At 42.3% G+C, this 60948-nt stretch overlaps 2 protein-coding genes across 3 annotated transcripts; one reads left to right on the forward strand and one right to left on the reverse strand.

Annotated features, from left to right (window-relative positions):
- Window positions 1–1817: 1817 nt before the first annotated feature.
- Window positions 1818–26095, forward strand: COA1 (cytochrome c oxidase assembly factor 1). 2 transcript variants are annotated; one of them, XM_080611175.1, is made up of 5 exons: window positions 1818–1936; window positions 18285–18387; window positions 21209–21360; window positions 23250–23326; window positions 25932–26095. In XM_080611175.1, the coding sequence occupies exons 2-5, from the start codon at window positions 18294–18296 to the stop codon at window positions 26026–26028; spliced, it is 420 nt and encodes a 139-aa protein (XP_080467301.1). In that variant the 5' UTR covers window positions 1818–1936; window positions 18285–18293; the 3' UTR covers window positions 26029–26095. The 2 variants fall into 2 exon arrangements, with proteins under 2 accessions (XP_080467301.1, XP_080467302.1); XM_080611176.1 differs by having other exon boundaries at window positions 21212–21360.
- A 6347-nt stretch (window positions 26096–32442) lies between these two features.
- STK17A (serine/threonine kinase 17a) lies at window positions 32443–60194 on the reverse strand. The gene is made up of 7 exons (XM_080611119.1): window positions 59911–60194; window positions 52021–52233; window positions 44128–44272; window positions 38244–38370; window positions 37280–37328; window positions 36994–37173; window positions 32443–36244 (listed from the first exon to the last, which is right to left on the reverse strand). Exons 1-7 carry the CDS (start codon window positions 60090–60092, stop codon window positions 35911–35913), a joined length of 1230 nt encoding a protein of 409 aa, XP_080467245.1. The 5' UTR covers window positions 60093–60194; the 3' UTR covers window positions 32443–35910.
- Between the last annotated feature and the right edge of the window lie 754 nt (window positions 60195–60948).

Here is a 60948-nt window from a genome sequence, read left to right on the forward strand (position 1 = left end):
TCTGGCTTTCTACTTGCACCAAAGCATAATTTGCCATCTTTGGTTTGTTTTGTCTTTTGCTCTTTTTCATCCTTATTTCTTCACTGTTAGAATTAAAATGGCCAAGGTAATTTATACCCCAGATTCCTTTTCTTGTCCTGAAACCAGCAATGAATGCTTTCTCTAAAGGTGCCACATGCTACAGTTTTCTCTCTGAGAGCATGGGATAGGGAGCAGAAAGCTTCATTAGTGACCCTTTTGCTATGTAACCTTTCCTTAAAATGCCAGCAACTGAGCTTCCACAGAGAGAACAGCAAATATTGAAAGAGGAATGTGAAGGGCATTATGAAAGAAGAAAGCAAGAAAAGGGATCTGCTCAGACAAGTTTCTCAGGAAAGGTGATGTAATATGTACTGTAGAAAATCCTAGCAGTTGACATAACTTACTCTCTTTCTAAGTAGCTGTGGCTGCCAGGAGGCTGGGAGAAACAAAACATACGGCTGGGAATACAGCTGAGCAGACTGTTTTGTCCAGAAGAAATATAGTAGGTGTAAACCTTGTTTTCAAAAGACGTCATTGAAGTGTAATTGAAAAGTGTCCTATTAATTAAAGCTGAGCAATCAATGGATGAAGTCTCATCTCTGTTGGGACAGTTCATGGGGATACTGTAACATTAACTCCTGCATGCTGGTAGCACTCAAGGGGCTGCTGTTGGGATGCTATGGTGCACGGTTCTGTCACAAGCATACAGACCTGTTCCCAGAGTTTTGCCAATGTTTAACAAGTATGTAAACAGCTGTCTTGAAAATTGTCTGTCTATTGACTGACTTGCGCCTAGTTCAGCCTGTTTTCCGATGGAAATTACTGTTCTTGGCATGCGTGTTGTGTGTGTGTCTGCATCTATGTCTAACAGTTTGGGATCCTCCTTCCCTGTAACAGCAGACCTGACAGAGAAGCACAGGCTCTTTGAGATATTGAAGATATTAGATGTTTGTGGAAGAAGGTGACTGGATCTTCTCTGCAGGGTAGAGGCTGCAGGGAACTGTGCTCTCAGTTGGCCTTGGAGACTCCAAGAGGTCCAAATCTGGAGGATTCCAGATTTTCTTACTCTGCTTCTCACAGAGCTTATTAGTTTAAAAATCTTGGCTGAAGCCTGAAATGTTTCATCTTTAGAAACACTAGCTTCTCTGCTTTGTTCCACCTGGTACATTACAGAGATCCTATGTGCAGAGACTGATAAACAGAAGTACCATTAAAGCATGAATGTATGCCTTTTCAGGTGGGCTAGTGCATAAAAATTAGATAAACTGGTAAACAGAAAGTCCTAACTCATGGACCGTTGTGGATTTATTAATCATTGCCAACAGAGGAAGAGCTGTATAGGAGGAATGTCTATTATGGAAATTGTATTTAGTTGTAGGACTGAAATACGTGGTCTGTTACTTCTTAATAACTACTGCTAGCACTGTTCAGACAGCCAACAGGCATGGTTTAATGAAAAGAATGTGTGGTTGTTTTCATAAGGTTTTTGTGAATAATGATGGGCAAAGCTGCAGGAGATCCCTGATGTTTCTGATGGGACTGCTGTCATGTGCTACGTTCTTGCTTTACTTATATTGATTGGTTACAAGGCAATCACAACCACTGACAGTACTAGATGTTTTCTTGCAGTGGGAGTAGAGGCACCCTGTTGAATCCTTAGGAATGTCTGAATATTCTTCCTCTGCCTCTGCTACATACCCACTCCTTTGCATTTTCCCTTTTATTCTAGGTGAAGTCTGGATAAGAGCTGTCAGGAGACCTTCTTAGCTGGTTTGAGGTGACTAAGTGATACTGATATTGAACCACAGTTTTGGAGAAGTGGCACCGAAAAGCCTGTTGTTATGCTGAGTGTTTACAGGACTTCCTCAGCTGCCCAAAAATCAAGCCATAGATATTGAGCTCCATTCTGAACACGGTAAGTCAGGCCTCAGAAGCCTGCATCCATTGCATAATTGAGTTCAGAATTGTAACAGTCACCAGCCTGTCATCAACTCTTTAAACCAAGACCCAGGAAAAATCACTAGAGCACAGTGCTGTGTAGCTGATATTCACATTGCCAGATCTCTCCCTGTTGTATGAAACCTACAATAGATGTGTTCTTGTTAGCATACCATAGCACTGTGCTGATGCTGGGTTCCATTTCAAGAACTCCCTCAGTTACAGCAGTGCTGAGACCAGAAACCTGTAGTGGATCCTTGGAACTGCTATGGTCACTCCCAAAACCCATCTTGTTTCTTGGCCATGACTAAAGCTCAAGATTTCTTTGTGCAACTTAAGTTCACTTCCTAAGCTGGAAAGTGCAGAAAACATTTCCTAAGTTGGCCAGTTACTTAAGCAAACGAACTGGCAGTCTACTTTTTTCACTAGGGCAGAAAAACAAGGATCGGAAAGTAGTGTTACCAAAGTGAAAACTCTCTCCCTATTATACACTACCACTAAAGGTTACTGTAGCCCTAAAGAGACAGTAGCCTTTCAAAAAGCTCTCTATCCAGGATATAGTACCTATTACATATCCTTTAAGGTTACGGTATCCCTAAGATAAACCAACATTTCAAAAAGCTACTCTTGGGTTTTCCTTACAGTTTGCTGAGCTTGGTTTAAGAGAAAGTTTCCCCCAATTAAAACCTCAGTGGCTAGAGAAATAGGCAAGAAAGGACAGTATAACTGACTGCTCCTTTAGCATAGAGATAAAAACCATCTGGTTGCTCCCGTTGGCCTTTGGGCCAGCATTTGATAGTGCAAGACTTTGTACTGCTGCTCCCACTAACTCCTTTCTGGTGTCACACTCACATATAGCCCTTTCCCATTCCAGCATAACCCCCATACATACTCTGCTTTATACTTCTTTATAAAAGTCCATTTGTGGCATGAAGAGCTTGTATCAGAAACAAAACTATTTAAATTTCTCATGTTTTCTTATGTTTCTTCTTTTTTGGGGGCATCTGAGCACAGCTGCTGAAAGTCTGGGAATGTTTGCTGATCCTGTTAGGATTTCTTCCCCTCCCCATCCCTAAACCAGGTGGCATTTTTAGCTTCAAATTTTATAGCAGGGAGCACATTAAACATCAGGTCTGAGAGAAATGGGAAACAACACGATGGGGCTGCAGTTTTAGGTGTTGCAAACAGCCCAACACTCCATATTAAATATCAACCACATTTTTTGCTTTAAAGTGTGAACAGTCCATGAAAAAGCTACATGAAATCCATTTTCTGGGTGATGGAATGTACGCTTGCCTGGTTTGCTTCCTATTAGGTTATTAACACTTACTGCATCTGTAACTGCTGGTTAGAGTGAAGGAAGGACTTAACTTTCTACCAGAACCCTGGGACTAATTAAAACATTGCCGTTAATGTTTAATGAGAAAGTTGTTACTTTCACCAATAAACTGGCTTAGACTCCTAGTCTCATAAAGCACAAATGGCACATACTGAATCATAGTTAACAGTGGATTTGGAGAAAAAAGTCAGAGGAGTGCAGCTTGTTGCATAAGTTAAAAATGATTGGTTGCTTTTTTACTTTCCCCACCAATACTGGGTAATATATATGCTAACTAGTATTGTCTCTCAGCAAGGCATCCAGACCTGGTAGGGCCAGTTCTTTCTTTCAGTAAGACCTTTGCATCATAAAACAAAACGGCCCAGACAAACATGCCCAGGGGGAAATGCCATGCTTATAGGAACTTCCAAAAGCCAGGGTATAGCACTATTTGCTAGTCGAGCTGGCTGTCTTGGGTGGAGGAGAATGGCCTGTTAGAAAGGAATGGACAGCACAAATGGAAAAGAATAAATAAGACACTTGAAGATGTGTCTAATGGATCTGAATATCAAGCGCAGGAAAGGAGGAAGCTTTGCTTCTCTTCTGTGCCAGCCTTGGGCAGAGAAGCGGATTGGTAACATTTAGCTCTGTATATCTATCAGCCAATTCTGCTATCTTACTGTTTGTATCTTCTCTGGTACCAAGTTATGCTGTGTCTAAAGTGATCTGATTTACACTGAAGAAGCCTCACATGAGGAGAGTAACATTTGGAGACAATGAGTCCTCATTGCTAATGTTATAAAGGTTAAGAAAAAAACAAAATACCACAAGCTGTTTCACAGTGAGTTGACAGAGAGAATGGTAAAAGCATTGAATACCGTGTTCCGTTCCATTCCAAATGCTTCATTTAACAAAGATTAAATACTCATCTGAACACTGTCACTTTGAGGTACCTTCCTAATCTGGCTTTGCTCTTGCAAAGAGCAAAGAGTGGTGTAAATCAAGAATTACTCTGTTGAGGTCAACAAGGCCATTACCTCATATTAAACTCAAAAGAGAGCAAGTCTTGCTTTTTACCTCTACAGCAAATCCATTCAATTCAGCACAAGTACAGCAGTAAGTTTAAGTGCAATGCAAGAAGAGAGCCAATTGGTAAATCTGTGCCCTAAATTCAGTACAGAGTTTCTGAGTATTCTTGAACACTGTAGAACTAAATCTCCTTTTCCTGCTGTATAATCTAGTTTATTTTTCCCAGAAAGAATTCTATTTTCCGTTGTGTAAACAAAAGGCCACGTAAAACATATGGATGTTTTCTGAGCAAAAACCTCAACAACCATAGCTTGTATATATTAAAAAAAACAACAACCCACAAACTTCTGGTTTGAAGATAAATGCAGGGTTTGAGTGTATCAGCATTTTTTATTCCATACCAGTTTTCTGCCTAGTGTAAAATACACACCCTTAGGAGTGAACAGCTGTGATAAGTCGTTAAAAACCAAATTATCTAGGAAAGTAATTTTTTCCATTATGAAAGTGGCTTGTCATATATTAGGGAAATGAATTAGTCACACAGCACACCTTTCACAAGCTCAAAAGTCTTAGACTATGGCCTATATGTTCCCACATATAACAGGAGCAGCTCTCTTTTTTGTACGTACACCACTATCACTCCACAGTTTCTGATTATGTTTTATTCATCTGTAATCATAAATCACTCACAAATCTGTCCAAAGCCTAAAGCTAACCAAACCAGTTCATATTTCTGGCATGAGCTATTCTATTTGCACATCTTTCCAGATTAAAACATTTCTTGTTGTGATATGGAAAGATTCCAGGTACGTGGTGTTCAATGGGAAAAGGTGGCAGCATGACATTTAGGAGATGTATGTGTGGAGATGGGAAAAAAAGCAACAGGGAAGAAAGACACATTTGCTTTTGACCCACTAAATAGAAGAAGATCAACTGAGCAATATCTGCCCACTTCATCCCTTGTTTTAGCAGTCTGCTTTCTGGGACTGTTCAGTGTAGAGAAGGCTCAAGGATCTCATCAATGTAGGTAAATACCTGAAGGGAGAGTGTGAAAAAGAAGGAGCCAGGCTCTTTTCAGCAGTGCCCACTGATGGAACCAGAGGCAATGAGCACACACTGAAACACAAGAGGTGCAGTCTGAACATCAGGAAGCGCTTTTTCACTGAGGGTGACTAAGTGCTGGCACAGGTTGCCTAAGGAGGCTGTGGAGTCTCCATCCTTGGAGATACTCAAAAGCCATCTGGATGTTTTTCTGGGCAACTGGCTGTAGGCAGCCCCATTTGAGCAGTAGAATTGAAGACGTCCAGAGGTCCCTTCTGACCTCAGCCCTTCTGTGATACTGGGATACTGCTTTGGCCTCTTGTCAGTGAGAAAGTGAGGCACCTCATTTTCTTGGTGGCTTCCTTCAGTCAGGAACAGCAAATTTTGGAAATGCTAAGGGTGCTGCAGGAGCTCTGTAAGGGACTCCAACAAGCAGTTAGAGTTTGCAGAGGGAAGGAATGAAATGCTTGTGAAGACAGGATGGCAACATTACATCTGGCAAATTAATTGAAACAAAGCAGGAGTGAAAGAATTGCATATTACTTCCACTTCAGTCACTCCGAGTAACATTCCTGTCATTTTTGTGTCAGGGAGGGAGAGCTGTGACATAACTAATAAGTATACCTTGAGTATACCTGAGGACAGTTTTGTGCCAGTGGCAGTGGGAGCACAGGAGGAATGCTGAGAACTACTGTGAAAGGACTTGTCATGTGCAAAAGCAAAGCAGAGCTATCTGGATGCCTCAATTTTTTGACATTAAATTTCAGTGCAGACCAGTGAGGCCTTGGTAGTATCTGGGGTTATAATAATGTTTTTCAGAATGGTTTATCGTGTCATTCTCCTGCACAGGATGAAGATAAGCACATCAAGGTGTGCTTAGGCCTAGGGGCTTTACAGTGCTGGTGCTGCAAGCTGCAACATTTAACTCTAGCCATAGACAAGAATTAAGGGCTGTACTGTGATTATACTGGGGGAAACACAGAAAAAGGGGTCACACGCCTTCATCTCCTGTGACTAGCTTGCCTTCTTGAATGCCAGCTCTCCTACATTCTAAGCAATAGCTGAGATGGACTCAATGCAGTGGTAGGCAGCAGAAAAAGTTGGAAGGCAAGCTCAGTGCCAGGCTCAATACTGCCTTTGTCAGAATGCTGCTTTCCTGGAATGGTTTCCCATCTGCATGGCAAGACAAGGTGGCAATTTCTTTTTCTTGCTTAAGTGCATTTGGCAAAAGGGCAGGATAGAGGAGACTGAACCTTTCACAAACACACGCTCTGTAACACTAAGCTGAGTTCAAGCAAAGTGCAGCACTTTCAAACTGTACCTGGCACTGTAGGGCAACCCTGACAAGCAAGATACAGAAGTTCAATTGCAGCTTTAATGCAGAAGTAGCAGCTTTCTGTCTGTCACTGGAAATACATCTTGCCAAGTTTCAAAGGTGGCATTTTATTCTTACTCTGTAGTACGCAACCCTGTTATCAGATAATAATCCCTTCATGTTTAGATGGTGCTGGTAGAAGTGGAGCTCTTTTCACATGTTCCTCTACTCTGCCCCTGCTCCTTATAACCACAAGTACCTGCAGCTGAAAAGTCTTATGTTAAGTGGCTGGCTTTCTCTAACAGAGACCTCAGAGAAGCACTGCTGGGCTTAACATATTGTTTTGCCCAGGCATATACAAGTGTATTGCAGAAGGCACTATGCAAATAGTGTTCACAGAGTTTATAATTTCCTGTTAGAACAGCAAAGAAAAGAAGGTCATTGATTTAAACCAGAGAATACAAACAATTTCCTGCCCACAAAGCTGCCAAATGCTTGGAGTTATTGATTCTTTTCCTCCCTGCTGCTAACCAAACACTTCTGGTGCTGTCATGGGCGTCGTCAGCTTATTGACTAAGCAAACATAATCCATTAAGCCAAACATTTTAAAAATAATAGAAAATTACAGTGGCTATAGTAAAAAAAATCTGTGTTCCAGAAAAAAAGAAACCAAATAGGAGAGGAAAACCAGTTCCTGAAGTTAATTAACTTTTATGTAGATTCAAGTTTCTGGAATTTAAGTTTGGATCCAAAAGAGAGAGAAAAGAATAAATTGAAAGAAGACTGGGGAAAAAAAAAGGAAGCCCTTTCCTAAAGAAGCCAAAAAAGAGAGGGTGTAGAGAAGTAAATACTTCCAACTTTAAGACCCCCCCCCAAAGAAGAAGAAAATATTGCAAAATTGAGATTGGAAGGCTAAAAAGGTGCAGCAGCAGCATGGTAAAGGCATGTTTTTATTTATTTATGTACTTCTTAGCAGCAGGAGGCCTGTGCTGTTGTCTGAATATTGTTTGTGAAGCCAGAGCTGAGCACAGCTGATGCCTGTCCTCGGAACATGTCAGTTTGAAGGTAGCACGCATCGTATTAATAATTGTAGAACAATACTTGCTGTCAAGTTGGTTACAAGGCAGTAGTTCACTGAAGGGGGGCTGACAATGTCAAAAAGCATTAGACCAGAGCCAGCAAATGCTTTATATGCTACAGCTGAACCCAAAAGATGAATTGATGCCCTGGATCTGACTTTAAGACATCTGTCTGCTCTGGAGAGCATGTGTTTGTCTGAAGAAGCAGGAAAGAAGTTGCGTTTCTCTCTTCCTCCAGCCATCTGCCTACACACAGAAGGCAAAGAGCAAGAAGCGAGGGAACAAATCATAGTACGTTGTAAATGGACAGGGATACTTTGCTGACAAAATAATCTTCAGGAGTATGAGCATACACTCAGGAGAGGTGTTTAGAGGCAGCAGGGAGACAACTACCAGGTTGGGACACCACAGAGAGGGCTGCCTTTCCCCTGGGACTGGCTGTTGCAGGTGCAGCTGCTGGCTTCTTTGGCCGAGAGCCTTGCAGTCCTTTGGTGTGAGAGCTAGCAGTGAGGGAAGAACCAGTCCGAAGGGACACCAGGAGAGAAGTAAACAACCAGATTACAAAGTGATGAAAAACAAGAGTATCAGCCTTCTACAGTGACTTAGAAGAAGGTGTGACGCTTTTTTCCACTCCCTCATGCCTGTTGATTGAAGAATACTATTAAGGCAAGTAGTCACAGATTATTAATGACCTGGTAACAGCTTCTTTAATTTTCTAATAGGTGCCAACTGCAGTTGCTGTAATTATTCTGCTGGTCCTACAACACACCCTGTGCCATGCTGCAAAATGCTTCTATTTTTTATCACTGGAACACATTGTTGTACCTCATAACATGCATGTACAGTACACAGGCAACTTTACTTAACTACATCTTAGGCTGTCAAAGCATTTGGCAGCCATTAAATGTCGCTATCTTCCAGCAAAATAGGAACCAGGAAGTGTTTAGTCACTTATTTTCGTATGTGTGAATTGAGACACCCAAAGTTTATGGGTTTAGCCATAGTGATGCAGTGAGTCAGTCCCAGAGCTGCTTGAGAAACCCAGGAGCACGGTCTTCTGCTGTGCCTGTACAAGAGCTGCAGATGAATTGGAAATTACACTGAGCAGGGGCTTTTTGTACCTAAGCAGAGGTCCCTGGGAGTAAACATTGTATAAAAGTGATGGTATCTCTTTATCCCTCTTCCTGATTCCCACAACAAGAGAGCTCAGTAGCATGCAATGAGGAAAGAAAACAAAAGTGAACAGAAAAATGTATGTGTTGTGGCACTCTGGAGCCTTCATTTTCAGAAGTCTGTGGGCATGGATCCCTGCCAGCATCATTAGCAGCAGTGATTCCCCACTAACTGGTCCTGTTCCCTTTCCTAATGGCTCACAGCACACCTATGTTTCTTGTGTGTGCCACTTTTGTCATATTTCATTGTATTTAGCCCTTAGCAATCTAGCATTTTCTCAACAAACACCACAACCAAGTATTGAAGATTACAGTAGCAATAAGTTTAAGAGGAAATAACATTGTGTTGTTAGCAGCCCTGTTTGAAAGTTTCTAGTGAAGGTGTTCTTCACAGTGCCAGAAAGCAGCCTACTTTTCAAAGATACCAGCACTTTTAGGAAACAATGATCCTGTAAAAGTATTGCCTGTTGAGCACGCAGAAACCACATGATGTTTTGAAAAATCTCGCTCATCAACAGTATGTAAAACATAGTTGGTGCTTTTGTCCAGCTCTTGAACTGTCACACACCCTCGTTGGGCAAAGCCCTGTGCTGTAGCTCCATACAAAAAGCTTCTCCTCATATCCCTAAAGGTAGGTTGCTGAAGGAAACAGCCCTGGAGTTGTGGTGAACCTCTCTAGGCTGGAATGTTTTAGCCTGAGAGAGGAGATGGTGTATGTGCAGGGACAGAGCCCAGGTCTCTGAAGACCAATTACCTGTCTTGACACAGGATTCCTGTAAAGTCATTTCATGCTTTTCTGCCACAGCTCTGCAAAATGAGAGGAAAAAACTATTCCTGCTATCCCTAACAGGAGCTGCGGAAAGACCCAATATTTAGTGAATAAAATAGAGGTATCACTTAAAGCATTAAACAGGGAGATACTTCTCCCGTCAGATCATTCCCCACACATGTTCTGAGGGGGAAATATGGATTGCAGTCAGTTGTTCCCTGAAATTCCTCTTGCCCTGACTCATTTTTGGAAGAGAAGCTGATTCATATTCAACTGCCTTGTGAGCATCCAGCATATCTTTTTCCAAGGGTGGACAGATAAATCGATAGCTATTCCTCAGGTCAAGTTAAAGGTCTGACTCCAGGTGCTGCACATGCAAACAGTGTGTCAGGTTCCACCATTTCTTTCACCCTTTTGCTCTCTCCATCTCCATCTCACACAGCTCTGCACAAGTGAACAAGCTGCATCTGTCTGAACGGAAACTTTCAGGTATTATAGAAGTTTCTTGTATTTTCTTTTTTAATAGTTCCCATCAGAACTTTTTTCTTTTTTGTCTTTGAGAATAGAATGTTTCTAGGTCAGAATCCCTGTTGGTCTTGTGCTGGTTTTGGTCTTCAGTGCTTATTAAAGTCACGAGTCTTTGAGGTTATTTTTTCTTCAGATCTTAATTTGTGTTAACAGATTTAGCTGATACTGAACCAGTTCTGCTCATATGGGCAAGGACCAACTTCTGGAAATGATCCAGGTGTCCAAGATATTAGGAAGTAATTAGTTTTTCTCAAAGCCTTTCACTTTTTACGTGTTGATCTGATGTATTTCAAAGGGACTTGACTTTCTGAAAAAGGGAGGGTCAGCTTTTTCTGAAGGAGAGGCCCTTCTGGGGAGGGTGTAAAGATGGGTGCTTGAAATAAATTTACTACGTCTGAGAATCTGGGGGAATTTAGGGTAGCATTTTATTTGATTTTGGTTTTCAGCAGGAAATATGGGGAAGAGCAAGGTGTTTGTGAAGTGCCAATGGTGTGTACTTCTCTAATACTGTGTAATAAAAGGCATTATATCAGCAAGATGTTTGGCCATAGGCTGCTAACGTTCCTGTTAGCACTGGTTCTTTTTAAGGCTTTGTAAATTGGGCTCCATGCTGATCACAGCAGAGTGGATGACATCTTTTACCTCCTCATTTCTGGAAGCAGATACATTACAAGGGAACAAGATCATATGATTTATACTGTGTTCCTGCCTTAAACATTTTTTCCCTGCGACTGCCTCCCCTGGCATTCAGTTCCTTTAGGCCACTGTCTGCTGCATGCTTATTTAGTGCATGCATGTGGATTGTATTATTGAAGTTAGTAAGGCCACAGGCAGGCATGAACCTTACCAGGACTGGAGATAGAGACTCTGAACTTCCAGGCAGGTAACTAGCCTTTAACATAGCCACGAACAGTTCTTAGCCCAATGATATCTGCAGTACTTCTACAAACTTTTGTGACCATTTTCTCTTTCCAAAGTAAAATGTGACCTGTTAGCCAAGCAGCTTACTACAGACTCCTTGTGTTTCTTCATGGTTTTTCCCCATCTCAGGATTTAGTAAGTTGACTTAAAGCTAGATAGGTTCTTGGGTTTGGCTTTGCGATCTTGTCAGTGTTTTCAGCATAATTAATGTATTTGACACAGATAAATGCCCACGGACTGGCAAGAAAGCTAAATAGTCATCACTGCACAGAAAGCATTGCAAGCTCTTTGATGTTTCCATGAGAAATGGCTTGGTAGTCTTCACTGATCACTTACCTTGCAGGTTCAGTGAACCTATTCTAGGAAACCATATACAGAAAATTCACATCCCACGATGAAAACCTACCTGGCTTCACAGCCCACTTCTGCTAACCTTATCCTAAGCACAGTGCTATTCCCTCTCATCCTGAGAGCATGAGACAGTCAAAGGACTATATTTGCTATTTCCTTATGGGATTCTTTTGTTCTACTGTGCCCATCTGGAAGCTGGGCTCTGACGCACGCTGTGGGGAGGCACAGGTACAGCGTGGAGCAGTTCTTTTGAACCTTGGATTGCAGCTCTTGTGACCTCACCCCCAGTGGCAGGGAAGCCAAGAAGCTGTCCCATAGCTTTCTCAGGTAAACCACTCACTGTTAAAACCATAAACACAACTGATTCTTTTCTTCCTGCATTTGGAAGAATGCAGGAAGGTGCAATGTGGATGCAACTTTTTCATTTACCCTACTTAGGAATTCTGGCTCTTAAATCCTTTGCAGTTCACCTCTAAAAGACAAAATGTGAACATTTGCACCTTCCTCCTGCCTCCATGATGTCCAGTTACAGAAACATACAATTAGGGATGCTAATGACAGATTATTAGGCATTAACCTATAATGCTGTGCTCCAGTAACAGCAAAAATGGGTCACTCTGTAGGTATAATTATCCTGCTTCTCCAATAATATACCCTAGTTGTGCCTCTTTTCTGTGATATCCCTAGTGTTTCAGTATGAATCATGGGCAGCTCTAGTTGTCTTTGGAGGACGATCTGGAGCAGGTTGCTGAACTGGCTGGCACATGAACCTGGCTTTCAGAAAGACTGAACAAACTAGGTTGAAGCACATCGTTGCAACTTAAGAGAAAAGCAGAAAAGGATTTAGGCACCTGCCTTCGTTACCTGCAGTTAGGAAGACAGACTCCATTTCAGAGAGGGATAAACCAAGGGGTGGCAGGAGAAGGCTCCTTGGACAACAGGAATGGTGTCCCCAGCCTGGCACTGGGGTGGTGCAGTAGTCTGCAGGGAAAGAGGGCACACAGAGGGGGGAAGGTGAGCAAGCAGGAGGAAAAGAAATGCAGTACGGGCAAGCCTGCCGGATGAGACTATAATTCAAGAGCACACAAGGGAAGTGGTCTGTGGCAGTGGAGTACAAAGCATGTATGAAGATACCTAAAGATACAGAAATGTGCAAATGAGAGCACCCAAGAAGGGAGAAAAAGGAAATGAACCCAAAATATCTGTAGGCACCATGTGAGGCTTTGTGCTAACTGAGCAAGCCACTTGTGCTGTAGTGTGTGCCCCAGGAGATGTGATACAATTACAAGAATGAGGTGGCTGCTTAGAGTCCTTAATCATTCTATTGACTACTTTCACTTTCCTTGTTAATTAGCTAACAGCAAATGCAGAAAATAAGCTTAATGCAGCGTCTTGGCTTGTCAGTAAACTTCCCCATACCTACAGCTGTCCCTTCAAAGCATTTAACTAGGGTAAGTTACACATTCGTAGGAATCAATCTACAAGGAGACCCTGGAAGGGACCATTTCAGTGCTGTCTGAAAAGGTGTTTTGCCTCCCTAAATGCCAAACTGTGCCTTGTCAGTGCAGATCCTGCAGATCTTTGCAGATCAGTGCAGATCTTTGGTATTTCTGAACGTGGTGGCAGGGGCACAATTTGTGCTGCTACTTCTCAGAAATGAGGTAAATAGGATGTTGAGACTATTTCCCTGAAAAAGGGGGAAATAATATGCTGAAATGATGGTCCTGTTGAAACACTTCTTCTGTACTGTGCTCTCTTTGGTGACAATACTGATGATGAAGGTATTTTGTAGACAGTGAGTATCAAGAAGCTGTCTCTAAAATGTTGTCCTGGCATGTTGTTAGTATAGAAATTGGCTCACACCCAGATGCCTTATGGATCTTTCAAGATCAATGGATGGGCAAGAGAGCAAGAATGTAAAATGCAGGTGTGTGCTTGTGCGTGGTTTGCCTGACATTACCCTCATCTCCTGTACTTCCATGACTACCTGGATGGCTTGCAGAAAAGCTGAACCTGGGGCTGACTCTAATCCCACCAGCCAAGGGAGAGTTTAATTGCAGAAGGGTTAGGCAGCAGTTCCAGCCTTGAAGTCAGATGCTCAAGTCCGTGTTCGGGCCTATTGATAAACTTTAATAGTTGTCTCTTGCCACACATATTTAGTATGTCATGCAAACATCTCAGGACCACAGTGGTTCAAAGTGGTTTGAAGGCTCCCAGCTACTTATATTGGTGGCCTGGCAATATATTATCTTGGCCAGGTAGGTAGGCAGTGGCCCAAATTGAGATAGCAAGCAGTGATCACACTGAGTTTGCATGGATCAATTTGCTTCTCTGATTTCAGAACTATATTATTGTTTACTATTTGGTCTGTGATAGCACCCAGAAGCTGGATGTGCTGGTGGAGCTTGGTAGTGCCAGGGTGAGGAGAAGGGAAAGGAGAAGGAGGAGGAAGAAACATCTTCTCCAAAGAACCTGCAGCCCCACTTAGGTCTGAGGGAAATAAAATGAATGTCTGTGGCTTGGTGGGAATGCCCCTTGCTTCATGCTACCTGCCTTTGGTGGATGTACCCAAGACAAACCTCTGCAACATGAATTTCAGAGACCAAACCAGAAAATCTGAATTTGCTGAAATAAGGGAGAATCTCATAAACCCATCCTATTTTTAGAAGATCCTCTGTGGAGAAAACAAGTCTAATTAAAACCAGACTTCATTGTTGCAGTAACCCACCATTTCACATGTGACCTTGGGAGTCTTCCGCTTCTCTGAGTTTGTTAAATCTTGTTATTAACTACCTGAGTCCTGCTTAATTTCAGAGTCAAGTGTGAATCATATACTACCTCCTCCACCATTTCTTACTATTTTCAAGGCACAAAATGAACATTGCACTTGTTAGGAAGCTCTGTTCCTTAATATTCATTTTTAGAGAGCACTAACTTACTATGATTTAATATCTCTTGGTAAGGGTAGGCTCAGTGATTTTGTGTGTGCTAATCTCCACTTAATTGTTTACCACTGCAAATAGCACAAGGGAAAAGATGTTTTTGAAGAACAGCCTAGCTTGGAAATTGTGCTTTTTTAATTACCAGCTGTGAAGAAATCCATTTTTCCACTAGTTGACTTGCATATTTTTTAGTGGTATAACAGGTTCTGAGGGGAGATCTCCGCCACAGATAGCAACATGAACTTCCCTCCTCAGGAGGCAATTGCATTTTGTATCTATAAGATTGTCCTAAATGCATTGTCTTACAGCTACTCCCTTTGTGGCAAGTGAAGTTGAGGGGGTTTGGTCCTTTCCTTTAACAGCCTCTAAACTTTGCAGGCTGTAAATCACTTTCAGAAAGGCTCAGGACAGGAGGTACACCTCTGAGCATGCCTCTGCTTCCCTTCTCTGCTCTACCACACTTCAGCAGAGCAGCAGATGGGAGCAGCTAACATGGTTGGCCAAAGGGCAGAAATCCTTGCTACGAGTCCTTGCCAGAAACAGCTTCTTACTATATTTCAGTCTTACACAAGCTGACACCATTAGTATCTCCAGTGTCATCATTCAGAAATCATCAGCAACTGCATGCTGAGATGCTCAAGGATTTGGATGCACCACCTGGACATCTGTGCAGCAAGGGACCATAATGGTAAGGGAGAGGAGCAGCAGCCCCTTGACAGAGAGGCACTGGATTCCAAAGACACCTCTGTCCTTGCTTTTGGAAGCTAACAGGGAACTGTGGGATGAAAGAGAAGGTTTGCAAGGTCTTGAGAGACTTGTTAAAACGCGTAGCTCTGAACCTCTTCCCGCAATGTGCTGTCATGGAACTGGCTTGGGAAGAGAGCTGAGAAACAAGTGGGAGGAGAGCATCAAGGGCTAGCCTGGGGATGGGATGGTCCAGCCTGCAGGTTTCCCACTGTAACTGAAAGCAAGCAACAGAGATGTTCTCCCTGTTGCATCAGTGAGGACCTTCACAGAGATAGTGTGGGCTGTGCAGCTTCTTTGCACCTCAGCCCCCCACCTCCCTGCCTCAGCAGGGCCAGCAGCAGTGACAACTGCAGGCAGGGGCAGCACATCAGGAGCAGCCAGGAGTGCTGCATGGGGCAGCAGTGCTTGCTGGGATCACCACTTCTCTGCTGCCAAGCTTTCTTGCCAGATGGCAGTGCCTTGGCACAGCACCATCAGGGCACTTGTGGCCCCTGACCTGCTGTGAGCAGAGCTGGTGATGAGCGTTTGAGCACATTACTGATCAGCACAAAGCTTCTCTTACTTTCCATCCCCCTTGTTTGGGTGTGAGCAGACTGCAAGACCTAACAAACCTCAAACCCCTAACAGTGAGTTGCAGAGCTTCTGATTTCCACCATTTGCTAAGGAGATCCCCTGAGCCTTAGTCAAAACTTCCTCACTGATGCAAGAGCTCCACATCTTCCCACTTTCATTCAACCTGCCAGGAGCATCTTCCACCCTCAGACATTTGAGTTAATTACCCTGAATTTCATCACAGAGCAAATTTTGCCTGGTGACACTTTGAAAGGGGCAAAACTAAACACCGCAGGTCACAGCCTGTGGTATCTGATCCACCCTCCAGATTGACCACCTTTTCCCCCTCCCTGTTATGCTCTGTTGGTGTCAGATCTTGCTCCTGGCTGGCTGGCTCTTACGGAAACTTGGTTATTAATCAGATTTTGCAGTTTGAGGGGGAGAAATAATGTTATAAATTGCAATCTAAGGAAGGTTGCAAACACAAGCAGGGGAGCAGAGAGCTCTTGCTGTGCTTGTAAAACCACTAATACCATTTCTCTGTAAAGACACACTTGTACTTCCTCTGCTGCAGCTTCTCACACTGCTCAAGTTCCCCAGGGGAAGTGAAAAAGAAAACTCAGAGATGCAGATCAGGAGTGAGAGATGACTGTACCAGTGGCACAATTTGGGGATTTTGGGGCATAAAGTACATATAATGCCCACATGCTTCTCTGAGTTACTACCATTACTAGCCATCCATAAATGTGAAATAAGTTAAAGAGTGAAGAGCATTAAGAGCTCCTACAGTCAAGTGAACTAGTTAATAAGGAAAGCCTTCAACTAAGGAGAAGCATACATTACAATTGAATGCTAGTGCTGATAGAGTAGTAGATGAAAGTTGGACCTGAGTTGCATTCGTGGTTTCCCTTGAGCTAGAGGATGCAAGAGAAGGGCATATCAGAAAGGCAATGAGAAGAGGAGGCTGCCCATGTCACCCTGACCTGTCATGATGGGAAAGAGCCTTGACATTTGCCTCTCCATCCTCTCTAAACTGTGGTTGTCAGCTGAGCAATACCTGACTAACACATACCTGAGGGATGCTAGAAGAGGTTTTCACAACAGGACTCAAACAGCCTTGCCCAGGTTACGTTTCTGTAACTGGTTTGGGCCTTGGTTTATTAACCAGCTCTCACTGAGTGCAACACTGAAGTCACACCATTGTGGCACTGAGGCATGAAGCCTTTGGGATTAGAAACCTACAGCTTCCCCAAGTGTTCAGCTATCTGCATGCCTACATCAAAAAGGGCAGCCTTTTGCTAGCTTTTCTTTCTTTCCTTTATTTATTCATTTTTAAACTGTTGTCAAAACCATTCCTCCCTGACATCCTAGCTACAAGACAAGCAACAGCATTAAGTCGATACTCTGATGCTTGGTCAAGCCCCATCCTGCCACAGCCTGAAGCAACATGCTACTCTCCACTAAAAACTCAGCTCAACTCCTACTAACCTGTTGTGAACAGGACCATTAGCTCAGGATTTTCAGGCCACACAGTCTCCTTCGTAGAATGTTTTGGGTTGGCTGGGACCTTAAAGCTCATCTAGCTCCAACCTCCTGCCATGGGGAGGGACACCTTCCACTAAACCAGGTTGCTCCGAGCCTTGTCCAGCCTGGCCTTGAACACTGCCAGGGATGGGGCAGCCACAGCTTCTCTAGTGTCTAGTGAAAAATTTCTTCCTTATATCTAATCTAAATCACCCCTGTCAGTTTAAAGCCATTCCCCCTTGTCATGTCACTACCTGCCCTTGTAAAAAGTCTTTCTTCAGTTTCATGTAAGCCCTTTCAGATACTGGAAGACTGTTACAAGGCCTTCCCTGAGCCTTCCCACCCAATCCACGGAAACACATAGTAGGTTGACTTTCTCAGAGGTGTTTCTTACTCTGCTGGGTCATGCATTCAAATGCCAAAATTGTGATTCATTAAAAGGGCAAGCTTGGGCTGGGGGGGTGCAGGAAGGAAGAAAAATAGCTTGCAAAATCCTTCCTGTTTACCCATGGCTTGGGAATAAAACCAGCACAACAGAATACACACACCCTGGCTCCATTATCTTCACTGGCACAGCACTGGCTTGGCTCTGTCCCTCACCACTCCAGGCCAAATCCAGCCCTGCCACAAGCGTGTTTACTTGAGGGGAGTTTACTCAAGAGAGAAATCCATTCCCCGAAGCCTGAATGCTCGCAGTGTGCAAGCGAGCGCACAGGCACCCGGAGCCCCCGTGACAATGTGGCTCTGGCCCCTGGCCACACCAGGGAGGTCATTTTCTTCTCGGCAATTAGCAAAGTGGTGGCATCACTAAAAGAAGTTGAATAAACACATTCAACCCGGCTGGGTCCCTGCTTTGCTCTGTTCTCACCACCCTTCCTTCTGGGCACACGGTGGGGCCCCAGTGAGGAAGAGCCCGATGTACTGTGCTTTCATTCAGGCCTGGTTGGAAAGGGCATTTAGGAAAGAGGAGGAAGGGGGAGGGATAACCCTTTAGCTTTCTTCTTTTACAACAAATGTCTTCCTTTTTTTCTTTTCAGGGAAGAAAAATGCCAGCATCTCTAAGAAAACTGCAGCAAATGGCTATTTTCATGGGACTGTTCAGCGGCGGGGGATGCATCGTGATGTATAATCTTATGCAAAGTAAGCCTTGCTGCTGTTAGCAACCTCATTTCTCCTCTTCCCCTTTCATTTGCTTTTGTGTAGCGGGGAAAATAGCAGCATGCAAGACGTGAAAAGCAGATGAAGTTAAAGGAAGTGTGGCTGAGACTCTGGATTCTGCTTCTGTGGGCTCCGCTTTGTTCAGCTTCAGAGCTGCTGCTCTCCCAAGTGCTGTTGCACACATTTCCAGAGGTATTGCATAGGGAGGAGGCTGTCATGGTCAGGAGAAAGTCTGGTTTCTGAGGGCGAGGGCAAAATAGATGCTTAGGCAGTAATGCAGGTTTCATTTCTCACTGAGATTTCACAAGTGGGCAGGAAGAGAGGACCATCTGTGAGAAGGTATTAATGTCTAGTGGTTTTATCTGTAAATCTGTGTGGTGCAGGCCCTAAACACAGCATGCCTGTGAAGTGCTAAGACACCATTAGTTCCTCCTGAATGAAGGGCAGATAAGAGTGCTCAGTATCAAGAAGACTAGGACACAGAAAGAAAAGCTAGACAGATGATGTTGCTGTATATAGACAGCTCTAGTTGCTATGTGTCTTAGACCATGAATCTGAGTTATTAGTCTAAATGACAGATGCTTATTTTATCTAAAATTGTTTCTAGATATTTAGCATCAGACCAGAAACGGGCTTTGTCTCTCTCAGGGGGTGCTACATGCCTCTCAGCCCTATGCCTCTCCCTTGCTGGAGCTATCAAATGATACTGCTTTTGACCTACCCCTATATCAGAGGATGCTGCCAGAAAAGTGTAGCCAAGCCTGTTCCTCAAGCCCTCAGATAAGCTCTGAAACCTTCCCTTCATTTTATATGTATTAATAGCAAATCAGACAAGGCTGGAAAGCAGGTTTAATTTTCGACAGCTCATGCCCTCAAGCTCTGGAGTACATGACAGATATATGATCCTCTTACGCTTAAAATACCAAATCTGGCTTTAACAAGGACATTAGCATTTTCTAATTTTCAGCTTCAGCATTGTTATCTGGCGAAAGGGAAGTCACCCCCTGTGCTATACAAAAGTCAAAGGGCTCATTCCCTACATCACTTAGCTGTGCAATCAAGTGGTGCAAAACAACAGCTAAGTCTTGCTCTGTTGTGGTGTCAGTGGCCACTGAGTAGCTGTCTGATACAAACCACCAGGCTGTTCAAAGGACACTTTCTAGTGCACAGTGTGCCTCTCTGTAGCCTCTAACAGACAAAGGGCCCTTCTATTGGCCCACACCCATGGCTATCCAATTCCTTCTACCCAATGCACAGAACTGGCCCATGATGGAACCTGTGAGGAGCAAGTGGCTTCCATTATGGTGGGAGCAGGGGAAGAGGGGAACTTCTCTCCCTTAAGGTTGAAGGAAAGCTTGTATATGCATGATCTCTGTAAAAGCAAGCACTCAGGTAATCCTATTTCTATTTGCTGTGTTCACCTCCACACCCTCCTTCTGGGAGCAGTCTCCCAGGCCAACGCCAGGATCATTTCAGTTCTCCTACTGAAACACACATGGACAGATTAGTCAGGCATTTTATGTCCAATACTAACAAGAAACAGCTGAGAAGGATCACCAGGAAACTCAAACCTGTTTCCCCTTCAGCCTGTAGGATGAGTGCAGCATACTTCTAACATTGCCTGGGTGGCTGCTTGCCATGATCCATAGGCACTAAATGACTCCTGTGCTGCAACCCCTTTACCTGGGGCTCCTTAGGGTGGCCCAGGGGACCAGGGAGGACCAGTGCAGGCTGCAGCCTAGTAAAGCTGTTCCCGTGCCAACTGAATGCTGCCTGCTCACAGGGAATGCCTCTAATTAGGGAGTGGAGGCAGCATCCTTCTGCCTCATGCTCCAAGAGTAATACAGGCAAGAGAGCAGGAAACAAACCTTACACTTTGTTTTAAACTCTGTGGAAGGCAAGAGCGAGGTTGCCCGAGTAGGATTTTGATACGTTTGGGTTAACTCTGCCCTTCTTGATGTCAAGAGAGTGAAGTTAGGCTGCCGCAAAGTGTATCTAGAAATCTCAGCAGGCAAGCCTTAAATCTGTTTATCAGTAAATCTCTTCCTCCATAAGGAGAGTCGGCAAGTTTCCAGCCTCACAGCTCAGCATTGTCCATTGGTGACCACTGCACAGCATTTCCCAGCTATACATAGCAACCAGACATTGATAAATAGCAATTTACCACAATTGTCCTCCATATGCCAACACTGCAGCATTCAGTCTACTTACCTATTGTTGCTGCTTGACCATTAACTCTAATGGTGCTTCTCTAATGGCTTCTCTTTTAATGCATCCATCAGTAGAGTTGCAGCTTCCTGGCTGCCACTTGAAAAGCTGTTATCAAGACCACAGCAAGAGTTTCACAGTATTAGCAGCTGTTCCAGTCTCACACTAATGTCTGCAAAATATTCTCCATTCTTAAAGTATTTTCTGAATCTCCTTTGAAAAGAAAATTTGAATTACCTTCAGAACATTTTCAGCTATTCATCCTTATGCCATTTTTTACCCCCCCTTTTTGTGTTCCTTTTAGATGACATACAAATGTGTGAAAAGCAGGGAGACACAGCCACAAGCTGAACTGTGTATCAGTACGGAACAGGCTATATTCAGAGTCCTCTTCACTGAAGTGAGCTGAGCAATGCTCCTCTGATGTAAGGATGTGTTTCCTCCCTTAGCCAAATTTCTCTTAATTAATAGTTTTGGGCTGTTCTTCAGGAAGGGTGGGATAGTCTGGAGGAAATGTCTTTTTTTAAAGTAATTTTTACTTGTTTTTGGATTTTAAGTGAACAGTTCTCCTAACTACCCTGTTTCTCCCACCCAGAAGGTTTTGCCAGGACCCAGTATTACCAGCAGGCTTTGGAGCAACTGAATAGCAATCCTGCTGCCCTGGAAGCCCTGGGTGCCCCCCCTCTCAAGGTTCACAACATCCAACTGACAGATGGGAGTAACCGTGTGGACACAGAAAGAGCACAGGTAACGCTGGGAGATGGTGTCACAGGGTGGCTTCCCAAGGCATGGGGTGATGAGATCAGCTGGGGGATTTGCAGCAGGTCACGAGTCATGTGGGGACACTGGAAGGCAGTAGGATGGGATGCGAGATGACTTAGAAGAGGAACAGGTTTCTAGAGCATAAATTATGGTCCAATATGGGGGACTAGATACAGCACGAGCAGCACCTTTAGGTTATGCTCTTTGGGCAGATCACAGAATGCCAAGTGACCTCCCAAGTCAGTTGATACCCCTCCTGCTACTGTAACCCAGAAAATCATTTTCAGAAACATATCAGATCTAGCTTTAAAATAGCAGCTGCCTCCCTCTCCCTCCTGGATACATCCCACACTATTTTTTGAAGCTTTGTTCAGAACAGTTTTATAGCTGCCTCTGAGCTATGCTGTGGTGCAGCACAAATGGGGTGGTTTTCAAAAGCACTGTAAGCCTGTGCCACGGAGCACAGCTGCCAGGGCTCAGCACTTGGATTACGTAGTGACTGGAGAATGCTGTGCTGGGTTCTGAAGTATTGCACAAGTCTGCCTTGCATCAGCCCGGGGCTGGGCCAAGGCAAACCTCACAAACACAGGTCCACTATCACTCTGGCTTGCTGCCTGAAAAGACCTTTTCCATCTTTTCCAAGTGCTTTTACCCCTTAATCCAGGACTTCCCTAGTTTTGCTGGTGATGCAGAACATCCCTAGTGACCTCTCCAAGTCCCTCATTGGGGGATCTTGTCACATTTGCCTCATTTTGTTCCTCCTGGTGAATAGTTTTGAGTCTTGGGGACCAAGCAAGGACATTAAGGAATGGGGCAAATGGTACAGCACAGAAGAGGGTCTAGAAAAATCAACCTTGAAACCAACTCACTTAAAATTCCACTTTCCATTGCACTCCAGCCAGGCTTCACCCACATGATACCCAAGCCAAAACATTTCCCAGTATCTCAGGTATTCAAGATTCTATCAGGAAACATTTCTAAACCCATAAATGTGCAAACCCCACAACCTCTTATGCTGAGTGAAAAGAAAAGAACCTGTCCTGCTGATGTTCTCCTATGTCATTGTTTAAGAATGCTGGTCGCTTGGGTGACTCAGGGTGAGGTCAGACCCTGCCTTCTGCCGACCTCACCCAAGACATGATCCACCAACTTTCTTCTCTCCTTTTTCATGCTCCTGAGCACTCATATTCTTGTGAAATAAACTGGTTAATCATCATTAATTATTATATCATAGGTCAATTTATTGACTCCACAACATCCCCAGCTCCAGGGCCTGCTGCTGGAGAATCCCTGGCATTTTCTCTTTGCGATTCCAATACCGCCAGCAAACATTACACCTGAAACCTTTCTCTTATTCAAACATTAGACCAAGTGCAATTAGCCGTGGTCAATGCTACAGCTTCTAACTTTGTTAAACAAGAGTAGTAGAATTTGTGACACTGAGAAAAATCATTAAACTTCTGATTGCCTAGATTCACATCAAGGGGCTGATCTATAGAGGATCTCAACCTACAGGTTTGTTGTGGTTATGGGAAGCTGTAACAGTGCAGGTCAGCTCTGGATCACCATGCACTTTGGTAAGGAAAGGTGTTTGCTCATAAATATTTCAGAGAGCAAGTGGTTTTCCCTGGGGGTTGCAGCTGTAACACAGTACATTCTTTCAGCAGAGAGAGATTAATGCATGGCAGAGCAGGCATACTTGTATAGCCATGCACATGTTAGCCATTAGAAAACACAGTGAAACTCTGAAATACAGTAAAAATACACTAGAGTTTAAGGTAAAAAGAAGGTGTTGCATCTTTGATTGTAAAAGGAGTAAATGTCCATTTCATAACATGCTCCACTGAATCTTTGACATACTTTTACATTTGCAGATAAAGTTACCAGTATCTGGAACAAAATCAGCGGGGTACCTCTACATTAACTCAGAGATGGACCATTCCCGCCAATGGTGCGTACTGGTGGGGGGTACCAGGAGAGAAACTGTAGAAGAAAAGAGTGGAGCAGGATATTTGCTTTAGTCATCCGTGTTGCTGAGCTCATGCACACAAAGGAAGCAGAAATTCATGTCTGAAGGTCTTGTGGAAGGTTATTACCGTCATTACAGCAAAAATGTAAATTAGTTGAGAATTACATTGAATTCATCCCCATGAATACAAATAGAAGGAACATTAGCCATTCATTTGTGTGAAATGTGTTCTGCAAACTATAGCTCAGTGTACATACAAATACTGTGAGCCAAGGTAACATTGTCCCCAAGGAGGTGCAAAGGCCACTGAACAGCAGTCCTACCTCCAGTCTAGTATTCTGTATTGCAGTAAGGAAATCACCCATTCTATCAGAGCATATCAAGGTGAGCTAAAAGTCACGCAGGATGGTTGTGGGGTTGGTTATTTTTTTTTCAAGCTATCTGATAAATACTGTCCTTATAGTAACAAAGCATGTGTTAGATACATTATAGTAGAAGGGTATTCCGATTCCACATCATATAGCGGCAACTTTACATTTTTGTAGTGCTGAAGCCTGAAAACCCCCTTTGTCAAGGGTAAACTGATTTCTAGAACTGAGCAAATAATTACTACATGAATTTCAAAGTCCATCTTCTATTGCAAAAGAGGAAAGTTTATTAGACACAAATCTGTTCACATGCACTTGTTATTGAAATTTGTTAGACATTTCTGTTAGCTCTATTTAGAAACCCAAAGCTACAACATTTTTACTCGGCTGCCACCAGCCATATGGTAATGTTTTCTTTTTGTAATTAGAAGAGCACTACTTAATAGATTTCTCTTCTGAATAAGTATGGGAAATTAGGTGTAAAATGATGGGAACAAGGTGCTAGGCTGAGACTTCAGAGTCTCAGGGCCAGGCCTTCTCTCTGGTGACCAGAGATACCCCCAGAGATGCCCAGCCCTGTCTCTTGCACACCTATGCTTCCCTGGGGCCTGGGCTCCGATGCCCTCACTCCTCCTTATCCCTTCCTCACAGATGGAGGGAAATAACAGTTCCCTCTTGCATTACTGAGTTACCGTGAAGACAACTGAAAATTACAAGATGTTAAACTACGGCAGTAATTGAAGTACATACACTTCTGAGTGTTGGTTTACAGTGAGCTCTCCATGCATTTCTGCAAGCTTAAAAGGAGCGGAATAAAAAAAAAAGAAAGCCAACCAAAAAAAACCCATGTCAGACTCAACCATCTCTGCTTACATGTGCAGAGCTCCACATAGCTAGGCAGGACTTGGTGTCCTTGCTGAGGAGCTAAGAGTGAAGTGTCTGGTTCCCATCTGGTCCATGGAGAATTGCTCCTGAAGTCCCAGTAGGAATAACAAACTCATCCTGGTGTGGCTCTGCAGGGCATGCATGTTGGCATTTCTAGTGGAGACCTGGGAGGCAGCCAGGCTGATACACACACAGTTAAATTACAGCAGGCAGTGAACACACTGCTCTGTGCAAGAGGGCTTGAGGCTCCTAAGCCACTGAATGCTGCTGTCTGAGTGCACAGTCTGTCCATAGCGGTTTATTTATTTAGGTGGTTATTTAAAGAAGAGGACAACTGGGGAAAAAGGGGAATTCAGAGTGTATGAGCTGGCTTGGATCTGGAAGAGAAGAGAAAGCATTCACTCTGCACAGGAATGGGGAAGGTGCCCCGAGGCAATAGTGACCAAGGCACCAGTCCTGCAAAATGACACTTGTCTGCCCTGAAACAAATGAAGGGAAGGGCTGGGACTCTATGCCAGGCTGAGGGGAATGAGCAGTTACTCCTTCAAGCCCTGTTATAAAAGAGGCAGTTGCTTGCCCCAAGTTGGATGGAGGTAGAAGGTTGGTGAGCAAAAAGCCCTGTTGCAGACCCATCGCACAGCCTCATTACCCAATTGTATGTACTCAGCACTGACTCCAGCAGAAGCAAAACTGGGTGAGCGCCAGGAGCTTTGGAAAAAAAAAAATCCTGTCTTAGTCCCCCCAAAATAATAGTCCTTCCCAGCTGGAAAAGCAGCATGAGCGGTCTCACAGAAGTGGGTTTGAAACAAGGCTTAGAGAAAGGAAAAGGCTCCCACTTGGTCTTCAGACAACACAGTTTTCCTTCTCCTTTGAGTAACCACTGTCATACTCTGTCAGGGTTTCAGCAGTCACACTGAGTGATCACACAGTGTTCAAACTCCTCCAAGCCAGGATAATTCCTTAGCAACGCAGTCTGGCTCCAAGGCTGGAGAGGAGTGGAGTAAGGAATGCACCCACAGGATGGATAGGAAGAAAGGCACAGGGTTGGGGGAGGAATGTCCTATCTAAAAATAGCTGGCAGGATTTTATCCAAGTTGCATCCAGTAAGAACACGCATCCTGGACCTCTAAATCTGGGCTGTGCTATGCTATTAGGGAAAACAGCTTTCAGAAGCCAGCACTCACAAGCCAAGTTTTAAAGCACTTGAGAGAATCTTTAAAAGCCATGAATGCATGGAATTACTTGTTTCTCCATGCCAGCTGTTTGTACTCTGACTTTACTACTATATTAACAGTGATTGAAACACATTAAAAATCTCTTTTGGTTTGTGTCAGCTGGTGCCTTCAGGATGTCACCTTGAAACTGCGGGATGGGCAGAATATTCCTGTTTACCACTCCCCAGTGGAGAGCATCAGTGCGCAAGAAGGCTAAAAATCAAAAGCAGTTGCTTGTCCACCTCCCACTGAGCTGAAGGAGTCATTAATCGATCGCATCCCACTGTGCCCATGAATGTATACAGTTGTCACAAGTGACAATTTCACTTAAGTGGGTGCTCTCAGCACAATTTATCTGAGATTGACCTCATAACTGTAATTTCTTTCTTTTGCTGGTTTACTCATGTGTTCAGCAGAGCCTAAAATAAAGATATTGCAAAAGACTTGGTGTTCCAAAGAAGTCATGTGTTATTCCCTGTGTGCGCTGGGATTATGAATCCGAAATACAACAAACAAACTGCCAGGGTGGTGGGTTGACCCTGGCTGGCCACCAGGTGCCCACCAAAGCCACTCTATCACTGCCCTCCTCACCTGGACAGGGGAAGAAAAAAATAACAAAAAGCTCATGTGTCAAGATAAGGACACGCTGAAGGTTACTCAGAACTGCTTCATACCAACACTGCCAGACAGGAGATCAGGAGAGCATGTTTACTTAGGGAGGAAAACACTCAGAAGGTACAGAACAGATAAACAATGCAGCAGTTAACTGACTACAACAAAAGACTTTGATTCTGCAGAGATACTGTGAATCAGGTAGAGAATTGCCCATCACCAGGAGCAAGTTGAGGAATAAGCAAAAAAAATCCCAACAAATCCACATAATTTCTATACACCCCCAAACTGCACATTCAAACAGTTGCAAAGTTTAAGGCAGTCTGAGTGAGGAAACACAAGTAACTGCCCTGCCTTCGTACCCTGAAGTGCACGCAAGCCATTAAAAACATCCAGAAAAAGAGACTATTTTGGGTCTATTGTAGTGGAGGAGCTTAAGCAAGCTGCATCTAAGGAAAACCCAGAGTTTACACCACTCAATTCCATTCCCCTTCCATCTCAACATCCAAATTTGAATCCCAGAAGGGGATTCCCAAAGGCCCAGGGCAATGCAAAGTTTTTGAAGAGAAAGGAGTATTACATATGGAAGGGAGAGCTGGAAGTAAAGACTCACTAAAGACCAGCAAGCATCTTTGTGCTCAACAATGACCCAGCAAACTGGGCAAGATGGCTTTTGAACAAATCTGAAGAACAAACACAAATATCAAAAGAAGAAGATACTAAAGGACCACAGCAAAAGCATCTTGGACAAACTATTTGAGAAGGAAACAATACATATAAACTTTAGCTTGGCATTCATGGAGAGCTGCCAGGATGAACAGCACTTGTGAGGCCTGATCCAACTATATGAATGCCCCACACATCAGGGAAAGGATGAATCAAGGAGAGACAGTGTGTGTCAGCTTTAACACTGAAATCACTGCTATCTAGTTTCACAAAACAAAATATAAACCATGTGATTTAAAGCCATCAGCCTTGCGCTGCTGCAGCCCACCTAGCAAGGAAACCACCTGGGAGATGTGGAGATCTGCCAGCCACCCAGCATCTCAGAGCTTGATCAGCTCCAGCTTTTGGTCACTGAAGAAGTTTGATGGGGAATCAAACAGTTGACAAGGAAAAGCCAAAACAACCACTTCACATCCATCAAGAAAAAGCCAAATCAAGCACTTCACACTCATCAACTATCACTTCCCTGGCTGCAGCTTTGATTTGTTACTCATCTCCAAAGAAACTGTGGCTATGGAGAGCAATCACAGCTTATTCAGTCCCTCCCCCTAACCTGGCCTGGCTCTAACCAGTAACACCAGAGATTCTATTACCTTGCTTATGGGAAGCAGAGCTTGCAAAGAAGTTCCATCTCTCACTTTCCCCCTAGAGACCCAGCAGAGCATCCTATTAATTTTGAGCACTCCCAGTCATCCTAACCAACCCATGCGGTCATCAAAGCTGTGAGAATGGGCAGTATGACTGTATCATATCAATGTTTCTCAAATCTTTGAGCCCAGAGAAGGAAAAAAGCAATGGATGGAACATCAACAGAATGGGACAAGAGTAAAACCACATTCAAATCCCTGCTTTTGTTCAACTACCTAATAGCCAGCAAACACAAAATCTCCTACCTCTTGACCTCAAAGAGCCTCAGAAGCCACTTCTTCTCCATATTTGAGCTCTTTCAAGATGCACATATTCAAAGAGAAGAGAGAAGGAAAAGGCCAGCAAACTGATGTGCTCAGTGCCAAGTTGCTTTGGCTGTGTGGCTCCCATTAAATACACCACAGCCCATGGCGGCTGCTGTCAGAGACACAGGTGCTGCAGGAGCGTGCCAGGAAAACCAGGAGAGCAAAGGTCTCAGAACCACCGGCAGCTGCTGAGAGCCCAAATAACTTCATGAGGACACCTGGGCACACCTCCTCCCCTGGCAGTCTTTTCTTCTGAGGTTCATTGGAGCCACTGGAGCACTTATTCTTTCAATTGGATTGTGTTGCATGTCACTCAACACCAGTCTGGATAATAATTTAATTTTTTATTAAGAAAATAATAATCTTTTGATAAAAGACCCTAAACCCCTCAGTTAAACTCCTTCAGAAAGCCGTTCTTGCTCATAGAATCATAGGATGGTTAGGGTTGGAAAGGACCTTAAGATCATCTAGTTCCATCACAGAAGGGTTAAGGTCATCTCCATCTCTGGAGATTGTCTAGCCCAAAGTGTTTCACACACAGCAGGGTCAACAAGAGCAGATTGCCTGGGACTGCACACAGCCAGGTTTTGAAGGTCACCAAGGATGGAGACTCCACACCCTCTGTACCAGTGTTCAACCATTCTCACGGTGAAGAAAGCCTTTTCTTACATGTAAACAGTATTTCCTGTGTTTCAGTGTGTGCCTATTGCCTCTTGTCCTGCCACTGGGCACCACTGAGAAGAACCTGGCTCTGTCCTCTTTACTCTTCCCTGCAGGTATTTACATACGCTGGTAAGACCCCTCCCTGAGCATTCTGTTCTCCAGGCTGACAACCCCAGGTCTCTCAGCGTCATTGCCTGCAATCCTTTAATTGTCTTAATCATTTTCAGCGTGTTAAATAATTTCTTTTAATTGCCTTGAAAATTTGCATAGTTCTTTTTCCAGTTGGTGTGGTTGAAACAACCGTCACCTTCGTGGCCTTTGCTGGATTGCATGTTTGTCCCTTACTCTCTAGTTTGATTTTAATAGCTTCTGCCAAGCAGTCATCACCCTCAAGGAAACTATCAAGGCAGCAGGCTGTTCAGGGCAAGAACTTCATTTACAACCGAGGAACAACAAATATTGCTTAGCTGACTGTTATAATCCTTGTACCTATTTTAGTTGCTCCTGACTAGCATATCGTAGTATAGGGACTATGTAAAACCAGCTGTTTTAAACGCACTTGCTCTATGAAAGCTAAGCGTGCTGAGGCGTTCCCGTTTGAGTATGTTTCTCCAGGTGGTAATATGCTTTTTGCCAACTTGTGGGCCTGTCATTTCACTTCCTAGCTTGGGCGGATGCCTTGCATTGCATAGGGAATGTTAGTCATCTGGATTCACCTCCCATTCAGAAATGAGGTCCTACACCTGGATCGGGCAGTCCCAAGCACAACTACAGACTGGGCAGAAAATGGATTGATTGAGAGCAGCCCTGAGGAGAAGGACTTTGGGGTGTTGGTTGGTGAGAAGCTCAACACAAGCCAGCTTCAGTGTGCGCTTGCAGCCCAGAAACCAACCTTTTGCTGGGCTGCATCAAAAGGAGCATTTCCAGCAGGTCAAAGGAGGTGATTCTCTGCCTCTACTCTGCTCTCATGAGAGCCTCCTGCAGTCCTGTGTCCAGCTCTGGGGGCAGCAACATGAGAGGGACAAGGAGCTGTTGAAGCGAGTCCAGAGGAGGCCATGGAGATGCTGCTAGGGCTGGAGCAGCTCTGCTCTGGAGACAGGGTGAGAGAGCTGGGCTGGTCTTAGAGCAGCTCCTGTTGCCTGAAGGTGCCAACAACAAATCTGGAGAGGAACTATTTAGAAGGGCATGCAGGGACAGGACAAGGGGGAATGGCTTTAACTTGACAGAAATTGAGATGAGCTCTTAGGCAAAAGCTCTTCCCTGTGAGGGTGCTGAGGTGCTGGCAGAGGGTGCCCAGAGAAGCTGTGGCTGCCCCATCCCTGGCAGTGTTCAAGGCTAGGTTGGACGGGGCTTGGAGCAAACTGGTCTAGTGGAAGGTGTCTCTGCCCCTGGCAGGGGGTTGAATCTGGATGAGCTTTAAGGCCCCTTTCAGCCCAAACTATTTGGATTCTAGATTCTAGTCCTTCCCCTGCCATTTGCCAGCACCTTATCTGCTTGTCGAAGCAAAATAATTTTCCTGCATGTTTTCTGCAAAATGTGCTACAAAGCTCCTGGCAGCATGGCACAGGGAGTCCTGTTACACCAGCAGTGATGGAGACCTGTCACATTCTGAGTGTTGCTTTGGAAGACACAGCACACCTGGCTAAACACCTTTGGTTCATTTTATGTAGCACTGAGTATATAGAAATACTAGAATCATGTAATTTCTTGACCAGTCTAACACAGTTTCTGTTAAGTGGCTTTCCTAGAAGATTAATAGAGCCTGTGCCTCTATTTGCATGGTAAGGCCCATGACGAGAGCATCTATCCAGCCACCGGCCTAGCTGGATCCCATGGGGTACAAATGGAAGGTGGCAGACTGTAAGGCAATACCCCAACAGCTCAGGGGATTTGCCTGTAAGGATTAGTTAAAGGGCACCTGTGTAATATGGTCTGTACACTGGGATTACAAATTAATTGAAGAGATGCGGTACACCGATTTCAGTGCATCACTGGCAGAGCTGTGATTCTGAGTGCAGAAGGAAGCACAGACCCAGTGCAATTAAGGGCTCTGTGTTTACAGGAAAAAAGATAATCCTTTCAAGTAGTTAAGTTCCCTCTCCTAATTTTGCAGTAATTGTTGTGGTCCTAACGCTCTGTTTCACTTTGACAAATCCTAACCTTTGTTTCATTAAGAAAGATTTTTATTGTATCCATATGGACCTATTTTTCTTTTCCTGTTTTAGAAAGCTTCCAGGTTGTATTTTTATGGAACCAAAATATTTTGCTTTTGCAGAGCTAGAGAGTTGTCAGCTGTCATGTAGCAGGAACAATTACTGAAATTAAGCAGTGTTAGAAGAGGAAATGCCTTTCCACAGAGGAGGAAATACTTTTCTCAGCCACCATCTAGTAAATGCTCTGTGTTTCCCCACAGGAAGTCACATCAGGCAAATAACATGGTTCTGGACATAGTGTGCCTTGGAGGGGACAATGAAGTTTTCAGTGCTTCGAAGCACATGTTTTAGCATGATTTGTTAAACCTGGATTAAGGCTGATTTGCGTCTGCTCCACCCTGGACCAGATACACAGCTGTCCTACATTGCACACCAGTCACTGGCATTTAAATACCATCTTTCCAAGCCATGTCTTCAGGCAGGTTATTTCCCACCTGTCAGACATCTGAAATAATAGCCCTAAGTTTAATAGCAATGCATTTCTAGGTTTGGTGTACACCAAGAAAAAAAAACAAGCAGGAATATTTACATGGATAATGTGATATATTAATCCCAATGACAGCCTAATTCAACATCTGTAAACGCTGTAAAGACCTCTACAATGCAAGCATATTGCTTGAGAGTGGAGATGATGATTGGTGTGGTTTATATCTGGTGCAGAAATTGGACCAATGTGTAACTAGAATATCAGTAATCCTGGTATGTGGGTGTTGAGAAAAGTAACTTCACAGAAGTCCTTGGAGAAAAGCAAGGGCATTTGACCAGGAAACTCCATCTAACATATGACAACCTGGTCCCAGGAATGTATTTCTAGCTAGTATTCAAAGCAAAGCATAAAGGTGTAGTCACTAACCACAGCAGAGTTGAAGCTGCATTAGTCTGCAATGCAGCACTGTACTTTACTGTTGATTCCAGTCATCCCACACCAAACAAACGAGGAACTTTTGGAGTTCTGTTTCAAACCCGTAATGCTGCCTTGAAGAAAGATTATTCTTTTTCTTTAAATCCTATCTATAAAGTGTTTTCCCATGCATGAAGAACAAAAGACCCACCAGGTATTCAGAAAACAAGCTTTCATTTATTGTGAAGCTCCTGCAACAGTAAACACCTTATCAGAAGTACAGTGAACTGGCACTACTTCTTTAAAACACTGAGCTGTCCTCCAGGAACAGCACCTGAAATACTCAAGAGAAAAGCCATAGAATAGCTCAGTGCAGGGTCCGCCTTGCTCCCTGTCCCCTGCCAGCACAACCAGTGGAGAATGGGCAGTTCATTTGCAGTTGCATTTCCTACATGACAGCTCTCAAGATCCACCAGGTGGATCACAACCTGGAACATGCCTTTTTGTATGTAGGGGCCCTCAAATGAAAGGTGTAAGAAATGAGACAAATCACAACGCAAATTCAACTTTGGAGAAAAAAGATTATTTTATAGAGCTTTAATTTAACGACTATAAAATCTATAGCCTCCTGCTTAAAGAGGTAAACGTAGCAATGAGACAAGAGACAAGGCTTTGCTTTTAACTAGCTGTTTATTCCAACAACTGCAACAGAGGCAGAGTCCTGGGCTTACCCTGCCTACAGAGTTCATGTCTCTCACACATCAGAACCATAGAAATAACAATTCTCCAGCAACTTTTTCAGAACACCAGCACTGCCATTCCTTCCAGCTTCCTGCATTCAAGCAAACTGGTACCATGCTCCCAGTGCTAGGAATGCAGCCAGCAGGTGAGAGCAGGGACAGAGAGCATTGCCCATGAGGTCCAGGGAGTGGATTCCTTCTCTGCACCCACTCCCTTCCCACCCTTCCCATAATTTAAGGCATAAGCAGCTTTCAGATGAGACACGTATGTACACACGCAATCTTCTGTATTCATGGAGCTGCAAAAAACCAGCTCTTCTTCCCAAGCTACTGATTTGTTCCCAGTCTTATCATGTTACTTCACTCATAACAAAGTGTCTCAAAAACATTAACCTCATCAGCCTGTTCTCTACAAAATTACCTTATTTACAGCTTTACCCACACTCACAGTGGAACAGAAACAGCTTCAAGCGTGTCGGACTGGCTGATAGTCCTGCAGTTAAATGTTACAGAAAGTTTTTCCTATTACAGGCCCAATCTAAGATGCCTTGTGTATAATTTATACTATTAAACTTTCACAACTTTATACAAACTCTCAACAATGTTAAAAAACACTGTATAAAACCATCTTAAGGCACAAAAAGTTCAACAAACACAGCCCACTGGAAATCTCAAAGCAGCCAATTCAAGAGAAGCTGGCCTTGTAATAAGTACATAGTTCATTTACACGTTAAGCTTCATTGTCATACATCAATACCAGTAAATATAGCACAAAATGTATGCTGCTCAGCATCTACTCTGTTTTATCAGTACTAGTCCCCATCCAAGACATCATCTCTGGTTACAAATAGGAATTGAAATAGCTATATATCCCTCAAATGATTTGCTGTTACATGTTTAGGTATGCAGGTATGACTGTTGTTTTGCAGGGGTAGATGTGAGCCTGCTTCAACCTCAGTGCTTTGCTCAACTTTGTAAAAGCAAGGAAGTATGGATATGGAGAAAAGAAGTCAAAATGGCAGTGACGGAAGCCGGGAGAAATTATTGTCCTGCACAACAGGATTTCATAAGTTAGTGTCCCTCACTCAAGCAAATTGCCTTGGCAAATGACTGAGCAGTAAAAGGACACCCATCACAAGTACTGTTGTGCCTAAAAAGTCTGAGAGAGATCAGCATTGTCGGTAGGGTCAGCAAACACGCAGCAATGCAGCTACTGCCCACCTCCAGAAACACCCAGGTAACAGCTACTCTGTTGGCTCAGGGATTTAACTTGTCTAACTTTAATGGCCAGTCAAAGCCATCCAAGAAAACCTTGCACAGGAGCTTCTCAGCAGGAGTCTGTAGGTTACTGCCTACAGCAGGGAAGTAACAGCACATAACTTGTTTCTCCAGAGTGTGAAAGGCATCTCTGCATTCTGACATATAATACATCCAAGCTCAACTGTGAGTACAAGTGGATGTTTTCTTATATGAAGGTCTTCAAAAGGTGAGAAGCTGCCCTCCCTACATGAATATTCAATATGTAATTGCATAGAGGAAGAAGCCTGATTAAACAGTTCAATTTAAGTGCAAGTTTTCTCATGTGGCTTCAAGCAATGAAGCCTCATAGAAAAATGCTTATTGCCCCCCTCAGTGTCACACAGCTTTCTGCTTTACTAGTGCTTTTCTCCCACCCTTAGCAATGCTAATCAGATCACCCCAGCACTGCTTGTGTTATTCATAAGCCATTTACCTTTTGTGTGAAGGAGGGACCGTAATATCGGCACAGAGCACTGAACTCCTGGTCACTAAAAAGAGTAAGGACAGCCTTGGTACATTTGAAATTAGGAAAGTCTGTAGCAACATGGAAATAAAAGAAGAACTAGCTTAGGAGTTTCTATTAATTGTTTTATAGCAAGAAAACTTTTGTCAGGGTTTATTATAAAGAAACAGCATAAGGAAACCAAATAAATAGTTGAATAGTTAACAGTATGCAATATAATAGTACTAAACTTCAATTACATAAAACTTAAACTTTGGAACAGCATCAATATGAAAGATTTCTTAGAAAACTAGGACTTAGTCTGAGATCCTCAGACCTGTACATTGCAAAAACCAGTCAATTTTGATGCCCAGTTGGTCCCAGCTTTGTCCTCTGCGGGACCACGTCCATTGAGAACTATGACCCATCCATACAGCTCCCTAATCCCACTCTGCCCCATCATACACATGCTGGTTTTCCAAGTCTCTAAGGGAAAGCATGAGGCATGAGTTGTGCTTCATTGTTTCAGAGGAAGTGGCACCTTCTTCCCCATCTGATAGCTATATTGAACAAGGTTATGCAATTTAGCCTAAGGATGCTTCTTTCTTCCTTAAAGCAGCGGTTAGAGGAAGAGAAATAAGGCAGATGTGACCTCATACTCCCAGTAAATCCCCAGCTGGGTTCTGGGGGAGGTGGAATCAAGGGCTGATTTATCATTAGTTGGACAAACTGACTGATCTAACATGGCAAAGTCAGTGGAGATGCTTCAATGCTATATCAGACCCTCTGACGTTTGTTTTTCCACTTCTCAACACTGTGCAGTCACACTGAGCTGGATTCTATCAGCACATCTCACCCAACACAGGAGGGAAGGGGAACAATCTCTGCTGGCTCTCAAGAGTGACTGAAGCAAATTCATCACCCTCTGGAGCAGGATTTTACTGTGCTCCCATATAAAGAAGTACCACCACTGTGATCTGAAACTGTTCCCAGATACAGATTTCTTTATCTGTGGGACATGCGCATCTCTCCCTAGAGAAAAGCAGCTCATTGTTTGGCTATAGATGAGATGAGTCCGGGTCTTTGACTTGATGTAAACAGAAATATATACACAGTATAACTTTGAAATCTGTATGTCAAACCAGTTGATCAAATTCTTCTCTCATACAACTTTTTTAGATCAGTAGATAATTCCACTGAAGTCAGGAGTGCTAAGAGGCTTTTGAGGAAAACCCAGCATTATATATTCGCATTAAATGCCAAAACATAACCTAAAATACTCCTTTTGACATCTGTCACTGAAACATTTCCAATGTCAACTTCCCCAGAACAGTGGAACAATTAACAAAAACTCTGCTATCCAGCAACAAAAACAGAAATAGAAGTTACAAACAAAAATAAGCTTTTTATCTTGGCTAAATTCCTGTCAGCCACCTGAAATCTTATCTGCTCCATGGAATTAAAAGCTTGGCACATTTTCCTTGAATGCCATTTATCGACATTTTTTTTTAATCTAGAACATTTATTGCATATCAGAAATTCACTTGGCTAGGATATTTTTGTTTAGTAGGAACCACTGCCTTCCAGTTACAGCTATGGAGCTCCAGACTTCAGTAAATGAATTCTCCTGGTATTTCTTGCAGTAATGGTTCCTCAAATTTAAATCGTTTGGAAATGGCTTTCTGCTCAGTTGCTTTTTCTTTCTCTGACTGCCTACATTGTCCCAGTGTATATGAAGCCACTACAATTAGTTCTTCTGTCACTATTGATTCCTCCTCTTCGGTCTTCTCAGCATCAACTGATTTTTCAGAGGCAGAATCTGCATCTTTCTGGGTGACATCACTGGTCTCCCCTCCTGTACTCTCATTCCTGGCTGTGCAAGCAGGATTATCACTTTGTTCTAACCACGGATGTTGAAGACATTCTTCAGCAGTTGCCCGGTCCCTGAAGAGGAAGGAAAGTGTTAGGATAAATGTCCAAATGACTTTGAAATATAGAAGAGATCCAGACAAATTATTCCAAGGATAAGACTGTATTAAAGACAGACTGATAGAACTTAAGAAAAGGGCTGATAACTATCCTTTACCAAAAAAAGACCAACAGCAGCCCAAGGAGATGAACTGCCAACATCTATAATAAAGGAATCCCTAGATCCTTAAATATAATTTTCTGGTCCCATGTTGCCAACCAGCTTTTGATGTTTATACATTTTTTTATATATATGAAAATTATCCAACCTTTACATTCTTAAGGAATCTCCATAGATAAGCAGTGCAGTTTCAATAGTAGCTTTCTTGTAGTTTGAGACCTGGAAGTTCCAATTTGCTTCCCATCAAGAAAAGCAACTAACAAACCAGAAAAGGGTAAGGCACTTAAGGAAAACTAAAAGGCTCAAAGCACAGGTCATTTAAAAGACATCAGCAAAGTACCTGCAAGGAAAGTCAATAAACTGTATCACATGGTACAGCTCAAACAGTTTCCTGAAATCGATTTGAGTTTGGACACATTCAGAATACGGAGGTTGGAAGGGAAATGGAGGAATTCTCTTTCCATAGACAAGAAAGGTAATAGCCTAATGAAATATGAATAACCAAAGTTCCTTTATACTTTAGAAAGGACAATGCCAGCACTTGCTGTATTTAAAATGAATCCAGTCTGACATACTGACGTGCACAATTGTGTATTTTACTTACTCGGGTTTCTTAACCAGCAGAGTTTTGATGAAATCCACGGCTGACTCTGATACGAGGTCAAAGTCTTCTCCAGAGTAACTTACATTCATTTGAGATATATTTAAGAATGTTTCTTGTTTATCATCCCCTAAGAAAGGGGATATCCCTGTTAGCATAACATACGCCAGGACCCCAATGCTCCTAAATCAAAAGTAAAACACAGAAAAGCAGCCTTTTAGTTTTTAGAACAAAAGAAACCCTTTTTCAGTAAAGCGAGCTATGATGACTGTTCATCTGTTCAACTCACCACATGTCAGTTGCGGTACTGATGGGGTCGTAACTCAGAATTTCAGGAGCTATTCAGGGAAAAAAAGAAACCAAGATCTTTGTCATTTGCAGATATTACATTGTAGTTACATAGCATACATACCACCATAGCATGTGGTAAAATTTAAGGCAAGCCATTTGAAACACGACAGTCCTTTGAGATCAAGATATTGCTGTTCAAGTGGTGTGATTTTAAGTTCAAAAAATCTGTTTTCCTTTTATCGCTGTTTTCAGAAGCCAGGGCAGTCTCCTTCCCTACTAAGGAAGCTGTGTACAACTTTCTTCCAGAAAAATCAGAAATATCCAATATTCCATATTCCAGCACTAAACCTCATACCCACAAAGGCATACCGTACAACTTAAGAGATATTTTCAAGTACACTTTCAAGAGCTGGAATGATATATATGTGGGTGCATGTATATATACGTATTTTAAAATAAAATGGACACAAGCCTCCACAGGCTCAAATGTATTCAGAGAATGAATATGTAATTTTTAGCTTTTGATTCAAGTAATAGAATCATAGAATAGTTAGGGTTGGAAAGGACCTTAAGATCACCCAGTTCCAACCCCTCTGCCATGGGCAGGGACACCTCCCACTAAACCATGTCACCCAAGGCTCTGTCCAACCTGGCCTTGAACACCGCCAGGGATGGAGCATTCAAGACCTCCCTGGGTAACCCATTCCAGTGCCTCGCCACCCTAACAGTGATAAGACTCATTTAAAGCATGTACTCGACTTCAGTGCAAGCACAAAACCATCACTCATTAGACTGGCAAGGTTCACCAGTTCTAGCTTTTCCAGCAGTACCACATCCAAGTAATAAACTAATCTTTGGGCACAATAACTACACAGCCAGTCTGGCATTCACTAACCTGAGGGGCTCTCTCTTCACTCCTCAAAAGCTGAGGCTATACATCACTCACTATAGTAACAACTTACCTACATATTCTGGAGTTCCCATGATTTCTCTTAGTTCCTCACTGCTCTTCATTATTCTGGAAAGGCCAAAGTCCACTATCTTAATGTCTCCCAGAGGAGACTTACTGGTTAGTAGAATATTTTGGGGCTGCAAAACAAAAGGAGATTTTCAGGATCACCCAAATATAATGTCTATGACACCACAGTGCATAATGCTTTTAGATCATGAGTAGCAATAATGCATTCAATAACAAGTCCATAACCCAGGATCATTTATACTTCCCCCAAGGTGAACTTGGAAGAGACACACAGGCTAAAAGGAGCAGCAGGATTTTCTGTTCGTAACTGAGAATCACACGTCTATGTTTACTAGCTTGGAACACATACAAAACACATGCCAACAGCTGTCATTTAACAATAGCATATAAATACCTTCACATTTGCGCCTTTAGTCCTCCATATCACCTGTTTAACTCCCCTGCTTGCTTCCTACCAACAGATGGTGTAAAATCCTTCCTGTGGAAGGGTGTCCAAAAACACCTCATCTTTTTAAAAACCCTGAACACACAGAACTGTTTTGACTACCCCTGTTTAAAGAAAGCCTGTTGCAACCGACCTCAATCCTGTTCAAAGTCCAAACAACTGCATTAGAGAACACTAACTGCACAACAGGTCAAAAAAAAAAAAATACAGCAGCCTGAAAAACAGGTTTTTAAGAGCATCACCTTGGGATAAACTTGTTTGCTCTGATGTCACTAGATCCTGGCTGTCATCCTTCAAAGCAACTTTGTGGTCATTAAGAAGTTCTTTACCATCTCTTTTAAATGCTAGTTCAGTTTAAAGTCTGAAAGCTAACTTTAGACAACAGGTCTTAGGGACTTTTTGAAACTGAAGCATATCCTTGCCAAAAGAAAGAAAAAAGGTGTGACCCTCCCTGCCTCCAGGCCAATAATCACTTTGGGTTCTATTATGAGCTCCTCCGAATGGTAACACTGACTAGTTGACACTGCCTTCATGCCTCTAGTGAGGCAGGGGTCCCATGAAAATGAAGAAGCCCTTAGTTATTGGGAACCTGGATCATCTTGCATCAGGGGTGGTTGAGAAGGGAGGAGGGCAAAAGAGTGAGACCACCAAAGCAACCACTGGCTGATAATCCACCCGGATTAACACCAGCATTTATACTATTTCCCTCATCACCAAGCTGCTCTCTCCTCACCCCCTTGTCAATCATGAAGGTGTGCTTTCACATGGATAGCCTTGCTTTTGAACACACAAGTAAAACTGCAAGTGCATTACCACCTGCTTTCTAGTTCACATTTGTTACTCTGTATTTGTATTCGAAAAGCAAACATCCAAAAAAGCTGACCAGGCCTCCCTAATTAGCCTCTCGGATGCTCTTCCCAGTGGGAAATTTAGTTACTTTCTGAAGAGGCAAATAGAAAGCATGAGAAAAGAATTTGTTCTTTATATTTAAATGAGGAAAAGTTTTTAATAGAAACTTTGTGAAACCCTGAAGCCTCTGTTACAGTATTTTAGCAGATAATGTAGTTGTCAGATAAGGTTTTATTGTCTTTTCTCCAAAATGATCTTCTTATTCAAAATGCAGCTATGCAGAAAAAACCCCTACAGTATGAATTGAGTCATGGCCCTAAATCAATTCATAATGAAATACCAGTTGTTTTCTTCTTTAAAGAAGAATTCTGGGGTTCTTGTTCAGTGACAGTCTAAACACCAGCATGAAAGCTTATAGAAGGCATAGCTTTGAGCTTACCATAGTTTTCAGCTTGACACAGTTACTGTAAAACTTCAAGGAAGATCACTTTCACACATGTGTAACACTCTTTCTGTTTTGGTTTTCCTGTACTATAGCACATCTAGGTTTGCCTAACGTTGATCAGCCCATAAAGGCAAGAGAGATGCAGGCCAGAGGCTCTCCTCGTAGCCGTTCTAAAAAGGGCCTTTGACTCCTACTATCAAGCAGTAATGAAATGGCTGATTGAAACTATCAATTGGTAACACTTAAAAACCTCCTCCTCCAGTGCAGTAAGGCTTAAATGTTCCAGTTTAGATCCTCTTGTGTTATGCACCAAACAAAAACATAGGGAAAAATCCTTGGCTAAATGAGCACTTGACTACAAGATTGGTATATGCACAGAAACCATGTGATATAGCCACAGGAGTCTAGCCCAATGCCATAGTTGGCACAGCCAGAAACAGGTGCCTTGGGAAGGATTATAACAAGCCAAAAAGTTGTTTTTTTCCAGGAACACTGTCAACAACCAGAAACTTGGGCTTTAGGAATTTGCTGTGTCGGCTATACCTGTATCATCATGTTAAAAGTAACAGCAACAGAAAGCATCATTTATCATTGCAAATATTAACCACTTCTACATTTTTGACTTAAATTGGACTAAACTATTGTCACATGGAGAACATGGCTTCCTTGACACCATGAATGTCAACGCAAAGGCCAAACTAAGGCAATGTAGACAAAGATCTAGTCTCCTCTGAAACCTTATTCTGCATGATTTGTTTCTAAGAAATGTGCTTAGTAAAATAGGAGTCCCTAAACCCCTACCTTGGCAGCAGGCTTTGGAATCTTCTAAACTAAATAATGGCAAAACACATATATTGCAGATTTGCCATTATTCGAGAAGTTTCTACAAGCCTTCCACCTAATCTCTCTTGTATCTTTAGCTGGTTTCAAGAGGAGTATGACTAAGGATACATAATAAAGGTCATGTTTTTAAGCTAACCATTGCCTCACCCTAACTTGTAACATGAATGAAGTTAGGTATCTATTTTTATGACGCTGTAAAAAAGATCAGATCCCTAGAAGACAAGACAGGAATTATCCAAGGAATAATGGGCAGACACATGAAAAACAGACCAGCTGGGATACCCTAGCTACATTGTATGTAAAAACACTAAACTAGGCTGATCAGTCTACCCTAAAAACAGTTGAAGGGCTTCTGTATCATTAAGAAATTAAATATAAGGGTTTGGGGTATTTTTTGGTCACTTAAGGAGTAGACATACTAGATAGACATGAATCACACTTAATTCCCCAAAATAAACAATGGAAGTCGCATAAATTAAGAAACAAGACTATAATCAAAATAGGTTCTGTAGAATCTGGAGAATCTATACCTGTCTACTAACAAACAGCTTTGCTTTAAAGGTTTGAACTGCAGATTAAACTGTTCTTTTGCCTTGAAAATTTGATATTTTAAGTTACAGCCCTTTTCTTAGCTTCTTGGATATTCCTTTAGACAAAGAATACTGCGCTTCAAATGATACTCCATTTCTGTGTAATAAACACTCCACCTTAATCCTCCTGGAAAATTGAGAAGATCAGCAGTGTTCCTTCTTTTGTAACTGCATTAGTTTGCTTTCTGAACATTGGGGTAAAACGACACCCAAAATAATTTCCAATTATTTTGCTAGTTGTCCTCACTGAATGCAACATCTTGAGCACAATACAGAAGGAGGAAGGGAAAAGCTGTCTGTTGGATAACCAGAGTGATAATATATAGTACAGGAGAGTGCTGCTTGGTAGCCGTCATTCTCCCAGACACCAGGGCTATGTGAGGCTCTGCCTATCTCTGCTGCAGAGAAGAGGCAGCTAGCCCTTCCTCAGCTCCCACACCTTTATAATTCTCTTCCATTCCCAACTACCTTAAGCTTTCACCAAACACCAATTCAAGCTGAAGTCAAACAGCAAATGAAAACAGAGGAAGGAGTCTTCCCTTACTCTGCAGCTTTTATGCACCATTAAGAGGAGATTAAAGGCTCCTGACTACAATCTATGCACACCCTGCAAATTAAATAGCATCCACACAATACTGTCAAGTGAGACTTAATTTGCACTCTGTAGTGTTACATTTGCTCTTTTTCCAAGTCAAAGCTGGATTACATGGTTGTATTTTGCTATTAAAACTAAGCCATATTTCAACTGTCTTTCAGGAGAACCCTGCTTTTGGAAAGAAATGATCAGGTGGTAACCTTGCTGAGTAAGCCATATCAAAATACCCCTTTATTAACATGCAGTGTTTAGTCTCATAGAATATATCTTTCATCTATTAAGTGGACAGGCAGAAGCTGAAGCAAGCTAGCTGTCAGTGTCATTGATTAGACTTACAATGTAAAACTACAACAAGCAGCTGTCAGTCACATACTGACAGCCATTTTGACTTAAATTCTTCTGGGTGTAGAGCCTGATTTTTTTTGAGGGTGCAACACATGGAAAATTGGATGGACCCTTCCAAAGTTATCTGTACCAGACAAATGCAAAAGGAAACCTTTAGAAACCCAAAGGTGAAACTAATAGCATAGAAAACATTTTAGCAAGCTTTTAGATCCTAGCAAACACCTTGCTTAACAGCAGTACCCTTGCACAAGTCTTGCAAATATCACCACAAACCCAAGTATTTAGTAAATTCCATAGTGCTGTAAGCCACTAGGAAAACCAGCAAGAGCCATAATATAATCAAGAGGATATTAAGGCCAGAAGGTTAATAAACATGCAGCCAAAACCAGAACCCAAGTTTTTGAGTTCCTTGAAAAAAGGAACTTTCTTAAAGTCTTGCAAGGCATATGGGTCAATCAATCTTCACACGTCATGGGTTTTAATCCAGTTTGCATCCTCTTTATTTGCCAGTATTCTGAAGACTTCCCTAAACCTTATTTTGCTTAAGACCTTATAGGTAATGAAAGTAATCATGCTGCAATTGGGACTCCTATTAAGATCCACTTTTCAAAAGCACATTGCACACACTGCAGCAATGTCTAAACATAATAAACTCAAACATCAGACAATTTGCTCTGCTACTTGACTTTCATAAGGCAGCAAAGTGATGCTGGATCCTTCAGTGAGAACTAGATACACTCAAATTTATAATCCAAGTTTTCTGATCAGTTGGAATGTTTTAAGTAAGCTTTTTCTGAACTGGTTTTAATTTTACACACTTTGCTTCAAGGAAATTCAGGGGCCAACCAACACTGAGTATCTTGTCTAAGCATGCTGGAACTTTAAGGAATTCTAACTGCTTATTTTGAGTCCTTCTGAACACTTAGTCTCACATCACTTGCTAAAATTTTCTATTCATTGTTTTCATCCAATTATTAATATTTATGTGCATGACCAAATCAATGGGCTACAGAAAGTCTTACCGAACTCCACAGATAATTTGAATGATTGGTCGGAAAACCAGGCAGGTGACATTTATGTGCAAATATTACCCATCATCTGCTTTAGCTGATGAATGGTTCATGATGTGCTAGGTTACACATGAAGTATGTGCAAGCTTGATACTGGAGTCTACTGGTAGCTTTGCAATACTGCCAAAATGCAATTAAGTGTAAGTAAGGATCTCAGCAACAGAAGAAGCACGTAGCAGCTTCCTACATACTTAGTAAATATGGGAATTGGACATGTAAAAAGATCTCAAAAATTTCAATGTAAGATACTTTTTATACTGCCTTGCTTAGTAATAAAGCAGTTCAAGCTCAAAATGAGCTCAGACTGCATCTTCCACAGGACTGTATGGATAAAATTAACCGCAGCCTGAGAGACAACAGTTTTTCTGGATCCCTGTTACAATTCAATCCTTAACCATACTGCACTTAAAAAACGAGTCAGGTCTTTCCCAAAGCGCTCATTTGCAATTTAAGGTGCAAGGCAAGTCCACTTTTGAATTTATTACATTTCACTGATCAAATGGAGTTTTTATTTGACATAATCATAGAAAACTCCTCCTGCTGCATCCCAAATGCTGGATTTTATCATTTGGAGAATAGCTAGACAAAAATTGTGTTAATTACAAGTTAGCATTACTATGACAGATAGCCAATGAGAAAGTCAGCAGAGAAGAAGTTAATGAGAAAAATAGAGCAACAATCTTACCTTTAAGTCAAGATGAACCACATTGTTTCTGTGCAAGAATGAAACTCCTTCTAAGATCTGCTTCATAAGTCGTTTAACATCCTTTTCTTTGAAGGCTTCCTCTCTTTCAGCCACACACTGGTCAAAGATTTCACCTCCAGCAGCACTATGGAACAATACAAATTTTACTATTTCAAAGACTAAGTTATAGCACCCATTTTGTTCTACTTGCACTATTTTATTTAGAGTAAGCAACATCAGTGGGCAGTAGCATCCAATAATGATATTTTCAGTTCTTAAACATTTGGCAAGCTTTTACAGCCTAGGAAGGTTTCTCTGCTTTATTATTCCTCTTTGGAGAGAAGGGAAGACCTTAGTCATTTAGGTTAGAGAATGTGAATGCTACAGAAATTTTGAGGACTACTTTGGAATCACTACTGACCATGCTTTTAGATGAATGCCACATATATTTAAGGGCAGTGTATAAATAACAGATGTGCCTTTCACCATAGCTATGAAACTACATGGTCATTTGGCCAAGGTAAGCCTTTGTGAACACAAAGCAAAACAGTTCCACCCCATCCTCCTAAAAACACTCAGCACATACACAAAAGACTCAATGTAAAGTCTGTAACTGCATTGTTTCTGAAGTCTGTGGCATAGAGGGATGCATTAAGGTTCTAAACAACTCATCTAAAAACATTTGTGAAAATCTTAGCTCTCTGCTTACATCCTCATCTTTTGTTTCTATATCCTTAAATAAATAGCAAAGTAACAAAAAATATAAAAATAACTAGAAGTGAATGAATGTTTTTAAAGTACTCCGAAGCCACATAACCATGGAGCATTAGAATTAAAATAAGCAGAGCAGAGGCTCCATCTTAAAACAAGAATGGCCCCATTCCAATGCTCTTACGCCCATTTTGCACTACTACCATTGTCGAATTACCACTACGAAATCAGCACATACACACTTTGTTCTGCATGAAGTTCTATAATCGCTCCTTGGTGAAAGATGGTGAAAGCCCTGAGGACAGCATAGTCTCCAGTTACCCCGAACTGTGACATGCCAAACATGACTTTTTGTACAAGTGTTAATCTTTATTGATGCGTAGCCATCTACTCTGCCTTTGCTTGCACTTTTCTAATGAATTACATTACTTGGGCAATCCAGACGACAGAGGCACATCCAACATGAATGCTGCAGGAAATCAGATTTCTAACAATGGTGCATTTGGATTATGTACCCCCAGAAAAAGAACACATATATACTCCAGTTTTCATTTTGCCTATACTATGCTGCTACAGTCCTCATGGTTTATAAAGCAAGTTTTTTACCTTCCCAGATATTACTGTGCCTTAAAATTCTCCCTGCAGATAGTCTTATAAGCAGTATGAATTTAGAAGAGGGTTACATCTTAATAGTTTAGAGTTTTCTATTTCTGTTCTGGTAACTGCTGGTAACTGGCACAGCAGTACAATTTGATTTATTAAACTAAGATTTTCTTTTAGAAAAGAAACACCCATTGCATTATTTTTCTTCAAAGATGAGAGAGCTCAAATATAAAATGAGGCTTTCAAAGGAATACGAATACTTTAATTGCTCTAAAAAATCTGCATATGCCTGACACTATCACATCTTTCTTCAGCACATTTTGAATGCAAAGAAAAAATTAGTACTATTTCAGCTTTGACTGGAATTCAGATATTAATGACATTTCAAAACTTGACATGGGCCAGTTTATTCTAATATTCTAAACCAAGTTCCTTTAAAAAGCAACATCAATTAGAACTTCAAGACAGATGGAAAAAAAAAAGTCTACTGTAATCAAGAAATTAAAGTTTCTACTTCAAATATGCCACAAAAAGTTACTTGGAAGAATGATTTATTTCCTCGTAGCAGTAAACTATCATGCACATACAGTGATAAGATCTACTACCAAAATTACTAACCTAATGTGTTTTACAGCAACAACCCTAGGATTTTGCGGGTGTAGCTCTGCCACCTAAAATAAGCAAAACAATACTTCTCCTATTTAATGCTGTGAAATCTGATTTAAACCCAAAACCTGCTGTTGCCGATCAGGGATCACACTGAATACAGACACAGCTGAAAAGTCAGCAAAGGGTACGCCTTACAAAGCCCTGTTTGCTGTATGTCTACCTGGTGGACATCTGTTACAATTAGGTTACACTAATAAGCAAATTAACACTGAAGTACGCACAAAGCTAAGATTTAAGCTACATAGAATACTAAAGAACTTTGAACTAAATGTGTTAAAAGTCAAAGCAATGCCAGTTGAAGGAGACAATGTCCCATCACTGAAATCAAGAGGTAGCACTACCCAATGAGAATAGAAAACACTCAATTCAGATGACTTTTAAAAGGTATTTCAGTACTTCCCAGTACTTCTGCAGATTCCTAGCTTCACCAGCATTTGTAAGAGTGAGACAAGCAAACAGGGCCCTTAGACATTCATACCCACTTCATGACTTAGGAAAGAGAGCTATTCCCAGCTACCATAGGCAAATACACTCAGCATTACAACAGTTTCATTTTTTATCAACTTTGCTATTTAGGATGCAGCTGCAATAACTTCTTCCAGACAATTCCTTCTTTCCAAAATTACCATAATGAAACAAGTAACTAGCAACCCTTCACAAGAACACGGGAAATTTGTTACTGCCAGCCTGTTCCGTGTATTGTTGCTGGGGAGTGAGCTTAACTGATTCCCTTAAGCAAAACAGTCAGTGGTTCTGAGCCAACCCAGTCACAAGTGTTGGGAGTACACTGTCAAAAAAACTCCAGAAAGGTTCTCCCACACACCTATGCCAAATTTTGACAAGCTCCTTAACAATAGTTTCAACTCAGTGGTTTTGCATTCCCTAGCTAGAGCTCAGGGGGGAAAAAAAATAATCCATATACAGAGGGGATTAAAATACCAGTGTCCTGATTTCGGCTGGGATAGAGTCGATTTTCTTCCTAGTAGCTAGGAAAGTATTATGGGCATGTCATTGCAATGCTTTCTGAAAACATGCAGACCGAGAGTTCGCTGATGTTCATAACATTTACCCATTTGTCCTCTGAGAACACATTTTCCACTAAGCTGCATCTTTTCGAATGGTCATTATGAAACAGCAACTTTGCAAACCACTGTGTACCCCCACCCACCTCCACAGAAAGCGTTCCTAAGGGATAAAAGCAAAGCATTGTCCTTAGGACAAGAAAGTCTTTGGGAAAACAAGCCATCAACCCGAGAAAAGAATTGATAAGGAGACATTTAAGAGCACAAGGTTTGGAAATCCAGTGTTGCTTGGAACACAATATTTCTCCAGTGCATGCTCCCTTAGCTCGGTGTATGGAAAGTGCAAGACGTAAGAACTTTTTCCAAACTTAAAAGCTAAGGCAACCAGAATTCTTTAGCTATTTTGCTTATGAAAGTACTATTGTGCTATTAACTTCTCTGTAGTTTCAAGTAAAATCTAACTGCTCTTCATCAGTGAAAAGCATGCTAACACTTTATTACTGCTTATCAGCATAAAGGAGCTAAAAGTCATTTGGAAGTCTGAAGCATTAATCTTTGTTACAATCATGTTGACTTTCAATTCAATGGAGACTGCTTATCTTCCTTGAAACATATCTTAACAATGCACTGGATGGAATTCAGCATCCGACCTCTTTCAAGTGCACTTACAGTACACGAACACAGTCATTTAGTGTATCATTAGAAAAAGGTTGAACAAATCTAGTTCAGTGCAGCAGAGAAAATTAAGCATTCCCCCAGCTTTAATGGGTCAGGCTTGTCTTTTAAAAGACTCAGAAGTGCTAATCCTTAGAGCACAGATACATGGACAAGTTGCAAGAATACACTTCATTTCAAATGCTGAGTGTGACCATATACAGTCTGCAAGACCCAAAAATTTACTTCCTGAACCTTATGGTCTGTCAAAAGCCTTTCTGGAAAAGGTTTTCTTTGGAAGATAAATGGAAATTCATCTGCTATTACAAAAAGATCAACCAAGGTGTTAGCACTGCTATCAGCAAAGGAGGTTCACATTCACCACTACTGACAGTCATACCCCTCTTCTTTCCTTGGCTAGGCATACTAGTAGATTGTAAGCAAGACGTAAATTTACTATAATTTTTTCCAGTGTAAGGCTACCACAACATGCCAATGTCCCAGAAACCTGAGAAAACTTTAAATCCATCTCTGGTGAGAAGGCATAGAATCATTGAATAGTTAGGGATGGAAAGGACCTTAAGATCATCTATTTCCAACCCCCCTGCCATGGGCAGGAACATCTCCCACTAAACCAAGTCACCCAAGGCTCTGTCCAACCTGGCCTTGAACACCACCAGGGATGGAGCATTCACAACTTCCCTGGGCAACCCATTCCAGTGCCTCACCACCCTTACAGTAAAGAACTTCTTCCTTATATCCAATCTAAACTTTCCCTGTGTAAGTTTTAACCCATTACCCCTTGACATACAGGAAGAGAAGCATCCAAATGCCTTAAGTTGTAGATCCTATTCTTTTAAGTTCTGGTTCTCAGACAAATGCCTTTTTTTAGAGGGGTGTCTTAACCTTTTAGATCAGGCCACCCAAGAACTACATGAAACAGAAGCAAAAGGTAACCAACACCATTTCAAAAGTTTTCCCCTAAAACCTTTTGAAGAGCTCCAGCCTTGCTTTAGGTCTGCCATTTAGAACAACTTTGTCAATTACTGCAACAGACAAGATGCAACCGTTGGAGCAGCACCGTTATTTCTGATTCCAGTGGTTTTGCTTCAAGTTCTATCTGCTGAATCCCATGCCAAATGAATCATTTCTGGGCAGCAGACTCTGACCAGTCACACCTCCAGTAAGTAAGACAGTAAGTAACGTCCAAGACAACACAAGTAGTAACATTATCCAGGTCCAAATATATAGGTGAAAAAAGCACTTCATCCAGCATATCCAATAAACGCTGACTGTGCCTTCAAGATGATAAAGACAATGTTTTTAACTTTTGTTAAACTAAATATAACAAAATTCTACTATATTTATACAAGATCCTGGCAGGTAATTACTCAGTTCACCTAAACATACTTAATAGAAGCAATTTTGAAGTTACACATACAAGTTTCTGCACTATCTGACTCACTAATATCTTCTATCTGTCCCACAGATGTATAAACATATGGTGATGAACACTTAAAAAACACCAGTTGTTAAGCATTAGATGTTCTTTTGCTCTTTCTTTCAGAAGAAACTCAAAAGTGCCAAGTTATTAAATTCGCTTTTTTCTTTTTATATGTGATGTGTCAGGTTTCTCAGACTGCATCCCTACAAATCCCGTTTTCTTTTTCATTCATTCATTCCATTTTTCACTGAAATACAGAAACACGGCTGGCCCACAGGTTAGGTCCAGGCTTTACATACTACCCCTTCGGACTCAGCTCTTCAATGCCTACTTGAATACTCTGTTTAAGGTCTTGTGACAACAAACAGAAGTCAGAAACTGTTGTCAGGGTGGATACAGCCAGCCACTGATCTGCTGTCCTGGAGCTGAAGCCAACATCGTAATGCCTCATTGCTTCCCATTGTTCAGCACTTAACAGACAACAGTTAGAGGGCAACTTTGTTTTCTATCAAAAATTGATACTGCTGGAAAGACAACCCTCGATGTAACATTAGTATTTCTCTTCATAAAGGCAAAGCACTAGGTGTCCCTTGCACACCTTAGGATTCAACATACAACCATACAATCCCAGACTGGTTTGTGTTGGAAAGGACCTTAAAGCTCATCCAGTTCCAGCCTCCTGCCATAGGCAGGGACACCTTCCACTAGAGCAGGTTGCTCCCCATCCAGCCTGGCTTTGAACACTGCTGGGAATGGGGCAGCCACAGCTTCTCTGGGCAACCTGTGCCAGCGCCTCAGCACTCTCACAGGGAAGAACTTCTTCCTTACATCTAACCGAACTTCTGTTTTGGTTTAAACCCATTGCCCCTTGTGCTACTGCTATAGTCTCTAAAGAAGAGTCCATCCCCAGCATCCTTGTATGCCCCCTTCAGATACTGGAAGGCTGCTATGAGGTATCCACGCAGCCTTCTCTTCTCCAGGCTGAACAGCCCCAACTTTCTCAGCCTGTCTTCAGACGGGAGGTGCTCCAGCCCCTGATCATCCTTGTGGCCCTTTTCTGTACTTGCTCCAACAGCTCCATGTCCTTTTAATGTTGAGGACACTTGAAAACCTTAGCAGATAAAGTTAGTGGCCAACTATTAAGTATTTGTTTTTCTCCTTCCCAAGATAAAAATCTGCCACACAGGCCATCAAGCTGAACAGAGACTGAAATGCCCTGGAGAAGCTCGCAGTCTAGATACATTCTTTAATCCTCTGCATACAGAATGTCAGAAATTTACTAACATTCATACCTGTTTTGTTGCAACATGTCTCTGGAACATGCTGACATTAAAGAAGCATCCAGACGTATTTGCTGAAGTCAGGGGAAGGCTATTTTTGCAGCTTAACAATTGTAACAGCGCTCTATCTGAAGCAAGGTATGACTGATGCTACAAAGCCAATAGTGTTGCTAATTACTGAACAACCTGGTGTCTACTGAACAACCTAGTTAATACGTTGGATTAAAAATGTTTTGCAGTTGTAAGAGTATTTATTGAGCTCTAAAAGAAAACTAGCAATTTTGCATTAAAATTATCACCAAATCCATCAGCTGTATCAAGCTTTGGATTCTACTGTTTGTACTACATCCCTATGGGGATCCACCTGTATTCTAGGTACATCAGTGCTGCTAGTGTTTAAAGCATGTACTTATGAGTCCCCCATAACAGCAGTTAAAACTCCAGCAGCTCTGTCACACCTTTTCATTACAACAGGTACTCGAATATTTCATTAATGCGATAAAGGCACAATGCAATTGAAAAAACATGTTCTAGAAGGAAGCTTGCCTGAGCAGACACCATGTCATTCCATTTCATTGAACTTCAAAGATACAATTGCTTTTGACTTCTAAACAAGACCAAACCGGGACACGAAATTTCTCAACATTTCTTTTTGCTATCAAGCAAGAAAAGAGCCATATAAACTAGATTTATCTTAGCAAACAAGTTAAGTCACTTCTGAACTGGTGAGCATCACTGTTCCTCTCCTAATTATTTAAAATCCATAGGGCTTGGACAAGATCTTAACAGAGTTCAATAGCAACAAGCATTTGGCTGCTTCTTGCACCCTAGATGTCAAATATCTAAGCCACTGGTGTATTAGATGGACTGGTACAGCAGCTGCAGAAAACATCCATCTGGACAAATTCAAGGGGAGAAAACCACACAGACAAATGTAGAGTTAAAAGCTAAATGTAGTTTGAAAAACTCTTTTAGGTCTGAATCCTCTTTCTTTCTTTCCCCAAAAGATAATGATTGAGAGAGTTTTTCATTGTAGATCATAAGGGATTTTGATAGTTTCTTTTTAATAATGATGTTGCTTTCAGTATCTTTTTCATAACTGGTAAAAAAAAACACCCCAGATTTTACCCCATCTTTGTTACTGTCAATGAAATATACTTCAGTTTTTGAACACATGCTCACTGCTTCTTTCCTGTTCCTTTTTTTACAAAGTAGGGAGTGTACACAGTTCTTATTTCACTATGATTTAACTACATAAACTGTAGTTCAGCTTTGAAAGATACTACATCACTGGGGAAATTTCTTGATAACCTGCAGTAGTTACAAGACTTCTTGCAATACGGATTTTCTTAGCAATTCTTTTGGAACTCAAGCAAGTGTAACAGGCAAGCAAAGTATTTTCACATTATTCGTATTGACACACAGTAGTTTTACATTATTAGTTTAAAGCAAATACAGAAGTATTCTGTTTAAAGCAGAAGGTTATTCAGGAATTATTACTAGTACTTACTATTCCAGGACTAAAATCATCTCTGTTGCAGTTTCATAAACTTCGTGCAAGTTAATGACCCAAAGGTTGCATTGTGCCAGCTCAAGGACTGCAATTTCATGGATTATTTCCATCCGACAGTCTTGGCCCTTTCTTCTTTTTCTCATGAATTTTGCTGCAAACTCTCTTTCAGTGTCTTTCTGGATACACTTCTTCACCACTGCAAATTTGCCTCTGAAATTAAAGAAGAATTTAAAGTTAATTTTAAGTCCCTTAGTGACAAATTTAGTATTGCCCTTATAAATTAACATCTCAGGAAACTTGAGCTAAATTGCCATTAATGGATACATTTAAAATGTTCTCAGTTAAGAAAGATGTCTTGCTGAGTGATAATCCCTACACTTAAACGCCACAACCCAGAATGTAATCTAACCTCCATGAAAAATAAGGGATTAAAACCTCTATCAATTCAAGGAACCTGGATTTAAAAAAACCCCACAGAATGAACAAGCTGTGCTAGGTTACAAGATGAAGTTCTCCTCAAACCTTTCATTTAAAATGCTGACAAAACCAAAGTGTACAAACAGACAACCTATGCTTTGTATGACAATGCCCAATAACCCAGTCAGTTTTGCAACGTATCCCACCATAGTCAAGGCAACAGCAACCAGCACTCTTACTGAATAACTGCTTGAAGACCTGTTCCATTTACTATGCAACATCCAGATTCTACTCTGCATTTTCAAAGACAGCACTTTGTATTTTCACCATAATACTTCGCAGATGATATTTCTGTCATGTAACAGCTCTCAAAATCTCTTATTCTTAGTCTCACTGTATAAGACACACGGATGATCTTAAAATAAGCAGTTTGGCCAATATAAAATTTTCTAAGAAGATTTGTGACAATAATGTGAACACATACACACACTGAGCATAGCACTTAACCCACATTAATGAGCGTCATGTCTGACAAAACACACAAGGGATGAGTTACGCCAAGCCAGCAGGCTAGCTAAAACCACACTGCAGCACTTGCGTCACAAGACTTCTCCCACAGCAGTTTGGGGTGAAGTGTCTGCTCTAAACTTCCCTGCAATAGAGTCCCACCTGCTCCACTTGGTTCCATTCATGCAGTCCTGATACTTTAACTGAAAAGGTCTACTAATTACTGTCATCTAATGCAATAATGAATTCTCATTCTTTGAAGTATAGCAACCTTGTTTTAAGTCTTACCATACAGGTATAATGTCCATCAGAACTAGCAGCCTTCCAGTATCTGAAGGGGGCCTACAAGGATGCTGGAGAGGGACTCTTCATCATGTAGTGATAGAACAAGGGGTGATGGTTTTAACTTAAATAGGGGAAGTTCAGGTTAGATATAAGGAAGAAATTCTTTACTGTAAGGGTAGTGAGGCACTGGAATGGGTTGCCAAAGGAAGTGGTAAATGCTCCATCCCTGGCAGTGTTCAGGGCCAGGTTGGACAGTCTTGGGTGGCATGGTTTAGTGTGAGGTGTCCCTGCCCATGGCAGGGAGGTTGGAACTGGATGATCTTAAGGTCCTTTCCAACCATTCTATGATTTTTATGTAAAAATCTTCTTATAAAGCTGCAGGAATAGCTTGGAGATCCTTATCCTCTTCTCAACTTACTATAGGGTTGCTGAAATCAAAATAAGCATCCTCATCCGGCTTGGAATACAATGACATGGGGTTTACCTCTCCTATCTCCAAGGTGAAGTTCACAGAATTAACTAATTCAGCTCATGTCAAAGTTTCACTCTCACAGCTCCCAACCTATTGGCATACTGCTATCCATGAAATGTAACTGCTAAAAGAAGTTGTGGCCAGCTTGCTTTTAATAGGCATTTGTTTCAAAATTACCCAGTCTAAATGAAGGAAGTCGTATAAGCACCCACAAAATGGGTATTTGCTAAGCAATCTCACTAAAATAATTGGACTTGTAACCACTGATACAGCCACAGCTATTCCTCTAGAAATAATATTTTGCATAAGCACATATTATCTACAGCACAGTGTGTGTTAAGACTAGATCAGAGCACAGCCCAGATGTCTGTGAAGGCACACAAAAGGTAAGAAGATGCTTTCAATGTCCTGAATGCAATTTTTGGGGAGAAAGTTCTTAATTATTAATATGCCTGTTAAGACAACATTATAGCCTTGCAAATGCTTGAAAAATAGTATTATAGGATTTCATAGCACTAGGAAGGTCAAAAGATTACTATAAAATGTGTTAATCAATACAGAGTTACCACAGAAGAAACAGACACCTAAATGCTAACAACCTGCTAGGTGTCTGGTACACATCTATCAAAAACCACATTGGAAGAAATGTGTATAGTAGCTCATCAGGAAACACGGGAATGTGCTAGCGATGCTTCTGATCCCCAAAATATTGCAAGGATAGCATGTATTTTAGCTAGATTTCTAGGTAGCTTGTGACATTAGTGTTGCAGCTACAAGTATAAACATCCCTCCAGTACTGCAGTCCTAACCACAACAGAGAGCAACCTTCCCTATGGAGCCAGTGAAAAGGATTTTAAGTTATTCCAAACGAAGACATGCATCTGTGACATTCATGTACAATCTAAAGCTATGCATTTAGCAAAATGGTTGAAATCCTTGCTGGACTTTTTAGCACCAAAACCAGTACAAGAATAAAACCTAGCAATTATGCTGACAAGTAAAAACCCAACAGATAAAAATAAACTGATACTAAAAGATAAGCCCTTTAAAAGCAAGTTATTTTAATATTGGTGGATATTAAGTCTTTGTACCAAAAATCTAGACCCTTGCCTTGGTTCAGCCTTCTCTGTTTTCCTTAAACAGTCTCTGAATGCAGTTTCCTTCTGGGTGTATGTTGCCTTAGCATAGGGTCAATAGCTTTTAATTCTAGCAGCAGTGAAGGACCTAGAGAAAGCAGGTTAGGGAAGTCTGAAATCTCTATAATACAGCTTTCAAGAAGCACTGCATTGTTTTGCATTACATACAAAATCTATCTGGGAGCAAGTTAATTAGCCTAATGAGTACCAATGCTGTCGATTCATGGCACATTAGTCACTATGGAAATGAAACAGTATTCACGGGGCAGCAAGGAACAGCAAGAGCCGCCACTGTGTGTGGTCACACGTCATGTTCGGCTGAGCTGGCCAGAAGCCTGAGAGGTGACGCCATTAAAAGGACAGGTTACACAGGAGTTTAGCCAGCTGACAAATACTAATTCTTAGTTGTTTCAGACCAAGAATCCTGCCCAGATTCCTTTTGTCTATACCTATAATTAGAGCTGCTAGAACTGCTGCCTGTTAGAACTCATCTGTTCTGAACAGAATCCCAAAAAAGATCAAACTTGACAAACCTGATGCTTATAAGTAGTAGAACTAATTTCTGTGCACCAGTCTAGATCCATGCCTGAGACAATTTCAGAGCTAAGATCCAAAGCAACCATCCACTGTATGGTTAGACCAAAAGAGAAATTTGTGAAGAATTGCTTTTCAATAGAGACAGAGTAGTAGATAGATATAAACATGCTTTCCTATAAAGTATATTGCATACACTTAATCTTTGCTTTGCTTTAAATGCTGCTTTTCAGAACTCTTTATAAAACAAATAATCTACTAAATAGTGAAAACAGTGTTAGAACAGAGCATTGCTAGTTTGGCTGTCTTGAAAAGAGCTAGTGGCGAGAGCAGTGCATTGAAGGAAGAACAGTTTTGAGAGGAAATGGGCAAATGCTCATTTCCAAAGTTGAAAACTGCTTATCAGTCATCCCAACACAAACAAAAATGCTTTGAAGGCAGACATGAATAGGAAACTAGAAGTAGTTCTCAGTCCTCACAAGAGTCTCATTCAAGAATTATGATTTAAGATAAATCATATCTGATTACAAAGAAGCTCAATGTCATCTTTTCAGACTGTCAACAGAATTAGCATTGTTTCATCTGGCATACATTGTGGCTTAAAGGAAAAGCCTCAAATCACAAATCAAGTGTCAAATCAGGTAAGCAGGAACACTCATGTCACATCTGTTAATTTTGGTTGTCATAAGCTCAGAAGAGCAGAGAACAAGCCTTACTTTAATGAGCATTTTTCAAGTGACCTATAAAACACTGTAACAAATGCAGGAATAACTGCAATTCCTGTGAAAACATTTACTTTTTGTACAGTTCAGAAAAGTTTTGAGACCCACAAAACTACATGCAATTTATTTCATAACTCATATCAAACATTTTCTGAAGTGTGGGTTTTTTCCATACCATTCCTGATTTCCAAACAGCAAGCTGCAGGGATTCCATTTCTGATGTTCATGAATAATTTACTCACATAAAATTATTCTCAAATGGTGGAACCAACTACTTGTAACTCTTCATTTCAACCTCTTTCCCACTTTCACTTAGTTCTACAACTGTTTCACCCTAGCTGTGCTACCACAGAGGGGAGCTAAGAACCGAAGTGTGATAGCATATACATTCTTACTGATGCACAAAATCATACCAGTGCCATGTACTACTAAGACACACACATTACTGCAAGTTACTTGAGAAATAGGCAAGTTCATGTCAGAGTTCGTGGGTAACAAAAGAAGTAAAATATTCAAAGACATGGGTTATCTGCACGTGAAACTACAGAGTGCTCCACCAATGAGCTGAAGAAGTAACTAACAATCTAGTAATATTTTGTGTGAACTTAGTTTTTTCTTGATGAAAAAGAGCAAAGCAACTAGATTCGGTTATACCAGACTCTTTAAGGAAGTGCTAGGTAACACAAAACACATTGTTCCCCACTTTACAGTGTAATTATGGCTTAAGCGCAGATGGTAAGGGGAAGAAGAGTTAAGCAATTGGTGTTTTGTTCTCTGCAAAGGTTACACCACTTCAAACTAACCTAACTCAAGCTAGCACCTTCTGAAAACACTAAAGTCTGAGTGAGTTGATGGGAAGTGGCACCCTTACAACTTCCATCAGAGGTCTGATTTTAAACATCATGCAGATTAAGATTTGTGTGAGAATATTCCGATTTTGGGACAGTACAATTCATTAAGGCTGCGAAGACTAGCCCAAAATTTCATTTGTTAAAATATTTCATTAAAAAAACCCTGCCATTTCCATGTCCTCCTAAGCAGCTTAAAAGAACTTTTCCAAAGCAGCCATTATATAACTAACCATATTTTGGGTATTTTTCCTAAATTAACCCGTTTTGCCTAGCAGCTGTATTTTGAGAGACTTGCAAATGCCTGTTCAACTACTGAATGAGGCAGCAGCCTTTTGAAGCACATAGGCTTTACATTCTTAAAGCAGTTGCTGTGAGAACCTGTGATCAGGTTCCTCCCAGGCTCATTGACACTTCCAGCAATACTTTCCCAGGAATTTCACTCCCTAACATGCCACCAGTGGCCAGCTGCCCCACTACCTCCCTTCCCTGCATCGCTAGAACTACAGTGCTTTAATATTTTCCCATGTTCCCCCCTCTTCCAGGGAGGAACACATAGGTGTGTTCTTCACACACAGGCAACAAGGGAACAGAAGGCAGAGGCTCCAAGTGCCATGGGGAGTTCCACATACGTGTGTTGACTGACTGACTGGAGGTCAAAGAGCACACAAACCTGTCAAGTTCATGCAGCTACCCTGCTCTCAAAGGCACTAAATCTACTTTCTTTTCTCTCCCCACTGTCATGTTAAAACACAATTCATAAAAATGTTTTATTCCCAAAGTTCAGCTTTCCAATTGTTTCCCTGATTCTGAGTTTAACAGAATGTATAAACACTTTCATTAGCAAATTTTCATTACCAAATCACAAGTAAAATAATGTGTGCGCAAGGAGTGCTCTTCATCTGAGATAAAAACCTGTCATATCAAGGTGCTAGTTTGTCAAAGTCCTTTCTGAAGATACACTCTAGCCGTAAGTAGAGACTTACTTCATGAACTTATCTGTTATAAAAGTGAAACAATTCCTGCTAAGCGTTCGCTGTCAATAAGATGAGACAGTTACAAGAGGAAGAGAGACTTTGTTTACCACTTATGTTTTGTCACAAGATAGCAAAACCAAATATTTTAATGAGTATTTGAGCAGAAGTATTCACTTCTTTTAATCAAAATGTAGCAAGAAAAAGCATTCAGAATTGTTGAATAAAAACCCAAGCACATACATTGAATTGTATCAATTTCTGTATTCTAAGAGAGAAGACAGTGAAAGCATTTGTGAAGTTGACAAGAAAAAAAGGCATAGTCTGAAACAAAATACATGCAATTTGCACAAAACCAGGACAAACAGAACAGTCACTTAACTTATTTTAACTACAGGTGCAACATCACAACCTTCATGCAAAGATCATCTTTACATGCATTCTGGTCAAAAGTGACTCCACACAAAAAGCCTGCCGAGATTTACTTGTTTAAACTGCAGAATAAGATTTACTGTAGAACTTCATTCTTGTTCATGGTGTAAAGCTAATCGCTTTGGCTGTACTTCTGTGTGCCTGAAGGAACCTTCATCCAGTCTATTTTCTAATTAAGAGAAACTTAATCAGAGACACCAGCTCGAGGAGAAACTCTCAATCTGCGTCAGAACTGCAAAATACCTTTAGTGAAAAGCCACCTGATCTCCAAATGAAAAGCCTGGAGCGGCAGCGATACCAGGGCACCCTGTGCTGTGCTGCTCCTACGCCTTCTTGGCTGCTGCTTAGAATTCAGGCTGTTTCATAGCCTGTATTTAGTCAGCTTCAGTTACGAAGCCCTGGACATTGTGGTCACATCATGCTAAAAGAAGTTTTCTCACTTCATGGGAAGTTTCTCCCACCTGCTTCCCATGTGAATGCTTTAGGCCACTATGTTTAAACAGGTATTATCCTATTAGAGCACCAGAGTTACTAAGTGAGCATTAAGTTGACACCTAGGCAGCCTAAAATATTGTTACTTACAGCAGGTACGTTTGCTTTGAAACTCCCCTTTAGCTCCGAAGGGATTGGTTCTGCTGCTGTATAGACTGAGCTACACAGCCAGCACAACTTGCAAAAGAACATACATTAAGGAGGGCACCTTGTCATAGATCCTGTGGTATTTCATCTAATCTCTTTTATTGGAATACTCTTTAGATAAAGCACATGTGATTGTGAATAAGGATACCGTCATTCTTTTGTAAGAAGTGACAGAATTTGAGACAAAAATACTGGTTGAGTGATGCTGAAATTCCATATATGTAGTTCCTAAGAGGCAAAAAGCTTCTAACAAGGCTTTCTGTCTCAACCCTTGCTATCTGTCAGGTGTTGAAATTACACACTGATTAAACCTTACATGGGGAATGACTTTCAAACCCATGTTTTTAACCAGCTTTTTAGTTCTTTGAAAAGCTCCACCATTGGATTATGCCCAAGCACATGCTACCACAACCTCGTCTCCTCTAGATTCGCTTTCCTCCGTATCACAGCTTAAGGAAAAACAACCCAAACGGGCAGGTTCCCTTCTCCAGAGGAAACCTGGGGCAATGCTCACTGCCCACACGGGCTCCGGGAACAGCCAGCTCCGCACGGCCGAGGATGACACGTTTATCGGAAGGAGGGACGCGGCCAGCAGCTGGGGTACAGCTGTGCTGACAGCTGCCGCCCCGCACCCGTCCCAGCCCAGCCAAACATCCAGGGCACGTCCTGCGAGCTCACCCCAGCAGGAAGATGCCAGCAAAGGGTGGCACCGACAGGGCAGTGATCCCCACATCCACTTTCCTTACGCTAACTCTAATGGTGCCCGGACGGGCCAGCAGGTGAAACCCTGCCCAGCAGCGCGCCGAGAGGCGTACAGCGGGGAAGAGGTGCCCCGCCGCGGGCACCCCCCTCACGCCCAGCGCCTGGAGCGGGTCATGCCGGCTGGGACGGCCCCGGGGAACCCCTCCAGCCCTCACTCACCTGCCGAGCTCCCTGCCGGGGCTGAGGCTGTACCGCTCCTGGAAGGGCTCGGTGCGGATAGGCGTGCGGATCTCCGTCAGGAAACCGCCTCGCCGCCGGCCTCGGCCGGGAGCGGGCTGAGGTGGCGGCGGTGGCCGGTCGTCGCGGGAGCGGCCGGGTGGCGGCTTCTCCTCGGGGCTCATGGCTTCTCCTGTAGCAGGCAGAGCACGGGGTCGCGCTCCCGCTCCGGTGCTCACTGCGGCGCCGGGGCTAGGGCCAGGCTCCCCTCAGGCTCCGCGGTGAGCCGCCTCCCGCTGCCGCTGCTCCGCGAGGTCGGCGGGCAGCACGCGCCGCGCTGAGGGGGCGTGGCCAGGCGCGGGGCCCCGCCCCTTTAACGCCTCACCTTGGTGGAAGGGAGGGCAGCGAGGGGCGGGGCGCCGCGCGGTGCTCGAAGGGACGGGAGGGTAGCGCCACCTGCCGGCGGCCGCTGGAAGCGAGCGGGGGGGGTCAGGGTTGAGACAGGAGGCGGGGGATGGCCGCAGCGTTGGGGGTTAAGTGCTAATAAAGCCGAGGTGAGGATCCGAGCCGCGCGTTCCCGCTCGGCCAGGCACGGACTTGCCTTCGTATCACGCTTTTCTTCGTGTTTGCCCGGCACGGGAAGTCTCTCAGGTGTGCCCTGAGGGAGCATCTCAGGGATCCCTCAGAAGAGCAAAGCCTGAGGTAAAACCGCAAGAGCTGGTCATGGAGGGCAATGTCCGTGTGGGGACACAGGGCTCGAGCCCATCGTGGGGACACTGGGATGCGGGGCTGAAGGAAGGTGAGGACAAAAGAGGCAGCAGCAGCTTGGAAGGGGAGAAATAAACCCGAGCCCTGAATGAAACCTTGGCCTCTGTGGCGTCTAACGCACAAGCTTCAATTAAGCCTTTCCCAGAGCTGGGGCATGATTAACTCCTCTCCTCCACACATGCCTGAGCTTAAATGTCCCTATGAGGTGTGCAGGAACTGCCTCCAGTCATCCGCCTGTGGGACGGTGGAAATTGTCTCATGGATTCCACATGA

The sequence above is a fragment of the Psittacula echo genome, assembly GCF_963264785.1.
Source record: "Psittacula echo genome assembly, chromosome: 2".
Classification (NCBI taxonomy): Eukaryota; Metazoa; Chordata; class Aves; order Psittaciformes; family Psittacidae; genus Psittacula; species Psittacula echo.

Excerpts from the sequence above, each read along its gene's own strand:
- COA1 (XM_080611175.1), top strand. The coding sequence starts at position 18,294 with ATGCCAGCATCTCTAAGAAAACTGCAGCAAATGGCTATTTTCATGGGA. Across the intron at positions 18,388-21,208 it reads GATGTATAATCTTATGCAAA|AAGGTTTTGCCAGGACCCAG; the intron begins GTAAGCCTTGCT and ends TCTCCCACCCAG. Across the intron at positions 21,361-23,249 it reads TGGACACAGAAAGAGCACAG|ATAAAGTTACCAGTATCTGG; the intron begins GTAACGCTGGGA and ends TTACATTTGCAG.
- STK17A (XM_080611119.1), bottom strand. The coding sequence starts at position 60,092 with ATGAGCCCCGAGGAGAAGCCGCCACCCGGCCGCTCCCGCGACGACCGG. Across the intron at positions 44,273-52,020 it reads ATGATTTTAGTCCTGGAATA|TGCTGCTGGAGGTGAAATCT; the intron begins GTAAGTACTAGT and ends ATTGTTCCATAG. Across the intron at positions 36,245-36,993 it reads CTGCTGGTTAAGAAACCCGA|GGACCGGGCAACTGCTGAAG; the intron begins GTAAGTAAAATA and ends CTTCCTCTTCAG.